General features: G+C 44.1%; 2 protein-coding genes across 8 annotated transcripts; one reads left to right on the plus strand and one right to left on the minus strand.

Annotated features, from left to right (window-relative positions):
• Window positions 1-16,997: 16,997 nt before the first annotated feature.
• Window positions 16,998-46,106, minus strand: TMEM234 (transmembrane protein 234). 7 transcript variants are annotated; one of them, XM_069757028.1, is made up of 6 exons: window positions 45,818-46,104; window positions 42,013-42,079; window positions 41,840-41,932; window positions 21,064-21,197; window positions 17,288-17,473; window positions 16,998-17,212 (listed from the first exon to the last, which is right to left on the minus strand). In XM_069757028.1, the coding sequence occupies exons 1-4, from the start codon at window positions 45,983-45,985 to the stop codon at window positions 21,181-21,183; spliced, it is 345 nt and encodes a 114-aa protein (XP_069613129.1). In that variant the 5' UTR covers window positions 45,986-46,104; the 3' UTR covers window positions 16,998-17,212; window positions 17,288-17,473; window positions 21,064-21,180. The 7 variants fall into 7 exon arrangements, with proteins under 7 accessions (XP_069613129.1, XP_069613130.1, XP_069613128.1 ...); XM_069757029.1 differs by adding an exon at window positions 40,988-41,066 and having other exon boundaries at window positions 16,998-17,473; XM_069757027.1 differs by having other exon boundaries at window positions 16,998-17,473.
• Window positions 46,107-46,112: 6 nt separating this feature from the next.
• Window positions 46,113-60,737, plus strand: EIF3I (eukaryotic translation initiation factor 3 subunit I). The gene is made up of 11 exons (XM_069757023.1): window positions 46,113-46,210; window positions 49,696-49,788; window positions 49,931-50,018; window positions 50,379-50,444; window positions 50,811-50,960; window positions 52,707-52,834; window positions 52,997-53,107; window positions 54,559-54,648; window positions 60,125-60,198; window positions 60,296-60,388; window positions 60,467-60,737. Exons 1-11 carry the CDS (start codon window positions 46,208-46,210, stop codon window positions 60,546-60,548), a joined length of 978 nt encoding a protein of 325 aa, XP_069613124.1. The 5' UTR covers window positions 46,113-46,207; the 3' UTR covers window positions 60,549-60,737.
• The last annotated feature ends 4,959 nt before the right edge of the window (window positions 60,738-65,696 follow it).

A 65,696-nucleotide genomic window follows, 5' to 3' on the forward strand; every position in this document is an offset into this window, starting at 1 on the left:
TTTTGTGTGAAAAAAAGTTAAATGTTCATTTTTATTTAAACATTCCAAAAATTCCTGCAAAACACCTGAAGGATTAATAAACTTCTTGAATGTGGTTTTGAGCACCTTGAGGAGTGCAGTTTTTAGAATGGTGTCACACTTGGGTATTTTCTATCATATAGACCCCTCAAAATGACTTCAAATGAGATGTGGTCCCTAAAAAAAAATGGTGTTGCAAAAATGAGAAATTGCTGGTCAACTTTTAACCCTTATTACTCCCTAACAAAAAAAAATGTTGGTTCCAAAATTGTGCTGATGTAAAGTAGACATGTGGGAAATGTTACTTATTAAGTATTTTGCATGACATACCTCTGTGATTTAAGGGTAGAAAAATTCAAAGTTGGAAAATTGCGAAATTTTCAAACTTTTCGCCAAATTTCCGTTTTTTTCACAAATAAACGCAAGTTATATCGAATAAATTTTACCACTATCATGAAGTACAATACGTCACGAGAAAACAATGTCAGAATCGCCAAGATCCGTTGAAGCGTTCCAGAGTTATAACCTCATAAAGGGACAGTGGTCAGAATTGTAAAAATTGGCTCGGTCATTAACGTGCAAACCACCCTCGGGGCTTAAGGGGTTAAAAACTAGAATCAGGCGTCACTCATCTAATGCCAGCAATCCAGCAGCGATATCCTCATTTGCGGTCTCTAAACAATTTTTTAGTTCTCATAAGGGACACACACGAGGCTTTGGCTTTTGTGGGATAAAGTTTACAAACCATGCAGGGGTGGGGACCATAAAAGAAATGTCACCATCCATGTTTGGATCTGTGGCAGATCTGTTTTCCCTCAGATTAAAACCTTTTTCCATTCAGGTCATCGGGGGTTAATGCATTTTCCCCCCGGTGGCCACTGATGTAATTACATTGCTGCCTAGTCTGCTGATGCAGGTGGTGACCATTACCACCATCCTTCTAAAGGTCACCTGATGCATCAGCTGACTGCGGGTTATACAGGTCCGTTTGGAGACCAACCTGGCTGGAGAAGGAGCTTGCTGAGTGCTGTTCTTCTTCAGCTGAATTCTTACCTGGTGCCTTACTCTGCTGTGCATTGCAGCTGAGAAAGCCAAGTGTGGTGTTATTGTTTCTTTGTCCCTTTGTTGTCTTTATATTCCCGTGTTGTATTAGTGCAGCGGTGGGACCAGTGCTCTTACCTGCCAATTCCCTACTTAGGGATAGGTGTAGGGCAAGTGAGGGCTTAGGTATCCTGCTCGGCGACAGGTTGAAAAAACCTGTATAGGAACGTCAGGGAGATCAGGGTACATCCTTACGAGAGTGCAGCAGGTGTCCATTTCCCCATTCCTTATCACAGGACCCACCGTTGTTAAAGTGTCCCTGGTGTACCCTTGTGTGTTTTGCTGTTTGGTGACCGTCCATTCGTCAGGTCGTGTCACGCAAGGACAGTCACTTCGTGACAAGAAAACTATTGAACAGGGAATCCTTTTGGATCTTCTCTCTTGGCACAAGAATACCGCATGGTTTGACCTATAGACAGGATTTGATTCTACAATACCAATTGCTGTATATTTCTAGGATGTTTATCCTTACTGGTAACCCAAATTATTTTATTATTATGTACATTGTATATGGATTGTTCTTTCTGCACAAGTAAAATATTTCACATATTTGTTAATGGTATCTTTCTTGCAGCTATTGCCGAGATCTCACTTAAAGCAATTAGATTGATTGATACAAGCTGAAAGAGTTAATCTGGACATCTATAAGAACTTTTCAGAACATATCCATACTAGCGATGAATAAGACGTTTTTCAAAACGTGTAGGCTAATGTTGCTGTAGTGTCATATGCTGCTGTGTTTATGTTCCCAATTTTTTTTGGTACACCCATGGAACTTTTTAATTATGGATAAATTCTATTTTTTATACAAATATCTGCACCCCGATGGATTACTCTTCACGTGTGCACAACAACCACAAACCACCATCTACAACCATGCAGCACACGCTAGCTCTGGCAATGGTTGCTTGCCAGGGTCCAGATTACATAGATGGGAGTGGCCAACAGTGAACAGCTGACAGCCTTGATGCAGGAAAACTTCCAAGAGCTGTCAACTGAGCAGATTAACCACTGCACTGCTAAAAAAAAGCCTGCACTGTTTAATATGAAGGTGAAGTGCATCTAATTAGAGCAGGAGTAGGAGAAATCAGATGCTGTGGTCTTCTGGCTCCTCTGTTGCGGTAAACCTGTGACATCATCATCGTGTGCCTGTTCTCGTTGATAGCAGCGAGAGCAGTCAATGCTGATGAAAATATTCAGCCGGCGCCTGTGCATAGAGGTACCTTTACTGCTATCAAAAGTCACCGTAAACCAAGAAGATGAATGTGGATTACTTTGTTGGATTATTTGATTAATAAATTGCTGAAAGAGGACAAGTGTTTTGGAGTCTTTATATAAATAAAGATTTTTTTCAGTGAGTTTTTATTTTTACTACTGGGTTAGTGTGACAACACTACAATTATTCTTAGTTATGCCAGACGTATTATTCAGTAGGCCCAGGGACATGAGCTATTGTTCTTATGAGCCTGAACATTGACTCTTGTTGCAGGTTGAATTGATGTTTGTTGAATGGTTGGTGACTAGCTATTGTATCACTCCATGCAGCTTATTGGTCTGTTATCATTGAGGGATAAAGGCGCAGGTTAATTGAATAATCGATGTTTGTTTATTTGGTGAATGCCTGCTGACTACTTATTGTATCAGTCCATGCAGCTTGTTGTTCTGCAAACATTGAAGGACAAAATATGCAGGCTAGCAATGAACACTCGAACAATGAGAAATGACCTCTTCCCAAACCTGTGGATAACGAACTGAAGGACAGTAGTGGGTATAAAGAGGGACCCCTCTCCTTCTCCAGACTCTATAGAGCAGCAGCAAAAGCACAATGGTTCCAACTAGAGGAATACAGATCTGATCCACTGCTGATCACTGAATCCACGGAAATGTTTGGAGAACCCAGGTTCGTACAATCAGGTCACCTGACCACATACCTCAGTGTACTCTGTCAGCTTCCTAAGCTTGCCGCTGCCTTCCCTCTGTGGGTGCCTACCAAATGCGGGGTGCTACTGGTTGGGGCAGTTGGCCCTGGAAGCCCTGAAGACACAGATGTTCTAATTCCTGGCGAGCCAGTGGAAGGATGAGACTCATTTGCACCATCTTATGTACTTGCTGGGACTGCACTATATGTTGTTGACTGTTGGTGAACCAATAAAGTATCACCCACCCCATTGTGCTACCCTTACTCTGTGTTGTCTGAGTATTATTCTGCTCATAGGAAAGGAGTTTAGGCTTCCATGCGGTCTTCCTAAGGACAGCCAGGCCAGATGTGTGTCTTCTTCAAATACATTTTTGTATAGGTGTGTTTTCTTCTCTTGTTACTTATTGGGTTGGTGATGGGGGTGTCTGATAGACTTATCTCCATTACTTACCTGAGCTTGATGTCAGTGAACCTTAAACAGTTTACATAAACCCCGCAATCCTATTACCCCACTTGCCACCGCACCAGAGCGGGAAAAGAGCAGAGGCTAAGCGCCAGGATTGGCACATTTAATAGATGCACCATTTCTGGGGCGGCTGAGGGTTGGTCTTATTAGGCTTTGAAGGGGCCAATATCCATGGCCCTTCTCAGTCAATTAATATCAGTCCCCCGCTGTCTGCTCTGCCTTAGCCTGTTATTAAAAATAGGGAACCTACAAGAGAAAAAAGTAAATGAAAACCCTGATATAACTAAGTAAAAAAAGCAAAAATGCATTTAAATAACACAGAGTTTTTAGTAATACTGTTTTTTGATCAAAAAATAGCACAAAAGCCATCCCACCTCGTCACGGTAACTCTGATCGGGACAGTCCTAAACTATCTAATATTAAAACCTTACCATGTGTCATTGTTGACCTCAGTGTGAATAAGGGCAGATGCAAGGACTGAGCTCAAACACATGGTAAGGTTTTAATATTAGATAGTTTAGGACTGTCCCGATCAGAGTTACCGTGACGAGGTGGGATGGCTTTTGTGCTATTTTTTGATCAAAAAACAGTATTACTAAAAACTCTGTTATTTAAATGCATTTTTGCTTTTTTTACTTAGTTATATCAGGGTTTTCATTTACTTTTTTCTCTTGTAGGTTTTAATGTTTTGTGGCCATTTTGAACATGCGTTTTACCTCTGCATGTATACCAACTTAACCCCTCTGTGACCTTAGACGTACTATCCCGTCGAGGTGCCCTGGGCTTATCTGACCCTGGACGGGATAGTACGTCATAGCCGATCGGCCGCGCTCACGGGGGGAGCGCGGCCGATCGCGGCCGGGTGTCAGCTGCTTATCGCAGCTGACATCCGGCACTATGTGCCAGGAGCGGTCACGGACCGCCCCCGGCACATTAACCCCTGGCACACCGCGATCAAAGATGATCGCGATGTGCCGGCGGTGCAGGGAAGCACCGCGCAGGGAGGGGGCTCCCTGCGGGCTTCCCTGAGACCCCCGGAGCAACGCGATGTGATCGCGTTGCTGCGAGGGTCTCACCTCCCTCCCTGCTCCCCCCAGCCCCGGATCCAAGATGGCCGCGGATCCGGGTCCTGCAGGGAGGGAGGTGGCTTCACAGAGCCTGCTCAGAGCAGGCACTGTGAAGGCTGCAGCGCTGCATGTCAGATCAGTGATCTGACAGAGTGCTGTGCAAACTGTCAGATCACTGATCTGTGATGTCCCCCCTGGGACAAAGTAAAAAAGTAAAAAAATTTTTTTCCAAATGTGTAAAAAAAAATAAAAAAAAATATTCCAAAATAATGAAAAAAAAAAAAAATATTATTCCCATAAATACATTTCTTCATCTAAATAAAAAAAAAAAACCAATAAAAGTACACATATTTAGTATCGCCGCGTCCGTAACGACCCGACCTTTAAAACTGTCCCACTAGTTAACCCCTTCAGTAAACACCGTAAGAAAAGAAAAAAAAAACGAGGCAAAAAAAAACGCTTTATTATCATACCGCCGAACAAAAAGTGGAATAACACGCGATCAAAAGGACAGATATAAATAACCATGGTACCGCTGAAAGCGTCATCTTGTCCCGCAAAAAACGAGCCGCCACACAGCATCATCAGCGAAAAAATAAAAAAGTTATAGTCCTGAGAATAAAGCGATGCAAAAATAATTATTTTTTCTGTAAAATAGTTTTTATCGTATAAAAGCGCCAAACCATAAAAAAATGATATAAATGAGGTGTCGCTGTAATCGTACTGACCCGAAGAATAAAACTGATTTATCAATTTTACCAAACGCGGAACGGTATAAACGCCTCCCCCAGTAGAAATTCATGAATAGCTGGTTTTTGGTCATTCTTCCTCACAAAAATCGGAATAAAAAGCGATCAAAAAATGTCACGTGCCCGAAAATGTTTTCAATAAAAACGTCAACTCGTCCCGCAAAAAACAAGACCTCACATGACTCTGTGGACCAAAATATGGAAAAATTATAGCTCTCAAAATGTGGTAACGCAAAAAATATTTTTTGCAATAAAAAGGGTCTTTCAGTGTGTGACGGCTGCCAATCATAAAAATCCGCTAAAAAACTCGCTATAAAAGTAAATCAAACCCCCCTTCATCACCCCCTTAGTTAGGGAAAAATAAAAAAAAATGTATTTATTTCCATTTTCCCATTAGGGCTAGGGTTAGGGCTAGGGCTAGGGTTAGGGTTAGGGCTAGGGTTAGGGTTAGGGCTAGGGTTAGGGTTAGGGTTAGGGTTGGGGCTACAGTTAGGGTTGGGGCTAAAGTTAGGGTTTAGATTACATTTACAGTTGGGAATAGGGTTGGGATTAGGGTTAGGGGTGTGTCAGGGTTAGAGGTGTGGTTAGGGTTACCGTTGGAATTAGGGTTAGGGGTGTGTTTAGATTAGGGTTTCAGTTATAATTGGGGTTTCCACTGTTTCGGCACATCAGGGGCTCTCCAAACACGACATGGCGTCCGATCTCAATTCCAGCCAATTCTGCGTTGAAAAAGTAAAACAGTGCTCCTTCCCTTCCGAGCTCTCCTGTGTGCCCAAACAGGGGTTTACCCTCACATATGGGGTATCAGCGTACTCAGGACAAATTGGACAACAACTTTTGTGGACCAATTTCTCTTGTTACCCTTGGGAAAATACAAAACTGGGGGATAAAAAATAATTTTTGTGGGAAAACAAAAAGATTTTTTATTTTCACGGCTCTGCGTTATAAACTGTAGTGAAACACTTGGGGGTTCAAAGTTCTCACAACACATCTAGATAAGTTCATTGAGGGGTCTAGTTTCCAATATGGGGTCACTTGTGGGGGGTTTCTATATGTTTAGGTACATTAGGGGCTCTGCAAACGCAATGTGACGCCTGCAGACCAATCCATCTAAGTCTGCATTCCAAATGATGCTCCTTCCCTTCCGAGCCCTCCCATGCGCCCAAACGGTGGTTCCCCCCCACATATCGGGTATCAGCGTACTCAGGACAAATTGGACAACAACATTTAGGGTCCAATTTCTCCTGCTAACCTTGGAAAAATACAAAACTGGGGGCTAAAATATAATTTTTGTGGAAAAAAAAATATTTTTTATTTGCACGGCTCTGCGTTATAAACTGTAGTGAAATACTTGGGGGTTCAAAGCTCTCACAACACATCAAGATGAGTTCCTTAGGGGGTCTACTTTCCAAAATGGTGTCACCTGTGGGGGGTTTCTACTGTTTAGGTACATTAGGGGCTCTGCAAACGCAATGTGACGCCTGCAGACCATTCCATCTAAGTCTGCATTCCAAATGGCGCTCCTTCCCTTCCGAGCCCTCCCATGCGCCCAAACGGTGGTTCCCCCCCACATATGGGGTATCAGCGTACTCAGGACAAATTGGACAACAACTTTTGGGGTCCAATTTCTCCTGTTACCCTAGGGAAAATACAAAACTGGGGGCTAAAATATAATTTTTGTGGGAAAATGTTTTATTTTTACGGCTCTGCATTATAAACTTCTGTGAAGCCCTTGGTGGGTCAACGTGCTCACCACACATCCAGATAAGTTCCTTAGGGGGTCTACTTTCCAAAATGGTGTCACTTGTGGGGGGTTTCAATGTTTAGGCACATCAGTGGCTCTCCAAACGCAACATGGCGTGCCATCTCAATTCCTGTCAATTTTGCATTGAAAAGTCAAACGGTGCTCCTTCCCTTCCGAGCTCTCCCATGCGCCCAAACAGTGGTTTACTGCCACATATGGGGTATCAGCGTACTCAGGACAAATTGGACAACAACTTTTGAGGTCCAATTTCTTCTCTTACCCTTGGAAAAATAAAAAATTGGGGGCAAAAATATAATTTTTGTGAAAAAATATGATTTTTTATTTTTACGGTTCTGCATTATAAACTTCTGTGAAGCACTTGGTGGGTCAAAGTGCTCACCACACATCCAGATAAGTTCCTTAGGGGGTCTACTTTCCAAAATGGTGTCACTTGTGGGGGGTTTCAATGTTTAGGCACATCAGTGGCTCTCCAAACGCAACATGGCGTCCCATCTCAATTCCTGTCAATTTTGCATTGAAAAGTCAAACGGTGCTCCTTTCCTTCCGAGCTCTCCCATGCGCCCAAACAGTGGTTTACTGCCACATATGGGGTATCAGCGTACTCAGGACAAATTGGACAACAACTTTTGGGGTCCATTTTCTCCTGTTACCCTTGGTAAAATAAAACAAATTGGAGCTGAAGTAAATTTTTTGTGTAAAAAAGTTAAATGTTCATTTTTATTTAAACATTCCAAAAATTCCTATTAAACACCTGAAGGGTTAATAAACTTCTTGAATGTGGTTTTGAGCACCTTGAGGGGTGCAGTTTTTAGAATGGTGTCACACTTGGGCATTTTCTATCATATAGACCCCTCAAAATGACTTCAAATGAGACGTGGTCCCTAAAAAAAAATGGTGTTGTAAAAATGAGAAATTGCTGGTCAACTTTTAACCCTTATAACTCCCTAACAAAAAAAAAAATTGGTTCCAAAATTATGCTGATGTAAAGGAGACATGTGGGAAATGTTACTTATTAAGTATTTTGTGTGACATATCTCTGTGATTTAATTGCATAAAAATTCAAAGTTTGAAAATTGCGAAATTTTCAAAATTTTCGCCAAATTTCCGTTTTTTTCACAAATAAACGCAGGTACTATCAAAGAAATTTTACCACTATCATGAAGTACAATATGTCATGAGAAAACAATGTCAGAATCACCAGGATCCGTTGAAGCGTTTCGGAGTTATAATCTCATAAAGGGACAGTGGTCAGAATTGTAAAAATTGGCCTGGTCATTGACGTGCAAACCACCCTTGGGGGTAAAGGGGTTAAGTTAAGCTCAATTTTGTGTTTTTTTTTCTGTGTATTGTTGCATTCTGTGCAATCCGGGGTGTGGCCTCCCTGCTTCTGAGCTAGAAACTATATAAGGCTTCCCTAGTCTAGTGTTTCACTGTTTGAGCTCAGTCCTTGCATCTGCCCTTATTCACACTGAGGTCAACAATGACACATGGTAAGGTTTTAATATTAGATAGTTTAGGACTGTCCCGATCAGAGTTACCGTGACGAGGTGGGATGGCTTTTGTGCTATTTTTTGATCAAAAAACAGTATTACTAAAAACTCTGTGTTATTTAAATGCATTTTTGCTTTTTTTACTTAGCTATATCAGGGTTTTCATTTACTTTTTTCTCTTGTAGGTTTTAATGTTTTGTGGCCATTTTGAACATGCGTTTTACCTCTGCATGTATACCAACTTAAGTTAAGCTCAATTTTGTGTTTTTTTTTCTATTAAAAATAGGGGTAACTCCACGTCATTTTTTAGAGTCCCCTCATTTTTTTAAAAAAACAGCAAAGGCAAAGCAAACAGCTGAGGGCTGGTATTTATAGACTGGAAAGGTCCATACAGTAAATATTAGACCCTTCCCATCATATTTAGACCAGCTCACAGCTGCCTGCTTTCCCTTATCTGGTTATTAAAATTTCATTTATTTATTTGTATTTTTCATTCATTCATTCATTCATTTATTAGTAATAAATAATTAAAAAAACACGGCGTGGGGTCCCCCATTTCTGACAACCAACCAAGGTGAAGCAAACAGCTGGGGGCTGGCATTCTCAGGTTGGGAGAATTGGACCTTTTGCAGCCTAGAAATGGCCCACAGCCACCCGAAAAAGGCACATCCATTAGATGCGCCAATTTTGCTGCTTTGCCCGCCTCGTCCTGACTGCCCTGGTGTGTTGTCAAATAAGGTAATATTTTGGGGTTGTAGTCACCGCCCCATTGCTAACCTTTGGGCTTGATGTCAGCAGACATTACACAGCTGACATTAACTTCAAAATATTACCCAGTGTGCCAAAACACCAGGGCAAGCAGGAAGAGCTGGGCAAAGCGCCAGAATTGGAACATCTAATGGATGCGCCTTTTCTGGGGTGGTTGCGAGCTGCCATTTTTAGGCTGGGGAGGACTAAATATCTATGGACCTTTCCAGCCTGAGAATACCAGCCCTCAGATGTCTGCTTAACTTACGCTTGCTATAAAAAGTAGGGAGCATCCCACATCTTTTTTTCAAATGGTGCGCCAGCCAATCACAGCCATGCCTATTGGCATGGCTGTGATGAGTCCGGAAGTGCCCAGACCAGACAAGCTTGTTGATTGGCTGTGCTGCAGCCTTTCAACATGCTTTGTTCAAGTTGCCGAACCCAAACAGATACATGGACTTCCGTGAGAAGTCCATGTTGAGAGTACGTGTCTCCCCGATACAGACCCCGTGCATTTGGGTTTGTCCAGCACTAACTAGCTAATCTTTAACTAAAGCTACATCTACCAAAGCATTTTGTAAAGTGAGATAATCGTTATATGAAAACTGTAATCAGATATTTTCTACTTATATAATCTTATGAAAATGTATTTCTAAATTCTCAGAAAAATTAAAGGTTTCATTATACCACTTTAAAAGGGTTACATTTGTCAACACCCAGAAAAGGGTTTTGTTGTGAATTACCGAAGAATTGCTACAAAAAATTAAACTTATATCCAGCTCTAGGGGAATGGTTACTATACGCCCCCCTTTTGTTAGATTAATGTACTCCTCTTCACAACAAGTCTGATTATTTTTAATGCTTCCAACACCTATTGGTCTGGGGTTAACCCATACGTCTATCAAAAGGATACATAAAAATATATATGTTCTAATTTTTGAGGGATGAATCTTTGACAGTGACTGTCGTGAATCCAATTGGCTCTTACTTCTAACTTCACAGAAGTGGGCATTATCAGCAGGACTTGGTATGAACCTTCCTATTCTGGGGATTTCCTGATGTGTCTCTTTGCCATAACTAGATCTCCAGGCTTTAGATCATGATTTCTTTCTAGCCTGTTTTGGTCTGGAATGGAAGAAAAGACCTACTTGTGCAGAGATGTTGGCTTTATTGTGTAAACTTTGCATGTAAGAGAACAATTCATTGTACTTCAAAGTAAAAACCTAAGGAAAATACAATCCTGTATTTCCTGTCCTCATGAAGACTATTTCAAAGGGTGTTGATCCTGTCTTTTTATTCAGGATGTGTCTTACGGTAGGTTCACATTGCATTCAGTGTCTCCGTTAAACGGACTACGTTACACCGCGGCATAACACGGTGTAACATAGTCCGTTAACGGCGCCATTGAATGCAATGTCGGACGCACCGCTAGCGCACGCCCACAATGGGCGTGCGCTAGCGATGCGTCCGACATTGAGTGACGGACCCGAGACGCGGGCTGCAGCGTTTCCGGGTCCGTCAACGCTAGCGCAGATGGAGCTAGCAGATGCTCCATCTGCGCTAGCGCTGTGCAAAGTCAGCACTTGCGTCAGCGCAGTCCGTTTAACGTATGGAACGCAATGTGAACCTAGCCTTACAGAAAACAAGGCAAGTAGTGAGCACAGTGTCCAGTGCTTCCCTATCTCTGCCATTGCTTTCTGCATCTTCAGCTAAAATGTTCCATTCAGCTTTTCCACACTACCACTGCTCTGTGGGTGTTAAGTGGTGTGGAAGGCTTTCTCTACCCATAAGGAGGTCAGGATCTCTTGTATGACCTCTGCCGTGAAGTGGGTACCCCTATCACTCTCTATTGCCTCAGGAATCCCATACCTGCAGACGACCCAAGCTAGGAGTTTCGTAGCAGTATTTTTCACAGTAGTCTTGGTTACCAGATATGCCATGCCCATCCTAAAACAGGCCACTTCAAACTAACACGTATTCAAAAGGTACCTAGTCCAAAGTACGCAAGCACATAGAACGCATGTCCTTGCGGATGACTGACCATAATTGACGCCTCAAAAAATGCAACATGTTATGTTTGCCGGAACCTTGCCGCACACCGCAAAAAGACGCATGTGTACGCATCTGCATGCAAATTGATGCAAACGCGTGTCCCTGTGTACACCATGCTAAAGATTGGTATGCAAGATGCATGCGGATCTATGCGGGTCAAACGCTGCGCAGATACGCAAATGTGATACACGGGCGATGAGTCCCGGACTAATAATAATACTAATAAAAATATGTCAATCACTCATAAGGATGACACACCTTTAGGCTATGGATTATTTTAGAACATTCAAGGTTCAACTTGTTAAAAGTTTTATACTTTAATAACAAAAAGTTCAATGCTTACAATAAGAAAAAGGTATAAAAATATGATAATAAAAAGACATACAACTTATGCAAAACAGTGTCAAAATAAACAGGAGAAAACTTACAGAAATTATCTAACTGCTAGTTGCTTTCTGCTCCCTGAGGGAAGGAAGAGTGTAGATTGGATCACATCAGCTTCTCAGGCTGCCCCCATCATGTGAACACAATTCTCTGTCTGCAGCCTAAATTTATAATTTTGGTCTGAGGTCAGGTTTCTAGACCGGCCTCCCAGGTTAATATCATAATATCATTCTGTTTGATTGGGCACGGCCGCTCTACTAATGAATATATTATTTTCTCTTGTGAAAAGGTTCTCCGGAATAGATCACCTCAGGCTGCAATTTAGCAATAATAACTGTTGGAAAGTAAAAAACAATGGAAGATACCTTGTGAACTATTATGTTAACAGCAGCAATTGCTCTGATGCATGAAGCAGCACCTCTTGTTACTGGGTCCAGGTGTGCGAATAGTATGCAATAAGGCGTTGACAGGAACCATGTGTTTGAGTTTAAGCTGCTGATGAAAACCTTGGGACTCAGAAAAATGAAGGTTGTAAGGAATCTCATAATTTGGTATACCCAGTGCTGGGGCAGATATGATGGCATGTTTAAGGGAGTAAAAGCTTTCAAGAGCGACTTTGGACAAATGAAAGGGTAACCTAATTGAATCGTGGAGAGGCTGCAAACGTGAAGAAGCATTAGGCATTCATTCTCTACAATAGGAAACTAGGCCCAGAGAGGTATGGAGCTAACTAACAGATTGGGGAAAGAAATGGATTTTATGGCCTAAATGCGATCAGGAGTGAGGTGCCTGGTATGTACACTCAAGCAGAGAGCTAAAAAACAACCTTTGGGTTACAAAATTGAAGTTTATCCTTGGAGGCCTTACATCCATTTTGTGCTAGAAAATGCAGGAGACTTATGGAAGCAGTCCTACACCTCTGAGCATCTGGTGTACAAATCATTCAAATACTGTAACAGCACAACAGACGACTGTGTGTGCATCCAGTTTCGAAGGACTGACAGCAGTGTTATTGAGTATTGTGTTGGTGAATTCTGGGCACCTTGTGGTAACACTGTCCAAGTACGGTATATTGTTTTCCCTGAAAGGTAAAAGCAAAAAGGTATTGACAATCTGGATGCAGTGGTACAGAGAAAAAAAAAAAAAGGAGTTAGCAAGGTCAATGACAGTGTACACTTGAGTGTCTGCCGGGATTTGTGCCAAAATGGTGTGGGGATTTGGGATGAGAGTGATTGATTCTGTAGCTTTATTCACTTCTCTCAAATCATGGACCAACCCATAAGTGGAAGATTGGCCTGGGACAGTCTTTTTCTTGACTAGATAAAGGAGCGTGTTACAGGCCGTTAGTGACCAAAGCTCCAGCTGAAGTAATTGGGTGATGTAGACCTTTATGGCATCCTAATGTGCTGGTGAGAGAGGATACTCAGAGAGGCGTTGTCAAGGATTTGTCACGACAATGAGGAGCCAGAAGACCACAGCGTCTGAGTTCCCATTACTCCTGCACTGATTAGAAGCACTTCTCACTCATTAAACAGTGCAGATTTCTTTCAGCAATGCAAGGGTTAAACTGTTCAGCCTGGAGTTTCTGAAGCCTGCCTGCTTGGAGGAGCTCAGCTGTGAAGTATCAGCCACTCTCCTCTCCTATATATTCTGGCAATCTGGATTGCCAGTGTTAAGTCTTGTACTACCTGGTGAAGGAGTGGATGATTCAGTGTTCGGTAGATGCATTTTGGAAAGTTGTTCTGTGACTGTTGCTAGGTGTTTCGGCTGTGTGAAATCCCTCGTCCTCTTCTATTTAATTTTCCTACCTTTTCTACCCAGTGTCTGAATCAGGATCTCGCTCTACGGGCTCATACTCACTTGCGTGAAATACGGCCGAGTCTAGCATGTTAACAAGACCTCACATGACTCTCTGGACCAAAAGATGGAAAAATTATAGCTCTCAAAATGTGGTAACGCAAAAAATATTTTTTGCAATAAAAAGCGTCTTCCAGTGTGTGACGGCTGCCAATCATAAAAATCCGCTAAAAAACCCGCTATAAAAGTAAATCAAACCCCCCTTCATAACCCCCTTAGTTAGGAAAAAAATAAAAAATGTATTTATTTCCATTTTCCCATTAGGGTTAGGGCTAAAGTTAGGGTTGGGGCTACATTTACGGTTTGGAATAGGGTTGGGATTAGGGTTAGGGGTGTGTCAGGTTTAGAGGTGTGGTTAGGGTTACCTTTGGGATAAGGGTTAGGGGTGTGTTTGGATTAGGGTTTCAGTTAGAATTGGGGGGTTTCCACTGTTTAGGCACATCAGGGGCTCTCCAAACGCGACATGGCGTCAGATCTCAATTCTAGCCATTTCTGCGTTGAAAAAGTAAAACAGTGCTCCTTCCCTTCCGAGCTCTCCCGTGTGCCCAAACAGGGGTTTACCCCAACATATGGGGTATCAGCGTACTCAGGACAAATTGGACAACTTATTAGGGGCTCTGCAAATGCAATGTGACGCCTGCAGACCATTCCAACTAAGTCTGCATTCCAAATGGCGCTCCTTCCCTTCCGAGCCCTTCCATGCGCTCAAACGGTGGTTCTCCCCCACATATGGGGTATCAGCGTATTCAGGACAAATTGGACAACAACTTTTGGGGTCCAATTTCTCTTGTTACCCTTGGGAAAATACAAAACTAGGGGCTAAAAAAATAATTTTTGTGGGAATTTTTTTATTTTTATTTTCACGGCTCTGCATTATAAACTGTAGTGAAACACTTGGGGGTTCAATGTTCTCACAACACATCTAGATAAGTTCCTTGGGGGGTCTAGTTTCCAATATGGGGGTCACTTTTGGGGGGTTTCTACTGTTTAGGTACATTAGAGGCTCTGCAAACGCAATGTGACGCCTGCAGACCAATCCATTTAAGTCTGCATTCCAAATGATGCACCTTCCCTTCCGAGCTCTGCCATGCGCTCAAACGGTGGTTCCCCCCCACATATCGGGTATCAGCGTACTCAGGACAAATTGGACAACAACTTTTAGGGTCCAATTTCAACTGTTACCCTTGGAAAAATACAAAACTGGGGGCTAAAAAATAATTTTTGTGGGAAAATGTTTTATTTTTACGGCTCTGCATTATAAACTTCTGTGAAGTCGTAGGTGGGTCAAAGTGCTCACCACACATCTAGATAAGTTCCTTAGGGGTCTACTTTCCAAAATGGTGTCACTTGTGGGGGGTTTCAATGTTTAGGCACATCAGTGGCTCTCCAAACGCAACATGGCGTCCCATCTCAATTCCTGTCAATTTTGCATTGAAAAGTCAAAGGACGCTCCATCCCTTCCGAGCTCTCCCATGCGCCCAAACAGTGGTTTACCCCCACATAAGGGGTATCCGCGTACTCAGGACAAATTGTACAACAACTTTTGGGGTCCATTTTCTCCTGTTACCCTTGGTAAAATAAAACAAATTGGAGCTGAAATCATTTTTGTGTGAAAAAAAGTTAAATGTTCATTTTTATTTAAACATTCCAAAAATTCCTGTGAAACACCTGAAGGGTTAATAAACTTCTTGAATGTGGTTTTGAGCACCTTGAGGGGTCCAGTTTTTAGAATGGTGTCACACTTGGATATTTTCTATCATATAGACCCCTCAAAATGACTTCAAATGAGATGTGGTCCCTAAAAACAAATGGTGTTGTAAAAATGAGAAATTGCTGGTCAACTTTTAACCCTTATAACTCCCTAACAAAAAAACATTTTGGTTCCAAAATTGTGCTGATGTAAAGTAGACCTGTGAGAAATGTTACTTATGTATTTTGTGTGACATATCTCTGTGATTTAATTGCATACAAATTCAAAGTTGGAAAATTGCGAAATTTTCAAAATGTTCTCCAAATTTCCGTTTTTTTCAGAAATAAACGCAGGTAATATCAAAGAAATTTTACCACTATCATGAAGTACAATATGTCACGAGAAAACAATGTCAGAATCACTGGGATCCGTTGAAGCGTTCCAGAGTTATAACCTCATAAAGGGACAGTGGTCAGAATTGGAAAAATTGGCCTGGTCATTAACGTGCAAACCACCCTTGGGGGTAAAGGGGTTATAGTATTAACACATGTGGTTATATTAATGTCCATTATCCAGCGGGAATAATTCGTTTTTGGAACCTTTTTTTTGCGGTTTCTTCGCGCATTACCGTTTTTTTCTTTCATCTAAGTATACTGCCACCTGAAGGAACATATTGTTGCTATTACAACATGTATATTAGTCCTGGATGTCATCGTACCTTACAAATCTAACTGCCTTGGTGACGACAGTAGGCGGCGACGGGAAGTGACGTTATGGATGACTAACCGGATACTGCGTCCTGCGTCTCGTTGCTGTGTGAGCACAGCAGGTGTCTCATGACTCCAGGCGTCACTAGGTATACGCGCATGCGCGGCTTTGTTTGCCCTGGAAAGACTATCTAATTCCGGGTCACTAGTGAGTCCCTCCCGGTAACTAAGGAAGTAACATTAGTATTTACCATCAATGCGATTTGGGTCCAATCATTGAACTTTATCACAGGTGAAAGGGAGGGCAATATTTGTTTTCGGCTCTGCTATTGGCTATTATCTATATATAAACCCTATCTGGCCAGTACCCAACCACCCCTGCATGAAGCATTTCAATGCGAAACCCGCGTCGGGTGTGATGGGTCCCTCGGGTGCGCCTCTTTTGTTAACTATGCCTGATTTATACTAATTACCTTATGTATGTATATATTTCATTGATATGGTTTGCCTTCGCTCTCTCTGTGCTAGCATGGATACCGTTATTTACTGAATTGAATTGCACTTGCATACTTATGTCATCATTATCAGATTGACAGTATCCTTATATCAGTTTTGCATACTTATTTTCCGTGGTTGTACATGGAGTGCCAAGCATCTTGCTATATGACAATATTTTATGTGTGATATATACTTGCTTTTGTCTATTATGGACTGGGGGTGTTCCCTGTAGGTATCCCACCTTCTTTTTCTCCTGTACCTGTGGTATCTGCCTTGATTTTTAAATGGTTAATGTTTTTGAATAAAGATACTTATATTTTTTTTACTATTTGGCCTTGTGTGGAGTTTTGCTTTTTTCGTTTTTTTTCATATGTGTTTGCTTCATGGCCCTATAGGGGATATAATTAGGTGTTCCTAACCTCACATTTTGTAGACACAGGTATCAAAATGGATAGCAAAGTAATTTCCTGTCAATAAATGGATTAGGCTGTATTTCAATATCCAATTTTATTAGAAAAATATTCTTTTGTATCTCAGCATGTTACTGTAGGAAAACAGGGCACTGTATTGCATCTAAGTGCACCATCTCACACTGGAATTCAGTAAGGGCTCCAAAGTATTCAAACAGTATACAAGTTGTCGTCTTATAAAAATGAACTTATTGATCATGCAGTTTCTCTCATAATCCAGAGATTTGAAGCATCTACATTAAAGAGAAGTATGTATCACTTTAGATGTATTTCTTTACTTTTCTTGGTAAATATTTTTGCTCTTCTACCTTATGTACAGAGGTGTAAGCCTGATGTCTTCTTTACATGATTTCCACCCAGCTATCAATCGACTGGTTTTATAGCTTCCCAAATCCATTTTTTTCTGGATGGAGGTTATTGGTCTCAGTCATCAACAGAACTTCCCACACATATTGAAATACCCAATGTAGTTAAAAGCAACCCGAGGACAGCTCCTATGGACAATAGCAAAAAGGAAAATATACAATATAATAAATTAACAAAACTGAAATTCAAAACACAGGATTTGACTGCATGACGAAAATTTTGTAATTTTACACATTTCCCCGAAAAGCCCCCACACCAGTCAATTTCAGAGGCACCGAATGTCCATCAATTGTAAGGGGTCCTCCCGATCCTCATCATTATGCTGTTAAAATTCGAACCCCTGCTCCTTTTTTTCTTTTCATGGGAAATAAGCTGCTGACAGACACTGCAGTCTACCCGCTGAGAATATATGAATGCCAAATCATGTGTTCTTATGTATTGTGGAGCACGGAGAGATAGCTGTCTGCCCGAACAAGGGTGCGATAGCTATCTCATGAATAGCCACCTTATCTTACTTTACCAGGGGCTGACATTCGTTTCTGGACTTTGGACAGTTTCTTTGTATTAGCATACATGAAGGGATATTGTCACGACACAGCTATCAGATGACCTGGGACCAGGGGCTCCTTCCCTGTCCCTAACACTAGCTCATCCTACTCCCCGGGATACTTCTGAAGGTGAAGATGTCGGGGCCCCCACCCTTGCCTTATCTTCTAAGATATGCCTCCATCTGTTCTCTTCCCCCATCCAGGGAAGAGGGGCGCTACTCTGCACCGCAGTACACCAACCCGACAAACAAGGCAACACAAACAAGGGTTATCAAAAAAGAATACACCAGTAGGTAGGGGAATAAACAGAGAAGGATAGTGATCGGGTGGACAGATTATTGGGAGTGGCTGGTGAGGACCCAGCGGTCATGGTGCACATTGGCACTAATGACAAAGTTAGAGGTAGGTGGAAGGTCCTTAAAGATGATTTCAGGGAATTAGGCTGCAAGCTGAAAGCAAGGACCTCCAACGTGGTATTTTCCGAAATACTGCCGGTACCACGTGCCACGCCAGAGAGGCAACGGGAGATTAGGGAGGTTAATAAGTGGCTCAAGAATTGGTGTAGGAAGGAGGGGTTTGGGTTCCTGCAGAACTGGGCCGACTTCTCAGTTGGCTACAGGCTCTACGCTAGGGATGGACTGCACCTCAATGGGGAGGGTGCAGCTGTGCTGGGGGAGAGAATGGCTAGAAGGTTGGAGGAGTGTTTAAACTAGGAATTGGGGGGGAGGGTATTCATTTTATAGGAGGGGAAGATAGTGCAGACAGAGACCTGGGCACAAATAAGGAAGTTGGGGGTGGCGGTGGCATGGGGGGTGGGGTCAGAACAGTTAATAATTTAAGAAATAGAAGTACAGAGAGGAACATAAAGTGCATGTATACTAATGTCAGAAGCCTCGCCAACAAAATGGACGAATTAGAACTAATGTTGTTGGAGCATAATTATGACATGGTGGGGATATCTGAAACGTGGCTGGATGAGAGCCATGACTGGGCTGTTAACTTGCAGGGCTATAGCCTGTTCAGAAATGACCGTACAGATAAGTGAGGGGGAGGGGTGTGTCTGTATGTAAAATCGTCCTTAAAACCCATCCTGCGCGATAATATAGGTGAATTTAATGAAAATGTAGAATCCCTGTGGGTGGAGATAAGGGGAGGGGGAAAAAATAATAAATTACTGATCGGGGTTTGTTATAAATCTCCAAAAATAATGGAAGCAATGGCGAATATCCTCGTAAAGCAAATAGATGAAGCTGCGACTCAAGGAGAAGTCATTATTATGGGGGACTTCAACTACCCTGAAATAGATTGGGGAACAGAAACCTGCAGTTCCAGCAAAGGTAATCGGTTTTTGACAACTATGAGAGACAATTACCTTTCACAACTGGTTCAGGACCCAACAAGAAAGGGGGCACTGCTAGACCTAATATTAACCAACAGGCCAGACCGCATATCAAATATAAGGGTTGGGGGTCACTTGGGAAATAGCGATCACAAAATAATACGTTTTCATGTATCCTTTAAAAAGATGTGTAGTAGAGGGGTTACAAGGACACTAAACTTCAGGAGGGCAAATTTCCAACGGATGAGAGAGGATCTTGGTGCAATTAACTGGGACGATGTCATGAGACACAAAAATACACAAAGAAAATGGGAGACGTTTATTAGCATCCTGGCTAGGACCTGTGCACAGTATATACCGTATGGGAATAAACATACTAGAAATAGGAGGAAACCAATATGGCTAAATAGAGCTGTAAGGGGCGCAATAAGTGACAAAAAGAAAGCATTTAGAGAATTAAAGGAAGTAGGTAGTGAGGAGGCATTAAATAAATACAGAAAATTAAATAAATTCTGTAAAAAGCAAATCAAGGCAGCAAAGATTGAGACAGAGAGACTCATTGCCAGAGAGAGTAAAAATAATCCTAAAATATTCTTTAACTACATAAATAGTAAGAAACTAAAAAATGATAGTGTTGGCCCCCTTAAAAATAGTCTGGGTGAAATGGTGGATGAGGATGAGGAAAAGGCCAATATGCTAAATGACTTTTTTTCATCAGTATTTACACAAGAAAATCCCATGGCAGACAAAATGACTAGTGATAAAAATTCCCAATTAAATGTCACCTGCTTAACCCAGCAGGAAGTGCGGCGGCGTCTACAAATCACTAAAATTGACAAGTCTCCGGGCCCGGATGGGATACACCCTCGAGTACTGCAGGAATTAAGTACAGTCATTGATAGACCATTATTTTTAATCTTTAAAGACTCCATAATAACAGGGTCTGTGCCACAGGACTGGCGTATAGCAAATGTGGTGCCAATATTCAAAAAGGGAACAAAAACTGAACTCGGAAATTATAGGCCAGTAAGCTTAACCTCTACTGTGGGTAAAATCCTGGAGGGCATTCTAAGGGACGCTATACCGGAGTATCTGAAGAGGAATAACCTCATGACTCAGTATCAGCACGGGTTTACTAGGGACCGTTCATGTCAGACTAATTTGATCAGTTTCTATGAAGAGGTAAGTTCCGGATTGGACCAAGGGAACCTAGTGGATGTAGTGTATATGGACTTTTCAAAAGCTTTTGATACGGTGCCACACAAAAGGTTGATACATAAAATGAGAATAATGGGGATAGGGGAAAATATGTGCAAGTGGGTTGAGAGCTGGCTCAGGGATAGGAAACAAAGGGTGGTTATTAATGGAGCACACTCGGACTGGGTAGCGGTTAGCAGTGGGGTACCACAGGGGTCAGTATTGGGCCCTCTTCTTTTTAACATATTTATTAATGACCTTGTAGGGGGCATTCAGAGTAGAATTTCAATATTTGCAGATGACACTAAACTCTGCAGGGTAATCAATACAGAGGAGGACAATTCTATATTACAGGATGATTTATGTAAACTAGAAGCTTGGGCTGATAAATGGCAAATGAGCTTTAATGGGGATAAATGTAAGGTCATGCACTTGGGTAGAAGTAATAAGATGTATAATTATGTGCTTAATTCTAAAACTCTGGGCAAAACCGTCAATGAAAAAGACCTGGGTGTATGGGTGGATGACAAACTCATATTCAGGGGCCAGTGTCAGGCAGCTGCTACAAAGGCAAATAAAATAATGGGATGCATTAAAAGAGGCATAGATGCTCATGAGGAGAATATAATTTTACCTTTATACAAGTCACTAGTTCGACCACACTTAGAATACTGTGCACAGTTCTGGTCTCCGGTGTTTAAGAAAGACATAGCTGAACTGGAGCGGGTGCAGAGAAGAGCGACCAAGGTTATTAGAGGACTGGGGGGTCTGCAATAAGAAGATAGGTTATTACACTTGGGGCTATTTAGTTTGGAAAAACGAAGACTAAGGGGTGATCTTATTTTAATGTATAAATATATGAGGGGACAGTACAAAGACCTTTCTGATGATCTTTTTAATCATAGACCTGAAACAGGGACAAGGGGGCATCCTCTGCGTTTGGAGGAAAAAAGGCTTAAGCATAATAACAGACGCGGATTCTTTACTGTAAGAGCAGTGAGACTATGGAACTCTCTGCCGTATGATGTTGTAATGAGTGATTCATTACTTAAATTTAAGAGGGGACTGGATACCTTTCTGGAAAAGTATAATGTTACAGGGTATATACACTAGATTCCTTGATAGGGCGTTGATCCAGGGAACTAGTCTGATTGCCGTATGTGGAGTCGGGAAGGAATTTTTTTCCCCAATGTGGAGCTTACTCTTTGCCACATGGGTTTTTTTTGGCTTCCTCTGGATCAACATGTTAGGGCATGTTAGGTTAGGCTATGGGTTGAACTAGATGGACATATAGTCTTCCTTCAACCTTAATAACTATGTAACTATGTAACTATGAGTTACCACACATACAAACCAATCAATAATCACAGATTACTCCTCCAACTCTCCTTCTCATATGAACTCCTCTCCTTCCGTTAGACATGCAGCAAATTATTGCTCTGAGAACGATTTGTAACAGAGCCCAGATTATAAAGGGGAAAGGAGTGGCTAACCGAGCTCAGCTGTGAGCACAGGAATATCCAACATGGCCGATTAACCCCTGTTCTTCCAGAAGAAATACATACATTTAAAATCAAGGAGAAGTGCTTCTTCTCAAGGCCCCGGAATAAGAGCAATCAGACGCTGTGGCCTTCTGGCTCTACACTGTCGCGGTAAAACCGTGATAGCTATAGCCACGGATATGACTGTAATCAGAATATATGATATATTGGGTACATGCTCCTTGTATACTAGCAAGCAAAGGTTATTATTAATATTATTGCTGGCTAGTAGTACTGAAATTTCTCTTGATTAAACACTTTTGTCCTTAGTGTAGTTTCCTGCCAGTTCTTCATTCTTCCTCATAACAAGGTGCTACACAGTCACGTTTAACACAAAAAGATCAATAATATCACGAGAGTAAGCAATTGCACAACAATGATAAACTGGTACAGAATACTTTCTGTTGTTCAAAACATTAACCTTTTAATGAGCGCTCATACACCATTTAACGGTGGCAGTTAAGGGTATTTATTCCTCAGCGATGCTTTTTAAACAGCACAGAGAAATAAGGATATAGCGCCTCCCCTCCCTCCCAATGTCGGAAAATCTAAGGGGTCCGTGGAGAACATGATCATTATTCACCAAATAATGGCGATCACATAAAAAAAAAAGTCTAATTTAAAATTACTTTCTCATGACCTAACATGTTAGAGAAGAGAGAAATGGGGTCACCGAGCCTTAGTACCTGTACCTTACAGGATACATTATCCCCCGACCCCTCTCCTTCTGCAGAAAGCAAATGACCGGCAAATGCACAGTGCGCACACCTAGATCTGCCTACCGGCAAACGCTGGGATTTTTTAGATTGGCTGATGGCTTTTGATTACCGGGATAAACTATCACAGTAATGAAAAGCCCCCAATATTAGTAAATATGGCAGCACTTGGGTTGTGCATCTCTCTTCTCTCCCTGAGGTTGTTCTGGAAGAGAAGAGAGATACATTATGTCTGAGTGCTGCCCTGTCAGTGAAGGAAAAAAATTTTTTACAAAAGTCTAATTTGTACCTCAGTGTCTGTAAATCCCCTAAATTGAATGACTCCTTCCCCCGGTCAGTGTTTTACCTTGGACAGATTTTTTTTATTTTTTATAATTTTTGCTTTGTTCATGTTTTTCAGTTAGGGTTGCGCTTATTAGGGTTAGGATCATGAAGGTATAATCCAGCTCAGAAAAGTTCCATTAAAAATGTTTTTTTTTTTTTTTTAAATCTCTATTAGAAAAATATCTTTAAAAAAAAAAAAAAAAAAAGTTACGTATCTTAAAAAAAATCACAGCCTCCATATGTTAATGTAATGTGCCCACATTACTTTCGCATATGGAGGTTGTGATTTTTTAAGATATGTAACTTTTTTATGAAAGATTTTTCTAATAAAGATTTTTAAAAATCTTTTTTTAAAGGAACCTTTCTGCGCTGGATTATACCTTCATGATTCACTTGTTCCTGCTACACTGCAGCTTCCGTGCTTGGATACTGGGACCGGTAGATGGGTGAGCTGACTTTTTTCTTATTAGGGTTACACTTATTAGAATTACGCTTAGTATTTTCAAAAGCAAACAAAAAAAAATACTAGTGTTAGATTAGGTTTAGGGCTAGTAGTAGATTAGGTTTAGTTTTTGTTAGGCAGGCGTATATAATAAAGCAATGGCCAGCAGAACACTCAGCGCACAGAAAGCGTACTGCCTGTTTTGCTACGGCAGTGGAACTGAATCTGCCTCTGAAATAGAGTAGTTTTCAACAAGTGCTGACTCCATGGGATCCCAGAGCTTGACGGTAGCAGAATTGGTCATCACTGCTGTAGCTTAAGTGGCAGGACCAAGTACCCCACCCCCCCATCGCTGTGGTATCACGACCAGGGCTGTGGAGTTGGTAAGCCAAACCACATACTCAGACTCCTCAATTTCCCTGCCTTCCGACTCCCCTGCACTGCCTCACTACTAAGGCTACTTTCACACTAGCGTCGTACGACGCACGTCGCAATGCGTCGTTTTGCAGAAAAAACGCATCCTGCAAAGTTTTTTGCAGGATGCGTTTTTTCTCCATAGGCTTGTATTGGCGACGCATTGCCACATGTCGCAACCGTCGTGCGACGGTTGCGTCGTGTTGTGGCGGACCGTCTGCACCAAAAACGTTGCTTGCAACGTTTTTTGGTGCGTTGTGTCCGCCATTTCCGACCACGCATGCGTGGCCGGAACTCCGCCCCCTCCTCCCCGCAACTCACAATGGGGCAGCGGATGCGTTGTAATAATGCATCCGCTGCCCCCGTTGTGCTGCGTTGTCACAGGATGCGACGGGCCGACGCCAGCCACTATGTGGCTGCTATATACATACATATTGTTGAATACCTGATGCGTTAATACAGCGCACGCAGTATATAACACAGGCGAAACAGTATATAACACAGCCCACATAGTATCTAACACTGGCCACGTAGTATATAACACTGGCCACTTAATATATAGCACAGCCCACATAGTATATAACACATAACACAGCCCTCATAGTATGTAACACTGGCCACGTAGTATATAACAGTGGCCACGTAGTATATAGCAGCCACGCGGTATATAAAACAGCTCACTTAGTATATAGCAGTGTGGGCACATATCCCTGTTCAAAAAACTATTTAAAATAAAAAAATAGTTATATATTCACCCGCCGGGATCCAGCGAAGCTGTGCTGATGCACGCGCAGCTGCCGCCATCTTCCTTTCCCAGGATGCATTGCGAAATTACCCAGATGACTTAGCGGTCTCGCACAGGGTTAAAACGCGGCATAACGCGGTCCGTTAACGCTGGCATTAACCCTGTGTGAGAGCGGTGACTGGACTGGAGTTGTTATGATTAGGTGGCCTTGGAGCAGCATGAAATGACCTTCGCTGGAGCAGTGGTAACTTTACTGACCGCAAACCCTGATCCTAGCACCGCTACTAGAAGTAGCCGTGGGGTGTGCCTAACCAGACCTAGACACCTCGACACAGCCTAAGGACTAAATATCCCTAAAGATGGAAATAGGAAAACTCTCTTGCCTCAGAGTAGATCCCCAAAGGATAGATAACCCCCACATTTAATGACTGTGAGTAGGAGAGGAAAAGACACACGCAGACAGAAAACAGGGATAAGCAAAGGAGGCCACTTCTACCTAGATAGGAAAGGATAGTACAGGATACTATGCGGTCAGCATAAAACACTACAAAATATCCACAGCAGAAAAATACAAAAACTCCACCACCTAACTAAAGATGTGGAGAGTATATCTGCGACTCCAGCGAGTCCAACTAGACTGAGAAAAACATCAGGCACAGTCTAGCAGGAACAAAATAGAAACAAGATAAGCACAAAAAATAAACACACAGCAGTGTGTCTAAAAAATGAAGCAAACACTTATCTTAGCTGAATTGGCAGCAAGCAGGAGAGGCCAGGCAGAGGACCAACACTTCCAAAGGAACATTGACTACTGGCAAGGACTAATGAGTCCTGCACAGCTAAATACCCCAGTCAGAATTGCAATTAGCAGAAACACCTGTCCAAGACTGCTGCTCAGGAATAACTGCATTACCATCAACAACCACCAAGAGTCCAAGAGCAGAATTCACAACAGGGAGTATGGAGCGGGCACTGACGGCAGGAGAGTATGGAGCGGGCGCTGGGCACTGACTGGACTGAAGTAGGGAGGGACTAATTCTCGGCCTGACTTTGCCAGTCGCTGATTGGTCGCGGCAGCCAGGACAGGCAGCTGGCGAGACCAATCAGCGATGCGGGATTTCCGAGACAGACAGACGGAAGTACCCTTAAGACAATTATATATATAGATAAGCATTGATATTTAATATGCGGATTCTTCTCACGAGTATCTTTTTTCATTAAATTCAAGGGCGCAGTGCTGCCTAGCCTTCCAAACTTTCTGATTTATGTGGGGGTGGAAGCTCCACCTCGACTGACAGTTCAGACCAGCAACATTGATACTACTGGCATTATCAGAGGTGCTGGAGGAATAAAATGTAGTGGTATCGTCTGTATCATAAATAGGCAGGAAAGAATGTGCTGGTAGGTGTAGTGTCTGAATTAGGCCACGTTCACACTTTCAGTATTTGGTCAGTATTTCACATCAGTATTTGCAAGCCAAAATCAGAAGTCGGTGGAAAAAAGCATAAGTGGCACTTGTTTCGATTATACTTTTCCTCTGAGTGTTCCACTCCTGATTTTGTCACACAAATACTGATCTAAAATACTGAATGTGTGAACGTTGCCTTATCGGGCTGGTGCATGGCAAGAAGTAGATGTATTAATGTGTGGAGATAGTGTAGATCATAGGAGGCGGTGTTGGACAATGATAGTACCACTGAATCACTAGGAGTTTATGGATTACGAATAGAGGCAGGAGCTTTTTAATAGAATTGAATGGCGCAGGAGAGAGGTGGCTGGGATCAAGAGGTAGAGTGCATGTTCGATCACCGCTTTGACACAACAGTGGTAATTGAGCCCCTTGGCAATCAGTTGTAAAATGATAGAACACTAGAATTCAGAGTATTAGAAAGGAGGTATTTAAAAAAGTTGATTTTTGTTCTCACTGTAAAACCCCTATCTCGTTAAATACATTGGGGAACACAGCATGATAGTATAGGCCCTGTTACTACGTGGCTTAGACTGGATAGAATAAAACTGTTGACTCTGCCCTTGAGCTATACCCTATAGACACTCCAACACTAGGCAGCCAAGTCTAGCACTAGGGGCTAAAAAGTAATCTGTAACAACCAGGAACCAACATGACCTGAACATAGGAAAGAGAACATGCCCAAAAGCAACATTAACTGACTCCTGAAAGATAAAACATTAAGAATAGGTTGACATCTACGCTCCCCAATATATTCAAGAAAAAGGGATTGTAAGGACAAAAATTCAATTAGCAGCATTATGGGACACAGCTCCATAGTTTGTCTTAGAAATGTCCCAAAGAGTGGTAAACACAAAAAATTGACCTGCAACACCTTATGACCCAAGGTAGAATAGGCATTGACCATGAAGGAAAATTTGAAGAACTAGGCAAAACGAGGCCCAGGTGGCAAAACTGCTGGCCTGGGATGGGGGAGGGGGGGCAGGAGCAATACACCTGCCTGCCCTAGAGGAATAAGTGGTAACACAAAAGGGAACAGCTGTACACTTGATGCTGTATGCTTCCGCATTTGTAGATGAAAACCAAAAGGTTTTCAAACACAGCTCAGACACCTGTGGTGCTGCCGTGTGCACATCTATAAGGGCCGCAGCTGGCAAATGACCTAAAGCCTTCGGGTGCTCATCCAGAACATCGACAGTCCTCCAATGCAAACGAAATAAAGACGGATGAATGGCACTCACCAGGTTGATTTTCAAACTTTATTGAAGCATCTTCTGCGAGAGAATGGAAACGGGTGCAGGAATGACGACGATCGTTTCACGCACACACAGGACAGAGCTTACATGGAGTAGTCTCATGATCTATTACATTTTATATTCTACATACTTGAGTATAAGCCAACCAAGCATAAGCCGAGGCACCTAATTTTGCCACGGAAAACTGTAAGCTTATTGACTCGAGTATAAGCCGGGTATGCATGGTCCCCATATCCCTGTCCTGGTATGCGTGACTCCCCCCGTCGCTGTCCTGGTATGAGTGGCTCCCCCCGTTGCTGTCCTGGTATGCGTGGCTCCCCCCGTCGCTGTCCTGCTATGTTTAGCTCTCCCTGTCACTGCCCTGGTATGTGTGGCTCCCCCGTCATGTCCTGGTATGCGTGGCTCCCCCTGTCGCTGCCCTGGTATGTGTGGCTCCCCCGTCCTGTCCTGGTATGCGTGGCTCCCCCCGTCCTGGTATGTGTGGCTCTCCCCGTCCTGTCCTGGTATGCGTGGCTCTCCCCGTCTTGGTATGCGTGGCTCCACCACTCCCGTCCTTGTATGCACGCTTCCTATTACAAAAAAAACCAAACAAACAAACAAAAAATCCTACTCACCCTACAGTGTGCCCTCGCAGCATCTCGTTGGTGCTGGCTTCCAGATGCTCTTCCTGTGCATGTGGCACCGCTCATTAAGATAATGAATACAGTGGGTACGGAAAGTATTCATACCTCTTTAAATTTTTCACTCTTTCCTTCATTGCAGCCATTCGGTAAATTCAAAAAAGTTATTTCTTTAATGTACACTCTGCACCCTATCTTGAGTGCAAAAATTTCTACATTTCTGTTTTTTTTTAATTTTATAAAAATTAAAAACTGAAATATCACATGGTCATAAGTATTCAGACCCTTTGCTCAGACACTCATATTTAAGTCACATGCTGTCCATTTCCTTGTGATCCTCCTTGATATGGTTCTACTCCTTCATTGGAGGCCAGCTGTGTTTAATTAAACTGATAGGACTTGATTTGGAAAGGCACACACCTGTCTATATAAAACCTCACAGCTCACAGTGCATGTCAGACCAAATGAGAATCATGAGTCAAAGGAACTGGCCAAGGAGCTCAGAGACGGAATTGTGGCAAGGCACAGATCTGGCCAAGATTACAACAGAATATCTGCAGTACTCAAGGTTCCTAAGAGCACAGTGGCCTCCATAATCCTTAAATGGAAGAAGTTTGGGACCACCAGAAGTCTTCCTACACCTGGCCGTCCAGCCAAACTGAGTAATCATGGGAGAAGATCCTTGGTGAGAGAGGTAAAGAAGAACCCCAAGATCACTGTGGCTGATCTCCAGAGATGCAGTAGGGAGATGGGAGAAAGTTCCACAAAGTCAACTATCACTGCAGCCCTCCACCAGGCGGGTCTTTGTGGCAGAGTGGCCCGACGGAAGCCTCTCCTCAGTGCAAGACATATGAAAGCCCACATAGAGTTTACTAAAAAACATATGAAGGACTCCCAGACTATGAGAAATACGATTCTCAGTTCTGATAAGACGAAGATAGACTTTTTTGGTGATAATTCTAAGCGGTATGTGAAAAGCAGGCACTGCTCATCACCTGCCCAATACAATCCCAACAGTGAAACATGATGGTGGCAGCATCATGCTATGGGGGTGTTTTTCAGCTGCAGGGACAGGACGACTGGTTGTCATTGAAGGAAACATGAATGTGGCCAAGTACAGAGATATCCTGGATGAAAACTTCTTCCAGAGTGCTCTGGACCTCAGACTTGGCCGAAGGTTCACCTTCCAACAAGACAATGACCCTATGCACACAGTTAAAATACAAAAGAGTGGCTTCGGGACAACTCTGTGACCATTCTTGACTGACCCAGCCAGAGCCCTGACCTAAACCCAATTGAGCATCTCTGGAGAGACCTGAAAATGGCTGTCCACCAACGTTCACCATCCAACCTGACAGAACTGGAGAGGATCTGCAAGGAAGAATGGCAGAGGATCCCTAAATCCAGGTGTGAAAAACTTGTTGCATCATTCCCAAGAAGACTCATGGCTGTACTAGCTCAAATAGGTGCTTCTACTCAATAATGAGCAAAGAGTCTGAATACTTATGACCATGTGATATTTCAGTTTTTCTTTTTTTTTTTTAATTAATTTGCCAAAATGTCTACATTTCTGTTTTTTTTTTCAGTCAAGATGGGGTGCAGAGTGTACATTAAAGGGAACTTGTCACCCCAAAAATCGAAGATGAGCTAAGCCCACCAGCATAAGGGGCTTATCTACAGCATTCTGTAATGCTGTAGATAAGCCCCCGATGTATCCTGAAAGATGACAAAAAGAGGTTAGATTTTTCTCACCCAGGGGCGGTCCCGCTGTGGTCCGGTCCGATTGGAGTCGCGGTCCGGGGCCTCCCATCTTCTTACGATCACGTCCTCTTCTTGTATTCACGCTGCGGCTCCGGCGCTGGCATACTTTGCCCTGTTGAGGGCAGAGCAAAGTACTGCAGTGCGCAGGAGACGGGAAAAGTCAGAGAGGCTCGGCAACTGCGCACTGCAGTACTTTGCTCTGCCCTCAACAGGGCAGACAAAGTACGCCTGCGCCAGAGCTGCAGCATAAAGACAAGAAGAGGACGTCACCCTATGAAGATAGGAGGCCCCGGACCGTGACGTCCATCGGACCTGGAGCGCGAAGCCCAGTAGCGTAGCTACCAGGGGGGCAGAGAGTGCAGCCGCCCCGGGCCCACCCGGAGCTACACTACACTTAATTAGCTCCGTGGTAGAGCAGATCTACCTCGGGCAGGGGCTGGAGAAAGGCAGTGAAGCTATGCCCCCCCCCCACTGCTGACACTGTACCTGTATCCAGTAGACGCGCCCACATTGCACGCTCAGTGAACGTGTCTGCGGCAGAGAAGTCAGGACCATGGCGCTGGGTCTTCCCTCCAGAGAGGAGCAGGACAGGGGACACCGTGCTGTAAGTAACAGCTCACACTTCTGCCTGTAGTGGCCTGAGGGGTCTGCATTGTGCAGGGGTGAGGTGACAGGACGCTGCTCCTCTACAGATAAGACCCAGCCACATAATGTATCTGCAGTCTCTGAGACACTGTAGATTTATGGTGGCATCTTGAACTTTTACTCAGATCGGGTCACTTTGAGTGCAAATCGCCCAAGCATCGCCAGATCTGTAAAAAACTTCAGAGCAGCGGATATAAATCTAATGGTTCCTCAGATAGACAAGACTGGTCAGTATTGTGCACTGATAGATGTGACCCCGGCTGCAGGACCCCACAGATGAGGATATATGTCTATCTCTAATATACCCACAGATGAGGATATATGTCTATCTCTAATATATATATATATATATATATATATATATATATATATATATATATATATAATATATATATATATATATACACACACACACATACAGTCATGGCCAAAAGTATTAACACCCCTGCAATTCTGTCAGATAATACTCAGTTTCTTCCTGAAAATGATTGCAATCACAAATTCTTTGGTATTATTATCTTCATTTAATTTGTCTTAAATGAAAAAAAACACAAAAAGAATTGTCCTAAAGCCAAATTGGATATAATTCCACACCAAACATAAAAAGGGGGTGGACAAAAGTATTAGCACCGTTGGAAAAATCATGTGATGCTTCTCTAACTTGTGTAATTAACAGCACCTGTAACTTACCTGTGGCACCTAACAGGTGTTGGCAATAACAATCACACTTGCAGCCAGTTGACTCAACCTCTGTCCTGTGTCCTTGTGTGTACCACATTGAGCATGGAGAAAAGAAAGAAGACCAAAGAACTGTCTGAGGACTTGAGAAACCAAATTGTGAGGAAGCATGAGCAATCTCAAGGCTACAAGTCCATCTCCAAAGACCTGAATGTTCCTGTGTCTACCGTGCGCAGTGTCATCAAGAAGTTTAAAGCCCATGGCACTGTGGCTAACCTCCCTAAATGTTAACGGAAAAAGAATAATTGACAAGAGATTTCAATGCCAGATTGTGCGGATGTTGGATAAAGAACCTCAACTAACATCCAAACAAGTTCAAGCTGCCCTGCAGTCCGAGGGTACAACAGTGTCAACCCGTACTATCTGTCGGCGTCAGAATGAAAAGGGACTGTATGGTAGGAGACCCTGGAAGACCCCACTTCTTACCCCGAGACATAAAAAAGCCAGGCTGGAGTTTGCCAAAACTTACCTGAAAAAGCCTAAAACGTTTTGGAAGAATGTTCCCTGGTCAGATGAGACAAAAGTAGAGCTTTTTGGGCAAAGGCATCAACATAGAGTTTACAGGAGAAAAAAAGAGGCATTCAAAGAAAAGAACACTGTCCCTACAGTCAAACATGGCTGAGGTTCCCTGATGTTTTGGGGTTGCTTTGCTGCCTCTGGCACTGGACTGCTTGACCGTGTGCATGGCATTATGAAGTCTGAAGACCACCAACAAATTTTGCAGCATAATGTAGGGCCCAGTGTGAGAAAGCTGGGTCTCCCTCAGAGGTCATGGGTCTTCCAGCAGGACAATAACCCAAAATACACTTCAAAAAGCACTAGAAAATGGTTTGAGAGAAAGCACTGGAGACTTCTAAGGTGGCCAGCAATGAGTCCAGACCTGAATCCCATAGAACACCTGTGGAGAGATCTAAAAATGGCAGTTTGGAGAAGGCACCCTTCAAATATCAGGGACCTGAGCAGTTTGTCAAAGAAGAATGGTCTAAAATTCCAGCAGAGCATTGTAAGAAACTCATTGATGGTTACCGGAAGCGGTTGGTCACAGTTATTTTGGCTAAGGGTGGTGCAACCAAGTATTAGGCTGAGGGTGCCAATACTTTTGTCTGGCCCATTTTTGGAGTTTTGTGTGAAATGATCAATGTTTTGCTTTTTGCTCCATTCTCTTTTGTGTTTTTTCATTTAAGACAAATTAAATGAAGATAATAATACCAAAGAATTTGTGACTGCAATCATTTTCAGGAAGAAACTGAGTATTATCTGACAGAATTGCAGGGGTGTCAATACTTTTGGCCATGACTGTATATACACACACGTCTCCTTTTTATATATAGGAAAAAACCTATGTCCTCATCTGTGGGGTCCTGCAGCCGGGGTCACGTCTATCAGTGCACATTACTGACCAGTCTTGTCAGTATATATACCTTGGATTTACTGGTATGAGATCATACAGACATTGGACTGGTAGGATCCTGACCCTGGCTATAGAATATATATTTATAATGTGATGCAGTCCTGTAGCCGGGGTCAGGATCCTATCAGTCCAATGTCTGTATGATCTCATATCAGTAAATCCAAGGTATGTATACTGACAAGACTGGTCAGTAATGTGCACTGATAGATGTGACCCCGGCTGCAGGACCCCACAGATAAGGATATACATCTCCTTTTTATATATAAGAAAGAAACATATATCCTCATCTGTGGGGTCCTGCAGCCGGGGTCACATCTATCAATGCACATTACTGACCAGTGTTGTCAGTATATGTACCTTGGATTTACTTATATGAGATCATACAGACATTGGACTGGTAGGATCCTGACCCCTGCTATAGGAGATATATGTATATATATATAATGTAATGCAGTCCTATAGCCGGGGTCAGGATCTATCAGTCCAGTGTCTGTATGATCTCATATCAGTATGTCCAAGGTTGTAAACACAAAACCCCCATTATAAAACCTTTTATTAAAAAAAAAAAAAAGTTATGGGTGAGTTTATACAGTATGATAAATAGCCAGACAGAAGTAAAAAAACATCACAAGTAAGTGTGTATAGAAAATCACATATGGTTGCGGGCCCCTGAACATATACTCAGTCTAGACAACAAGACCCCAAAGGGGGAGAAGGGAAAAAGAGGAGCAGATGAGCCAGGGGGTGTACTTTCTTCTTTAGATTGGTAATATTCTACCTCCCCCTCATTCTTCTGGTTGCCTCCTTTCCTTTTCCCTCTTTGGGGTCTTGTCCAGACAAAAGTATTTTTTTAGGGTTACCTGGATACATTCAGGGAGCTATACCCAAACACTGGCCTCTATACGCACCCACTGGCTGTTTCTATTTTCTTCTATTTATCTCTTTGTTATAAGTATACCAGGGCTGTACAAGTAGCAGCCCACAGACAGGAACAGGCAGTGACCAGATTCTAAGGAATGGGAGCTATTGTAAGTTCCATTATACAGCATGGGAGCTACTGCGGGTGTCATTATACAGTGTGAGAGATAATGCAAGGGCCGTTATACAGTTTGGAGGCTGCTGTCGGGCCATCATACAGTGTAGGGGTGTATATACAGTGTGGGAGCTACTGTGGGGGTCATTATACAGTGTTGGGACCACTGTGGGGGCTGTAAAGAGTTTGGGGCTACTGTGAAGGCACATAGACATTTTACTATGTAAGGGAACAATGGTGGCATTACTATGTGAAGCAGTATGAGGAACAATGCTTTTGTACTACACAGCAGGTGCAGTAATAGGGACACATACAGCAGCAGTGGCTCAGTATTGGGGTATCAGGTGTAGTAATAGGGACACATACAGCAGCAGTGGCTCAGTATTGGGGTATCAGGTGCAGTAATAGGGGCACATACGGCAGCAGCGGCTCAGTATTGGGGTATCAGGTGCAGTAATAGGGGCACATACGGCAGCAGCGGCTCAGTATTGGGGTATCAGGTGCAGTAATAGGGGCACATACGGCAGCAGAGGCTCAGTATTGGGGTATCAGGGGCAGTAATAGGGATACATACGGCAGCAGCGGCTCAGTATTGGGGTATCAGGGGCAGTAATAGGAACATACGGCTGCAGCGGCTCAGTATTGGGGTATCAGGTGCAGTAATAGGGACACAAGGCAGAAGCGGCTCAGTATTGGGGTATCAGGGGCAGTAATAGGGACACATCCTCTCACTCACAACAGGTGTCTTCCCCTCATCCTTCAAGCATGCCAAGATCACACCCATCCTCAAAAAGCCCTCCCTCGACCCATCCTCTGTGTCTAGCTATCGCCCGATATCTCTTCTCCCTTATGCCTCCAAATTGCTGGAGCAACACGTCCATCTTGAACTGTCCTCCCACCTCTCCTCCTGCTCCCTCTTTGATCGGTTACAATCAGGCTTCCGTTCCCATCACTCAACTGAAACTGCCCTAACTAAAGTCACCAATGACCTACTAACTGCCAGGAGCAAGCGACACTACTCTGTCCTCCTTCTCCTGGACCTGTCTTCTGCCTTTGACACTGTGGACCACTCCCTTTTGCTACAAATTCTCTCATCTCTTGGCATCACAGACTTGGCCCTTTCCTGGATCTCGTCATATCTGACAGACCGAACATTCAGTGTCTCCCTCCCCCACACCACCTCCTCACTTCGCCCCTTGTCAGTCGGTGTTCCTCAAGGCTCTGTTCTAGGACCCCTACTCTTCTCCATCTACACTTTTGGCTTGGGACAGCTCATAGAATCCCACGGTATGCAGTACCATCTCTACGCTGATGACACGCAGATCTACCTATCCGGACCTGACCTCACCTCCTTGCTTACCAAAATCCCGCACTGTCTGTCTGCTATTTCAGCCTTATTTTCTGCTCGCTTTCTACAACTGAACATGGACAAAACAGAATTCATCATCTTTCCCCCATCTCACTCTACCCCTCCACCAGACCTATCCATCAATGTCAATGGCTGCTCACTTTCCCCAGTCCCACACGCCCGGTGCCTTGGGGTGATCCTCGACTCTGCCCTCTCTTTCAAGCCACATATCCAAGCCCTTGCCTCCTCCTGTCGTCTCAAACTCAAAAATATTTCCCGGATCCGTGCTTTCCTGGACCGCAACACTGCAAAAACGCTAGTGCATGCCCTTATCATCTCCCGCCTCGACTACTGCAACCTCCTACTCTCTGGACTCCCCTCTAGCACTCTGGCACCGCTCCAATCCATCCTACACTCTGCTGCCCGACTAATCTACCTGTCTCCCCGCTATTCCCCAGCCTCTCCCCTATGTCAAGCCCTTCACTGGCTTCCTATCGCCCAGAGACTCCAGTTCAAAACCCTCACAATGACATACAAAGCCATCCACAACCTTTCTCCTCCATACATCTGTGACATGGTCTCCCGGTACCTACCTACACGCAACCTCCGATCCTCTCAAGACCTCCTTCTCTACTTCCCTCTCATCTCTTCTTCCCACAACCGCATCCAAGACTTCTCCCGAGCTTCCCCCATACTCTGGTACTCTCTACCCCAACACATCAGAATCTCGCCTACCATAGAAACCTTCAAAAAGAACCTGAAGACTCATCTCTTCCGACAAGCCTACAGCCTGCAGTGATCCTGAAGTTACTGAACCGCCGCGCAACCTGCCCTACCCTCTCCTAGTGTTTCATCACCCATCCCCTGCAGACTGTGAGCCCTCGTGAGCAGGGTCCTCCCTCCTTATGTACCCGTGTGCCTGTTATCTGCTCATGTTTAATGTATTTGTCTATATTTGCCTCGTATTCACATGTAAAGCGCCATGGAATAAATGGCGCTATAAAAATGTATAATAATAATAATAATGAAAAAAAAATAATAATAATAATACGGCAGCAGTGGCTCAGTATTGGGGTATCAGATGTAGTAATAGGGACACATATGGCAGCAGCGGCTCAGTATCGGGGTATCAGGGGCAGTAATAGGAACACATACGGCAGCAGCTGCTCAGTATTGGGGTATCAGGTGCAGTAATAGGGACACATACGGCAGCAGCGGCTCAGTATCGGGGTATCAGGGGCAGTAATAGGGGCACATACGGCAGCAGCGGCGGCTCAGTATTGGGGTATCAGCAGGATGAGGAGTTTGTGCAGGTTGGGAATAGATGGTGATGGGGCTGGAATATGAAGTGAAATGTGTCTGTTGTATTCTCTGCAGCCGAATCGTTGCTGGAAGAAGTTGTCATGTCGGTCTGGGCCAGATGGAAAAGACGGGAAAAGTGACGACTCCATCGGAAAGAACTCAGTGGTAAGTCACCATCTGTAACTGTGCAGTGATCTATGTTCTGTAGGACAGGTATCTACCACTGTATGGTCACAATATGGCGGTAATATCAGTGTTGGTCTTTGTGGAGATTTTTTTTAGTTACAGGAGGATCATTGGCTGAGGTTCTTATATACACAATTACAGTGCCACACCGTAGTTGTAATCAGGGGTTAGGGGCCCACTCAGATGTCTCACCCCCCCTGAGCTGAACCCCTAGCTACGCCTCTGGCGACGCCCATCGGACCCGGATCGCAGTGGGACCGCCCCTGGGTGAGTATAATCTAACCTCTTTTCCTCATCTTTCAGGATACATCGGGGGGGGGGGGGGGGGGGGGGGCTTATCTACAGCATTACAGAATGCTGTAGATAAGCCCCTGATGCCGGTGGGCTTAGCTCATCTTCGATTTTGGGGGTGACAGGTTCCCTTTTAATGAGAAAAAAATATTTTTTTTCAATTACCAAATGGCTGCAATGAAACAGAGTGAAAAATTTAAAGGGGTCCGAATACTTTCCATACCCACTATAATATATATCTATAATATAAGGCTGGGAGCGTCACTCTGTCCGAAGCCTTTATAGACTGCGCAAGCGCCGGCGCAGTCTGGACCCCACAGAGTGACGCTCCCAGGAGATCGCGGTATGTGTAAACACTGAACGCACACCGTGATCTCCAACGGAGAAGCAGGGACGTGGTAGGAGGGTAAGTATAAGCTATATTCACCTGTCCTGTTCCAGCGCTGCGCACCGCTCCGTGTTCCGGGTCCTCTGCCTGTGACGTTCACAGTTCAGAGGGCGCGATGACGCGCTTAATGCGTGCCGCCCTCTGACTGAACAGTCACAGCCAGAGGAGCCGGAAGACGGAGCGGCACGTAGCGCTGGATCAGGGCCAGGTGAATATAGCAAGTGTCGGGGGCCTGAGCTAGCGGCGACTCCGGCACCTGACCCCCACAGCGTGCCGGTGTCCCCGCCTGCTCAGGCCCCCCAGCACTCAGCGCCCAGCGACGATAGGTGAGTATGTTATTTTTTTTTCCATATATTGCAGCAGCATACGGGGCATATAATACTATGGAGCATGTTATAGGGGCCATAAACCTTTATGGAGCAGTGTACGGGGCATATACTATGGAGATTCTTATGGGGGCCATCAACCATAATGGAGCAGCATATGAGGCATATACTATGCAGCATCTTATGGGGGCCATCAACATTTATGGAGCAGTATATGGGGCATATACTATGGAGCATCTTATGGGGGCCATAAACCTTTATGGAGCAGTGTACGAGGCATATGGATGGGAGCAGCAAATTACAGAACGGTGGCGCAGGATGGGAGCAGCACATGACAGAATAGGGCAGCACATGACAGAATGGGGGCGCAGGATGGGAGCAGCACATGACAGAACGGGGGCGCAGGATGGCAGCAGCACATGACAGAATGGGGGCGCAGGATGGGAGCAGCACATGACAGGATGGGGGCGCAGGATGGGTGCAGCACATGTCAGAATGGAGGAGCAGGATGGGTGCAGCACATGTCAGAATGGAGGAGCAGGATGGGTTCCGCACATGTCAGAATGGAGGCGCAGGATGGGTGCAGCACATCTCAGAATGGAGGCGCAGGATGGGTGCAGCACATGTCAGAATGGAGGCGCAGGAGGGGTGCAGCACATGTCAGAATGGGGGCGCAGGATGGGAGCAGCACATGTCAGAATGGGGGTGCAGGATGGGAGCAGCGCATGTCAGAATGGGGGCGAAGGGTGGGAGCAGCACATGACAGGATGGGGGCGCAGGATGGAGCAGCACATATAGCTGAGATGGGCTAATAAAAGTAGCTATTTTCTTTTTTACTTCCTTTTTTAGTGCTCTTGTGCTGTGCTAATCTTTTTTTCATAAATATATATATACACACACACACTAGATGGTGACCCGATTCTAACGTATCGGGTATTCTAGAATATGCATGTCCACGTAGTATATTGCCCAGCCACGTAGTATATTGCCCAGCGACATAGTATTCAGCACAGAGCCATGTAGTATATTGCCCAGTCACGTAGTATATTGCCCAGTCACGTAGTATATTGCCCAGTCACGTAGTATATTGCCCAGTCACGTAGTATATTGCCCAGTCACGTAGTATATTGCCCAGTCACGTAGTATATTGCCCAGTCACGTAGTATTCAGCACAGAGCCATGAAGTATATTGCCCAGTCACGTAGTATATTGCCCAGTCACGTAGTATATTGCCCAGTCACGTAGTATATTGCCCAGCGACGTAGTATATTGCCCAGCGACGTAGTATTCAGCACAGAGCCACGTAGTATATTGCCCAGTCACGTAGTATATCGCTCAGTCACGTAGTATATTGCCCAGTCACGTAGTATATTGCCCAGTCACGTAGTATATTGCCCAGTCACGTAGTATATTGCCCAGTCACGTAGTATATTGCCCAGTCACGTAGTATATTGCCCAGTCACGTAGTATATTGCCCAGTCACGTAGTATATTGCCCAGTCACGTAGTATATTGTCCAGCGACGTAGTATATTGCCCAGCGACGTAGTATTCAGCACAGAGCCACGTAGTATATTGCCCAGTCACGTAGTATATTGCCCAGTCACGTAGTATATTGCCCAGTCACGTAGTATATTGCCCAGTCACGTAGTATTCAGCACAGAGCCATGAAGTATATTGCCCAGTCACGTAGTATATTGCCCAGTCACGTAGTATATTGTCCAGCGACGTAGTATTCAGCACAGAGCTGCGTAGTATATTGCCCAGTCACGTAGTATATTGCCCAGTCACGTAGTATATTGCCCAGTCACGTAGTATATTGCCCAGCGACGTAGTATATTGCCCAGCGACGTAGTATATTGCCCAGCGACGTAGTATATTGCCCAGCGACGTAGTATATTGCCCAGTCACGTAGTATATTGGCCAGTCACGTAGGTATATACCACTGCCCACGCAGTATTTAGCAGTGTGTGCACCATATCCTTGTTAAAAAAAATAAATAAAATAAAAAATAGTTAAATACTCGCCCCTGGGATCCAGCGAAGCTGTGTGATGCGGCCGCCAACTTCCGTTCCCAGGATGCATTGCGAAATTACCCAGATGACTTAGCGGTCTCGCGAGACCGCTAAGTCTTCTGGGTAAGTTCGCAATGAATCTCTGGGAACGGAAGATGGTGGCCGGCGCGAGCGCATCGTCCGACGACGGAAGGTGAGAATAGCAGGTTTTTAGTTTTTTTTAAAATTATTTTTAACATTAGGTCTTTTTACTATTGACGCTGCATAGGCAGCATCAATAGTGAAAACTTGGTCACACAGGGTTAATAGCAGCGGTTACGGAGTGCGTTACCCGTGGCATTAAACCTGTGTGAGCGGTGACCGGAGGGGAGTATGGAGCAGGCGCTGACTGCGGGGAGTATGGAGCGGGCGCCGGGGACACTGACTGTGGGGAGTATGGAGCGGGCGCCGGGCACACTGACTACGGGGAGTATGGAGCGGGCGGCGGGCACTGTGACTGCAGGGGAGTAGGAGAGGGACTAATCGGACTGTGCCCGTCGCTGATTGGTCGCGGCAGCCATGACAGGCAGCTGGCGAGACCAATCAGCGTCTTGGATTCCATGACAGACAGAGGCCGCGACCAATGAATATCCATGACAGAAAGAAGGACAGACAGACAGAAAGGCGGAAGTGACCCTTAGACAAATTATATATGTATGTATGTATGTATGTATGTATGTATGTATGTATGTATGTATGTATGTATGTATATATATATATATATATATATATATATATAAAATAACACGATCGGCGCCCCCTAATGCGAACACGTGCAAGCTTCGAAAGCTGCATAATATAGACAAAAAAGAACACAGCAGCACATGTGTATGAATCTGGGCCATGTGAAGACATAGGAAAAAATTGAAAACATTCAATTTAGACTAAAATTCTCAAGGAAATAAAAAAAAATTGAAATTTTTTTTTTTTACTTACAATAATAGATGAAAAATGAAGGTTGTTAGTGCACAAATTGGCCAATTCATGTAAGCTCATCAACCACGGCAAGGTGACCTCCCTCTGATGGGTCTGTGCTCTGCTCTACAATATAAGCCACTTCTGGGCAACCAGCCTACAATTTTGGACAAACATGTCACTACCGGGCTAGGCAGGTGATGCGCAGGTGACTATGCACACATAGTGAACATAGGATTTCTTGAAATCCCATCCACTATGCTGTAACAGCTGGCTGCTGCGGGTTTGAGGCTGCATAAATACGCAGTGTCAAATCTGTAGCAACTCTGGATTGTGGGCACATAGCCTTTCAGGTGAGTCATTTTTCAGTGACCTGACGAGTCAGACATATGAGGCAGGCAATGGGCAAGGAAAAGGCAGAGAAGCAGGAGAGCTATAAGTGCAGAGCCCACTCACGGAGCACTTGAAACTCATTAACGTACAATTTCAGCTATGGAATTCTCTCAAACAGGAAGCAAGGTAATGATTTACTCAGTATTAAAACGCCTTTACATACATGACCTTCATTTAGGGTATAAAATCCTAATTACAGGTTCTCTTTAAAGGGATTCTATCACATCCAGAAACACTACTAACCTGCAGATATGAGGCCATCCACTAGTTAATAGGGTTTCTTGACATGACAGCTTCCCTTTAAGTGATTTATCAAGTCAAGCTGCAATGCAAATATATAAGCAGGAAATAATAAAAATAAGACCTAGACATAATGCAAAAACTTAAGTGTCCAAGCCACGTTTCTTTATTAAAGGGAACCTGTCACCCCGAAAATCGCGGGTGAGGTAAGCCCACCGGCATCAGGGGCTTATCTACAGCATTCTGTAATGCTGTATATAAGCCCCCGATGTTACCTGAAAAAGGAGAAAAAGACGTTATATTATACTCACCCAGGGGCGGTCCCGCTGCTGGTCAGGTCGGATGGGCGTCTCCGGTCCGCTGCGGCGCCTCCCATCTTCTTTCCGTGACGTCCTCTTCTGATCTTCAGCCACGGCTCCGGCGCAGGCGTACTTTGCTCTGCCCTCTTGAGGGCAGAGGATAGTACTGCAGTGCGCAGGCGCCGGAAAGGTCAGAGGCCCGGCGCCTGCGCACTGCAGTACTTTGTCTGCCCTCAACAGGGCAGAGCAAAGTACGCCTGCGCCGGAGCCGTGGCTGAAAATCAGAAGAGGACGTCATGGAAAGAAGATTGGAGGCGCCGCAGCGGACCAGAGACGCCCATCCGACCTGACCAGCAGCGGGACCGCCCCTGGGTGAGTATAATATAACGTCTTTTTCTCCTTTTTCAGGTAACATCGGGGGCTTATCTACAGCATTACAGAATGCTGTAGATAAGCCCCTGATGCCGGTGGGCTTACCTCACCCGCGATTTTCGGGGCGACAGGTTCCCTTTAAAGAAAAAACAATAGTACAATAGAAATCACTCCAGTAACTTACCCTTTCCTCCTATGTCTTCTCCTAGGATTTTTCCAGTTACCATTGTAAAAACCAGTGCAAGAGAATTACAGACAGGTACAGCTAGTGACAGATCTACAAAGTAGTAAGCAAGTATCAGTAAGGGTGTGATAATGTTGTACTGATGACGGTGAAGTAAATCTTTTACAACATACCTGTTGAAGCCAATGTAATGTAGAAAACCAATGATCCACTCTGGTTCAGCAAAAATGGAACCACATACTGAAATAAAAGAATAAGAGTATCCATGGATACATATGAATTACTATATAACACTGGACTGTTGGAACATGGTCCTCTGCACTTGACCTGTGGAGGATGTAGGAGACGTCATCTAAGTCGATCAGAGGAAGTGGAGTGAAGTCCGTAGGCACGGGGGGGGGGGTGACTAGCATGGCCTATCAGACTGCTCGGCATCAATTATTATACAGTGCAGAACAATTTTACATATTGTTACAGCTATGCAAGGAGGTTTTTAGAGAGAATAGGTCACTTTTTTCCAGAAGCTTTTCTTGGGTTATTATAATTCTGAATATCATACTTATACAGTTCACAGCAATTGCAGATGTTTTCATATCAGCATTCTGCACTGTAGGTATAGAAAACTCATATTCCATGTTTTATTTTTTCTGATTTGTCCAAAAAAAGTGAACTAGTTTTTTTTTATAAATTGCCCCCCCCCCTTCAAAAAAACAAGTAAAAAGAATACAGTTGACAATTAACTATAGGAATTACATCATAATCACAATGGGGAACTTTATAGCCCTAGAGGAAGGCAGCGAGGTCAGTATCTGCTTAGAAAATCAGAAATTGACATGAATGATTTAGCCAATAGCTTTCATATGTATAACAACGTACGGAAGAGTTTGTTCACCCATGGTGTGCAGACATTCTATTCGAATTTTGTGGGCTAAAAATCAGTGTATTGCTGTCACAGCAAAGTGGAGATATTAAATCTCATCCACACTTGCATGAAGTATCTGGAGCAAAAATTAACCTGCAGTGCGGATTTTCTCCATTGATATAGTTCTTTGCAATGCATAGAATGAAATCCCTCTTAATATGCACTTTTGATATGTAGATTTGACATGGATCGACAAAACAAATTAACACAAGTGAACATATACCTACATATATGTTCATATATTGCGTTTTTACAGCATTTTTGAGCAGAAAAGAACCTGTGTTTTCCAGTGCTAGCAAACCAATGATATTTCAGAAATCTCTTGCACGTGTTTTTTTTTTCCAGACAATGTGAAAATGGCAGTGTTTTGGAAAATCTGCAGAATGTCAAATATTTGTGTATTTTTTAGTGAAAAACTGAAAAAAAAACCCTCAGCCTAACATTTGTGCTGCGTTGTGTATAAAACTATTTCAGTTTTCTACAGTACATGTTAATATGTAATCCTCAACCAAACAAAATGCAGAAAAAAAATAAAGGAAATTGCTGTATGTTATTTTTATTGCTAAGAGAGATTTTGGCTACAGAAAAAAAAATGCTGCAAAAACACACTGTGTGAGCATATTCTAAGGCAATGTTCACACATTCGAGGTTTGCTGTGGATTCTGCAACGCAAATTTGCAGCAATTTACAATACAAGTGATTGCGGATTTCAAAACCGAATCCACAAGTATTGAGTGAACATTCTCACTTGCTAAGATTTTCCAGGCAGATGTTACCAAATGCAGTGATCATATCTAGTGATGAGCGAGTGTACTCATTTCTGGGGTTTTGCTGAGCACGCTCGGGTGATCTCCAAGTATTTTTTAGTGCTCGGAGATTTAGTTTTCATTGTGGCAGCTGAATGATTTACAGCTACTAGCCAGCTTGATTACATTTGGGGATTCCCTATCAACCAGGCAACCTCTACATGTAGTCAGCCTGGCTTGTAGCTGTAAATCATTCAGCTGAGGTGATGAAAACTAAATCTCCAAGCAGTCATAAATACTCAGAGGTCATCTGAGCAACAAGTATACTCGCTCATCACTAATAATATCCACAGGAGAGATTTGCTGCCAAGTCTCTACATAGATTAAGGGTGCTTATGTTGTTTTGAAGCAAATGTCCAAAATGAATCTTAAAAGAAGGGAACATATATAGGAAAGTTTTTGCCCCCTTTTAACATAAAAAAACCTATCAAATAAGTGAATGTATTCTAAAAGTGACTATTTAAAGGCATGTGAACACAACAGCTTTTAGATGTGTGCAAACCCGGCAAGTTTGACAACTTTTGTCCAGGAGCATCTTTTTAGTCAGCCTAAAGGAGTTGCAAAAACTATGTGCACACGTTGCGGAATAGCCTTAGGAATTTCTGGTGCGGATTCTGCCTCTCCTGGCAGAAAACATAGCTGCAGATTTTGTGTGGATCCGCAGCATTTTTTACCCCTGCGGATTTCTGTAATGGAATGGGTTCGCAAAAAGTGACATGCTACTTCTTTTAAACTGCAGCGTTTCCGCAGCGGATTTTCCGCAAAGTGTGCACAGCATTTTTTTTTTTCTCATTGATTTACATTGTACTGTAAATCAATTGCAGATCTACAGCGTTTCTGCACTGCAAAAAACGCTGCAGATCCGCAACATGTGCACATAGCCTAAAGGTACCGTCACACTGAGCAACTTTAGAACGATAACGATAGCGATCCATGACGTTGCAGCGTCCTGGATAGCGATATCGTTGTGTTTGACACGCAGCAGCGATCTGGATCCTGCTGTGACATCGCTGGTCGTCGCTGAAAGTCCAGAACTTTATTTCGTCGCTGGATCACCCGCAGACATCGCTGAATCGGCGTGTGTGACGCCGATCCAGCGATGTGTTCACTTGTAACCAGGGTAAACATCGGGTTACTAAGCGCAGGGCCGCACTTAGTAACCCGATGTTTACCCTGGTTACCAGTGTAAATGTAAAAAAAAAAAAAACCCACTACTTACATTCCGGTGTCTGCTTCTATGCACTGTGTCAGTGCCGGCCGTAAAGCAGAGCGATGACGTCACCAGGGGACTTCGGCATCGTTGGTCGCTGGAGAGCTGTCTGTGTGACAGCTCTCCAGCGAGCACACAAGGACTTTCCAACGATCACGGCCAGGTCGTATCGCTGGTCGTGATCGTTGGAAAGTTGCTGAGTGTGACGGTACCCTTACTCCTTTTGGCCACTGTTTTCTTTTGTAAACTTGTATTGAATAAACTAGTGAGCAGCATCTGAGCTTTATCAGCTTAAAGCACCACTCCATTGGTTTTCTTTTTCAGCGCTCACTGGAGTGGTGCTTTAAATGTAAGCCCCGTGTTCTATACAAACCCTCCGGCGTCTTCACCGTTTTTCAGTGCCTCTCCGGTCCCATGGCGACATCTTGTGAGCGCAGCTTCTGACTGGTCAGAACTTAGAAGCTATGTCTCAAGCTCTCAAAGCAAGTCTATGAGAACCAGAACAAGGCCCTCAGAGATGTACTGAGAAGTGACCTTCGGCGATCTCCTTGAAACAATGGAGCTGCCGACAGGTCATTTTTCGCCAGAGACCGATGCTGGAAAACAATGAAGGTGGTGGCAGAGACAGCAGTAGGAGACAGTGGATTACATTTCGAGCACCACTCCAGCGGAGCAATATAAAAGAATGCTGGAGTGGTGCTCTAACAGAAGCTAGAAAGATTGAACATATGAACTCTACATTGCTTATGTTCAGTCTTTTGAGCAGGCTTTATTGGACAGGTTACGGAGCGGATCCGCATGAAGAAGGCAGTGTGCAAACACCTGTACGAATCTAAATGACCAGAGCACTCCACCAAGGAATGCTGGGAAATGTCAGCTCTGAAGTGTCCAGCATTGTGAATGCAGCTGATTTTGGAACACGAGCAGTAATTCGGGGGTGGACAGAGGTGGCCACATTGTTGTATATTGGTTTTCACGCCTCTGGACGTTGCTCTGGTGAAACTTTAGGGGGACACCCTGTTATTACCCCGGTGTCTCACCCTGTAGTTAGATAGCAGGAACGTCGCCTCATACAGAAGTCTTCGCACTCTCCCTTCAACTTTCACAAGCTCAACCCCCTGTGCTCCTCTTCTCAGGAAGGGGTTGGTGGCTCCCCAGAGTATGGACACAACCAGCAGGGACAGCGCCTCAGAGGCAGACAGCGGCATGAGGAGCCGCAGCCCACGGTGGCCACTGCCGGGAAGCAACGTATGAGCCTCTACGAGGCGAGGGCCGAGGCTACCACACCGGAAGCAACGTTCTCCTGCTGTACAGCGTGCTTACGTCACTCCGACGCAAGGACCATAGAGAGCCGGAAGTAGATACTCTCTCGTCCCCACTTCCGGGACTCTGCTACACGCGCCTCGGTCCAGCCGGCAGCTGCGTCCATCATGGTGAGTTCTCATTTCTAGGGAGCAGCGGCTCTGGACTGTTCCCGGTCCCCTGTGTATCAGGTTCCCACAGCCATGACACCCGCCGTGTGCTGGAGGTCTGCAGAGAGCGCCTCTGTAATGGTGCCGGCAGCTTGTGCGGGGGCGGGCACACGTCTCTTCTCACTTGTTTTCCCCTGGGATCCTGCATTTGGTGATGAGATAACTCATTTAACCTTTTACTGGAAAGATGAAATATAAATATTTAACAGTTGTCCACTACTTGATCACTTCAGGGCGTCAGAATAAAAATAAGGGATCCTCTCCTCCTGCAGCTGCTGCAGCCAATCATCGGACTCGCTGATCTGCTCTGCTGCCACTCACCAATAGTCCGCCAGGACAGACATCCGCTCTGACAAAATAGTATTCTGCAGCCAATCATCGGACTCGCTGATCTGCTCTGCTGCCGCTCACCAATAGTCCGCCAGGACAGACATCCGCTCTGACAAAATATTATTCTGCAGCCAATCATCGGACTCGCTGATCTGCTGTGCTGACGCTCACCAATAGTCCGCCAGGACAGACATCCGCTCTGACAAAATAGTATTCTGCAGCCAATCATCGGACTCGCTGATCTGCTGTGCTGCCGTTCACCAATAGTCCGCCAGGACAGATTTCCGCTCTGACAAAAAAGTAGTCTGCAGCCAATCATCGGACTCGCTGATCTGCTCTGCTACCACTCACCAATAGTCTTCCAGGACAGACATCCACTCTGGCAAAATAGTAGTCTGCAGCCAATCATCGGACTTGCTGATCTGCTCTGCTGCCGCTCACCAATAGTCCACCAGGACAAACATCCACTCTGGCAAAATAGTATTCTGCAGCCAATCATCGGACTTGCTGATCTGCTCTGCTGCCACTCACCAATAGTCCGCCAGGACAGATTTCCGCTCTGACAAAATGGTAGTTTGCAGCAGGGGCTGGCTGGCAAATTTTGGCTTGTGGGGCAATCACAAGGCAGTGGCCATCGGGTTGCGCTGGCTAATTTTCAGCCTGCTTATCTCTGCATTAAAGCAGCAGAAGTAAAAGGCTTTAAAAATAGTGGACATAGAAATGTTAACTGAATGGAGCCTACTACATATACAGGAACAGAACCAAGCTTATTGCATAAATATGGTGTCAGAACTGAGATTACTACATAAAGGAACAGAAAGGAACTTAATGCATAGATAAGGGAGCAGAATCAAATGTACTAAACAGATATGTGAGCAAAAACAAACTTCCTACATGAGAACAGAACCGAGCTTAGTACATCAATATGGAAGCAGAATCACGCTTACTACATAGATCCAGCAACAGAACCAAGCTTGCTACATAGATATTGGGACAGAACCAAGCTTGCTACATAGATATCAGGACAGAACCAAGCTTGCTTTATAGATATCGGGACAGAACCAAGCTTGCTACATAGATATCGGGACAGAACCAAGCTTGCTACATAGATATCAGGACAGAACCAAGCTTGCGACATAGATATCAGGACAGAACCAAGCTTGCGACATAGATATCGGGACAGAACCAAGCTTGCTTTATAGATATCGGGACAGAACCAAGCTTGCTTTATAGATATCGGGACAGAACCAAGCTTGCTTTATAGATATCGGGACAGAACCAAGCTTGCTTTATAGATATCGGGACAGAACCGAGCTTGCTACATAGATATCGGGACAGAACCGAGCTTGCTACATAGATATCGGGACAGAACCGAGCTTGCTAAATAGATATCGGGACAGAACCAAGCTTGCTACATAGATATCAGGACAGAACCAAGCTTGCTTTATAGATATAGGGACAGAACAGAGCTTGCTACATAGATATCAGGACAGAACCGAGCTTGCTGCATAAATATGGTACCAAAACTGATATTACTACATAAGTACGGAAACAGCCAAGCTTAAAGGGAATCTGTCAACCCCAAAATTGAAGGTAAGCTAAGCCCACCGGCATCATGGGCTTATCTACAGCATTCTGTAATGCTGTAGATAAGTCCCCGATGTAACCTGAAAGATGAGAATTAAAGGTTATATTATATGCTCCCAGGGGCGGTCTGGGTCCTATGGGTGTTGCGGTCTGGTCCGGGGCCTCCCATCTTCTTACGATGACGTCCTCTAATTGTCTTCACGCTCCGGCGCAGGCATACTTTGCCCTGTTGAGGGAAGAGCAAAATACTGCAGTGCGCAGGCGCCGAGCCTCTCTGACCTTTCCCTGCACACTGCAGTACTTTGCTCTGCCCTCAACAGGGCAGACAAAGTATGCCTGCGCCGGAGCCGCAGCGTGAATACAAGAAGAGGACATCATCATCATAAGAAGATGGGAGGCCCCAGACCGGAGCGTGACGCCCATCGGACCAGAACTGCAGCGGGACCGCCCCTGGGTCAGTATATTATAGCCTTTATTTCTCATCTTTCAGAATACATCGGGGGCTTATCTACAGCATTACAGAATGATGTAGATAAGCCCCTGATGCCAGGGGCCGCAGCTCAAACGATATTGGGGGTGACAGACTCCCTTTAACGCACAGAGAGGGGAACAGAACCAAGCTTACAACATATAGTACCAGAACTGTTCTTACTATATAGATATAGGAACAAAACCAAGCTAACAACAGAAAAATGGGGACAACACAATTTTAGAATACAATCTCTGAATTAGAAATTGCATGTTATTCTCATAGTTTTGCCAAATTCATCAAACAGTAAGTTATGTTGACAAAAGCTTAACACTACAAAGGGTCTTTTTGCACACCACCTTAAAAAAAACGGATACCGCGTCTGTCTCCTCTCCAGCTTCACTTATGGCTTGATCGACTGGTTATAGCCCTCTATTTTCAGGATTTCTTGCTAATTCCACATTTTTTGATGCAATATTCTCTCTTAAGGGTCTGTGCTATATACCCTTTTCTCACTTTTTATAGAGCACACTGATGAAGGTCCTTTGTTGACCGAAACATTTGTGAACATTGTGATACTGTATGTATTATAATAAACACCCCATTGCATCAGACCCACGAGAGTGTGCCAAGTATATCCTATATTATATCATAAGGTCTGGGCACCTACTTCTTCGGCACCTCCACCCTCGGGCTGTGCTTACCATTTATTGTACCGCAACATTCATAAAGACACGCTTATAGACGCTCGCGTGCAGACACGCTCACATGCATACACGCATATAGACGAGCACACAGACAGTCATGCAGACACACATAGACACATACCCATAAACTTCAATAGGTGAGTGTCATCCACTATTCTGTGAGCGGCATCTGAAGGACGCCAAGGCACTTTGATTGACAGCTGACTGCAGCTCATCTGTGCAAATTTGTTAATCCTGATTCGATTTGAACGCAAAGCTTTTTTAAGTGACACTTTATATGTAAATAATCCTGTTAGCATGAACGCTTGAATATCATAACCATCTTTTTATTAAAATCTGATTTTTATTTTCAGAGACCCATCTTGCTTCAGGGCCATGAGCGATCCATTACCCAAATCAAATACAACCGAGATGGGGACCTGCTTCTCACAGTTGCTAAAGATCCAGTAAGTCACTCTCGGACATTGAAAGTCTAATTCTTTTTATGCTGTTTGTTGCATTAAAGATACTACATCGTAGCGGCCTGGAGTACTATACGCTTTAGCTAGAAAGCTTTTTGTGATTTAAGTATCTTATTTTTGTCCATAGGTGGTTAACGTTTGGTACTCTGTGAACGGAGAACGCCTGGGAACCTACAATGGTCACACAGGAGCAGTGTGGTGTGTGGATATTGACTGTATCCTTTTCAGTACAACTTTTCATGCTTTCGTAAATGTCATCAGTTAAAGGTGTTGTCCGCTACTTGGACAACAATTTCTTAAATGCCCGAATCCCCTGAGTAAAATAAAAACAAACCCTGACTTCCTTTACCTGTGCCGCTCCAGCGATGATGGTGGCAGTATGCGCGACATTGGTGGCAGTACGCGCGACATTGGCGGCAGCACACTATCTCTTCCACCACTCCTTGCTACCTTCACACAGTTTTACACACATCATAAAGAATACAGGGGATGCTTGTTCAGTAAGTCCAGTTTCTTCTGAGATTTCCCCATAGCAGTGATCTTTGCTTGTCACCATCCTTAACCCAAGTGTGCAGGGGACACGCGTCATGTGCTTTCTGGATCAGCAGATAACTCCTGTAGGCTATGGGACTGCGAAACCGGTAAATAACAAAATCTTGTGATCTTTCAGTGGTTCTTTTCTAAATCTATTACATTTCAGTGAAACTGGTTTCGAAACTGTTTAGTTGAGTTCCCTTATTGAACACTGGCACTGGTTTATCAGACCAAGTGCAATGCAAAATGGGTAATTTTTTTCTTAACTCCAAGTAAATAGATGATAAATATCATCTATTTTATTTTTTTCCACGCTGCCTCTTATGTTGGATTTAGACACACAGACCTTGTCCCATTTGGCATTGTAACACTTTGATCGGCGTTTGTTCAAGGCCCTATTCTACACACCGATGCAAACTATATGGTGGGCTGAATAATCTTTAATACTATGTGTTTTCTTTGTTGACCTTTAGGGAAGCAGTTGGCTTTGCTGCAAACAAATTCAGCTGTCAGAACCTGTGGATTTGACTTTGGCGGTAATATCATCATGTTTTCAACAGACAAGCAGATGGGTTACCAGTGCTTTGTCAACTTCTTTGACCTAAGGGACCCATCTCAGATTGGTAAGTATAAATATGGTATTTAAAGGCGTTGTCCAAAACTTACATGTTGATGAGCTAGCAGTAGATTAGGTCATCTAGACAAGTTTGGTGGGGACCCAGGGCCTCCGCTGACGAGCTGCAACTGTCAGAGGTAAGCAGTATACAGGGCAGAACATTACAGCTGGTTACTTGAACTCATTCAAGTGAAGAGTCAGCCCCTCACTAATTGATGATTCATCCTATGGGTTGGTCATCAATTTGTAAGTCCAGGACAACTTGTCAGTATAACCTTCGGCCACCACCTTTTAGTCCCATGTGACAACATTCTACAAAGCTGCACATATGACTCCAATTTGTCCTGTAAGGCAAAAAAAAAATGACCTTTTATTATACTCGCCTACGGGGGAGGTCCAGTCTGATAGGTGTCTTTGGTCTTAATCTGGGGCCTCCTCTCTTCTTTTCGTGCCATCCTCATTCTCTGCTTTGTGTGGATGACGCGTCCTATGTCGTCCACACAGTGTTCCCGCTCCTGTGCAGGCATACTTCTTTCTGCTTTTGCAAACACTGGGAGAACATACAAACTCCTTGCAGATGTTGTCTTTGGTGAGATTTGAGTCTTGGAATCCAGTGCTGCAAAGCAACAGTGCTAATTTTTAAAAACTTAATTTTTTTTGTTCGCTGGAGATTTAAAACTGAGATCGTCTTGAAACATTACCACAGAGTTGTAGTATGTAGTAATGATCAAGGTCTTCTATGAGAACCAGCCACAAACTGGTCTTCTCAGGGGGCTTTCAGCAGACCCTGACTAGTCACCTAGAAATTTTGTTGTCTGAGGCGGATGTTCACATGGAATGGTGCCTCTCCTTTCCTTTCCTAGCCTGCTTGCATTTAATAAAGCTGTCAGCGGTTGATTACATTTAAAGGGTTAACAGAAGTGGTGAAAGCCATCATATGCCTGGTATGAGTCGAGCTCAGCGCCTCATCCTGTATCAGACAGGGACCTGACTTTTATCCCGATTAGAATGGTGCAGCAGTGACATAAGCACTCTTAGGCCAGGTTCACATTGCGTTAACGCAAGTGCCGACTTGTCATACCGCTAGCGCAGATCTGCGCTAGCAGTGACGGACCCTGAAACGTTGCAGCCGGTATCCCAAGGTTCGTCACTCAATGACAGCACATCGCTAGCGCATGCCCATTGTGCATCCGGCATTGGACTCAATGGCGGCGTTAACGGACTACGTTACACCGTATTATGCCGCGGTGTAACATAGTCTATCTAACGGACGCCAGTAATGTAATGTGAACCCAGCTTTAGAGACTGCCAAGAGCTGTGCATGGATTTTTTTCTGCAGTACATGAAAATGAATGGCGCTATAATTGAACATGAGCACTGCTACATTCTAACAGTATGAAGAATGCCCCTTTCTCATGATCAGTTGGGGTCCTATTGGGTCAGTACTCGATGTTGTGTTCTAAGCAATCCAGCCTTTGGACTATTCAGCCTGTGGATAGGTGATAACTTCTTTTCACCTGAAAAAGATAAAGGTATACTTCCACCCTCAAATCCCATTTTATTTGGTTCAGAAATCTTTGCTAACCTCTTAGTACCTTTATAGTAGTCAGAGTTCCATCAGAATTAAAAAAAATTAAAAAAAATTGAAATCTTCGAGAGCCACCTAAATGTAATGGCAGCTCAAATGCAGAAGAAAAATGTTTAGCATGTAGTTCTTACTGATTAAATTGCTTATTTTTGGCAAATTTTGCAGAGGACAATGAGCCTTATATGAAGATTAACTGCAGTGAATCGAAGATAACTAGTGCTGTATGGGGACCTCTAGGAGAGAACATAATCGCCGGTCATGAAAATGGAGAGTTGAACCAGTATAGTGCAAAGGTGAGTGGCAGGTCATTTTCACCAGATACTTCCACTTTTATCTTTTGTTATCTCTCCATAAAACATGCAAGGGTTTTTGCCCTCCAGAATCTTTGATGTAAAATCTTTAATTAAAAAAAAAAAGTTTTATGTGGACTGATTGTAGTGTTTGGTTCTTTTTAGTCTGGAGAGATTGTAAACAATATCAAGGAGCACTCCAAGCAGATCAATGATATTCAGACATCCAGAGATATGACTATGTTTATCACTGCATCCAAAGACTGCAGTGCCAAGGTAAGAGGTTTCTGCAGCTTAGTATGACTTTTACATTAACCCCTTTCCCAGCAGATGGTGGCTGTGTTATTTGGAATCACCGAATAAAGTACTCAATTCTTTAGGAATAAAACATAACCTAAATGTTCTAAAAACAAAACATAATACACACATATGTCAATATATATTCATGACTTAATACCCCAAGTAAATGTCCATACAGTGGTGAGAACGGTAGGAAGAAAAAATACCCTAATATATTACTAGTATCTCCGTTCCTATCAGCGGAGGTTGGCACCCTATTCCTATGCAGTTGCGCCCCCACTCGTCGGTGGCTTTTCCTTCCTCTTCCTAAATCGCCCTGCTATAGAGATAAGAGTGCCGAAAACTTAAATAGTAGGGTACCATATGTTAGTAATCAGGTCAACATAGCACTCTGTCTCTCATATGGTGCGTGCACTATATCAGAGAGGGAGGCTTAACCAGTCACCGCTAGCACAGTGAGAAACAGTCTCACGGTGCAGAGGCAAGTTCACCGAAGTGAAATGCTACAGGGCAAGTGGGAAGAGCCGGGCAAAGCGCCAGAATTAGTGCATCTAATAGATGTGCCTTTTCTGGGCAGCTGCGGGCTGCTATTTTTAGGCTGGTGGGGGCAAATATCCATGGCCCCTTACCAGCCTCAGAATACCAGCCCCCTGCTGTCTGCTTTAGCAAAGCTGGTTGTCAAAAATGGGAAGACCCCACACCGTTTAAAAAAAAAAAAATTTTTTTTTAAATAATTAAAAAAAATCGGAGTAGGAACCCCTCTATTCTTGATAACCAGCTTTACTCAAGCTGACAGATGAGGGTTACAGCCCCCAGATGTGAGTTTTGCCAGGCTGGTTATCAAAAATACAGGGGAACCCACTCCCTTTCCCCCCCCCCCCCCCCCCCCCCCCCCCAATTTATTTATTTACAGCACTGGTGCCGGCTGATAATACTCCCATCAGCTTCCTCCTGCTCACGCTGTTATTATTGTAGTTCCATCAGCTGACACCAGTGACCGGAGGTAAAGTTTATATCTCCGATCACAGCTGCTCGCTCACGCTGTCTTTTGCAGCGTGGGAACTGCTGGAGTCTGACCGGTCGTGATGATTTTACTGACAATCAGAAGCTGTGTTTGCTGCGCTGTTATGCACATGACAGCGTGGCAAACACTGGATGTTGGGACCTCCCATTCAAGTGAATGGGGTCCGGGTACTATTCTGGTACCTGAACTTTGTAACTGTTCGGCTGAACCTGCCTGGCTCGAACATCCAGGTGTCCGCCCATTTATAGCTAATGGGTTTAGATTCTGTGTGAACCAATTATATATCTGTCATGCTGTTACTGCACATATAAGAAAATGATTTCAGGGCTGTTTTGTTCCTTTGATGTCACACATGTATTGGTATGGGTATTTTGTGTATATAGGTAACGTGTTTTCTTTGCAGCTCTTTGACACCACAAGTCTAGAACATCAGAAAACGTTTCGCACAGAGAGACCAGTTAACTCCGCAGCATTATCACCAATCTATGATCATGTAAGTAGAAGAAATTTGTCTTACACTAATTATAGAATGACCTACTCAGTATATGCTAGCACCTAGTAGTTAAATTTTTACTTGACATATAGATTCCTATGATGACAGGGATTGAACTGTAATGTTCATTTTTGTCCTGTCAGAATGCAACTTCTGTTAGGCCATGTTCACACATTCAGTATTTTACATCAGTATTTATACACCAAAACCAGGAGTGGGTGATAAATACAGAAGTGGTGACGTGTTTTTTATTATATTTCTCCTCTGATTGATTCACTCCTGATTTTGGCTTACAGATACTGATGTGATGATATACTGACCACATACTGAACGTGTGAACGCAGGGCATTTTACAGGGTAATGTTTTAATTAAATATATATATATATATATACCGTATATACTTGACTATAAGCCGACCCGAGTATAAGCCGACCCACCTAATTTTGCAACAAAAACTGGGAAAACTTATTGACTCGAGTAAAAGTCTAGGGTGGAAAATGCAGCAGCTACCGGTAAATGTCAAACATAAAAATAGATACCAATAAAAGTAAAATTAATTGAGACATCAGTAGGTTGTTTTTGAATATCCATATTGAATCAGGAGCCCCATATAATGCTCCATACAGTTCATGATGGCCCCATAAGATGCTCCATATTAAAATATGCTCCATATAATGCTGCACAAATGCTGATTATAGCCCCATAAGATGCTCCATATGGATATTTAGCCCATATAATGCTGCACAAATGCTGATTATGGCCCCATAAGATGCTCCATATAAAATGTGCCACATATAATGCTCCATGCAGTTCATTATGGCCCCATAAGATGCTCCATATAACAATGTGCCACATATAATGCTCCATATAGTTCATTATGGCCCCATAAGATGCTCCACATAACAATGTGCCCCATATAATGCTCCATGCAGTTCGTTAGGGCCCCATAGATGCTCCATATAACAATGTGCCACATATAATGCTCCATACAGTTCATTATGGCCCCATAGATGCTCCATATAACAGTGTGCCACATATAATGCTCCATACAGTTCATTATGGCCCCATAAGATGCTCCATATAACATTGTGCCACATATAATGCTCCATACAGTTCATTATGGCCCTACAGATGCTCCATATTACAACGTGCCACATATAATGCTCCATACAGTTCATTATGGCCCCATAAGATGCTCCATATAACAATGTGCCACATGTAATGCTCCATACAGTTCATTATGGCCCCATAAGATGCTCCATATAACAATGTGCCATATATAATGCTCCATACAGTTCATTATGGCCCCATAAGATGCGCCATATAACAATGTGCAACGTATGCTGCTGCTGCAATAAAAAAATGACCTACTCGCCTCTTTTGCTGCCCGCTGCTCCTCAGCATCCCGTCTCTCGGCACCGCAGTGACTGTTCAGGCAGAGGGCGGCGCGCGCACTAATACGTCATCGCGCCCTCTGACCTGAACAGTCACAGCAAGAGGACGGGAAGACGGAGCATCGGTGGAAAGAGGAAAGGTGAATATGAAATACCTGCTCCCGGCGCGGTCCCTGGCAGCTTCTCCCGGACAGATGATCTCCGGCGCCGCAGCTTCTTCCTCTGTTCAGCGGTCACTGGTACCGCTCATTACAGTAATGAATATGTGGCTCCTCCCCTATGGGAGTGGAGTCCATATTCATTACTTTAATGAGTGGTACCACGTGACCGCTGAACAGGGGAAGAAGCTGCTGGTGCCAGAGACCATGGGACATGCAGGGATAGCACCAGGAGCAGGTGAGTATGTGACCATAGTCGCTCCCCCTCACCCGCCGACCATGCCCCCCAGGCAGACTACAGGTATGAGGGGCAAATTCTAAAAACGAATAGTTCAGCGTTGGCAGGGACCCCAGCTAAAAGCCACCTTGACAGAATGCAGCATTAGTGCTGCACAAGGTGGCTCTTTTAGTTAAAACCGCCTGGGGGGTGACAGGTTCCCTTTAAAATGAAAATATTCTAGAGCTAAGAGTAGGACCAATTAGTTGCAGCCAAAAAGGATTGAGGCGCCTGTATATTCCCCAGAGACCTCACAACACCTATCTGCAGTTGTACCTGTATAGGCGAGTGGTCAGAGACACTACTTGGCAGATACCTCACCGATTTAATATAGGGTATTATTGATTTAGACCCAATTGCTACGTCTATTCTTGACAAAGAATGATGGGAGGTGGAAAACTGGAGTATTGTCTGACAACAGGGTGCCGTGTTCTCCATAGGTCCACCATGCCCACCTCCCCTAGAACATAATGTAGAGATGTATATTTTGCATTTTAATAAATATTTCTCTTATGAGATTTATCCCACCTTCTCATTTAAAGATTTTTCTGTATTTTCATGACTATAAAAATTGTACATTCACACTGAAGGCATCAAAAAAGTGTGAAACAACTGAAAATATGTCTTATATTCGAGGTTCTTCAAAATAGCCACCTTTTGCTTTGATGACTGCTTTGCACACTCTTGGCATTCTCTTGATTAGTAGTCACCGGAAATGGTCTTCCCAGAGATGCTTAGCACTTGTTGGCCCTTTTGCCTTCACTCTGCGGTCCAGCTCACCCCAAACCATCTCGATGGGGTTCAGGTCTGGTGACTGTGGAGGCCAGGTCATCTGGTGTAGCACCCCATCACTCTCCTTCTTGGTCAAATAGCCCTTACACAGCCTGGAAGTGTGTTTGGGGTCATTGTCCTGTTGAAAAATAAATGATGGTCCAACTAAACGCAAACCGGAAGGAATAGCATGCCGCTATGAAGAACCTAGAATATATGACATATTTTCAGTTGTTTCACACTTTTTTGTTAAGTATATAATTCCACATGTGTTAATTCATAGTTTTGATGCCTTCAGTGTGAATTGACAATTTTCATAATCATGAAAATACAGAAAAAAATCTTTAAATGAGAAGGTGTGTCCAAACTTTTGGTCTGTACTGTAGGTGTTAAAATTCCCTGCAATAAGAATCGGTGCCTAAATCATATAGAAACAAAATAAGGTTTCTATATCTTTAAAATGTAGTAATTTGATTAATACAGGCCCCGGTGGAGCCCCCGGAGGCAAAGGACGTGTAGGAACTCTGTGAGATCTTTCAATTGCAAAAGATTGAGATAATGTCTTTGCTGAACATTGTAGCCAGCCAGGATTCCAAAAATTCACCAGAATTACGACCCTCCACTTTATCAGGAACCCTGACTAAATGTATGTTATTTCGCCAAACCCTATTCTCTAGGTCATCAGCCTTGTTGACCAAGGCATTGATATTCTGAAGACCTCTCCTGAGATCTTTATGCATAGTAGGCATTTGGTCCTCAACAGAACTCTCTTTCTTCCAACTCATTGTCCGCTGTTTATTTTTTGATGAGATTAATGTCATCTTTAAGCCCTCCCATCGGTTTGAGAGTTTTTAATGAGGCTGCAGGATTTTACAGCAGAGAAGACCTCTTATAGTGTAGGCTCTTGCCCAGAATCATTGGCTGGATTAGCTTCTCCATAGGTGTTAATGCTCTGTATTTCCTTCACTTCTCTGTTTAACTGTTGCTGTGAGAGCAGTGCCATATTGCTACATTGCCTCCCTTGCACATACTCTGTATCTCTCCCCCTAAGAACATACCTGATCAGGTTGTAAATCATCTGAAGAGTCGTCAGGGTCTGAGGTTAGTCTAGCAAATCTCCCCAGCTTTGCTGCTTCAGCCTCAGCCACTCTCTCACTCTGGCTGATGGTGGAAGGCACGCTATCTCGACTCTGCTCCTGATACTTGTTTCTTGTTATACCTGAGTGCGCTTAATGCTTCTACGTATATTCCAAAGACTTTCCTCCAGCCTTCTATGGGAAGTAATCAATATTTAACTTCTAATAGCAGTGGAGCGAAGCTCAGTGCGTCCTCTTCACATGCCTGTCTTGACACATCCTCCCCCATAACTACAATTTTTAAAGAGGTTATCCAGCATCACATGGGCTTGCGGCTCTCTGTTAATGAAAGCCGTGCAGGAGAGCGCGCACGCGTGCGATGCTTGGCTGTGACTTGCGGTGGAACAGCCATGTCACTCAGGGAGACTATGTTTTGCTTCGGTGATGCTGGGTCAGCTTCCAATTCCGTAAGTTGACGTGACATCACTGGACTTCAGAGGCAGCTGGGAATCATGTGATGGGGATGCGTGGACAGTGATAGCGCCGCTCACAGGCACATTTGGAAACTCAAGGAATTTGAACAAAGCCTTATATCCAAGGTTTACATCGATCTGCCACACATTGTAGTGGACAATCTCTTTAACATCATCTGCATTTACTTACTGTGAAAGTCCAGTGTATTTTGGAAAAAATAAGTTTTCCAATCAAATCTTAAAGGGAAGCTGTCACCCCCAAAATCGAAGATGAGCTAAGCCCACCGGCATCAGGGGCTTATCTACAGCATTACAGAATGTAACCTGAAAGATGAGAAAAAGAGGTTATACTCACCTGGGGGTCCGGTCCGGGGCCTCCCATCTTCATAGGATGACGTCCTCTTCTTGTATTCACTCTGCAGCTCCGGCGCAGGCGTACTTTGTCTGTCCTGTTGAGGGAAGAGCAAAGTACTGCAGTGCGCAGGTGCTGGGCCTCTCTGACCTTTCCCAGCGCCTGCGAACTGCAGTACTTTGCTCTGCCCTCAACAGGGCAGACAAAGTACGCCAGAGCCACGGCAGGAAGACAAGAAGAGGACGTAATTGTATGAAGATGGGAGGCCCCGGACCGGACCTCGACGGGACCGCCCCTGGGTGAGTATAATCTAACCTCTTTTTCTCATCTTTCAGGATACATCGGGGGCTTATCTACAGCATTACAGAATGCTCTAGATGAGCTTAGCCCATCGGCATCAGGGGCTTGTCTTCGATTTTGGGGGTGACAGGATTTCCCTTTAAATGGTGCTTTCTCCTACTCATTGGGGGACACAGGACCATGGGTGTTATGCTGCCGCCACTAGGAGGACACTAAGTAATACAGAAAGAATAGCTCCTCTCCTGCAGTATACACCCTCCTGCTGGCTCCAAGTGAACCAGTTCTTGCTTAGTGTCTGTAGGAGGCACTTGAGTCTGCTTTCAGACCCCACCGTTTTTATTTAAATTTTTTTCTTTTTATTCTATTTTTTTCCCTTAACGGAGCGAATAGATCCTTTCTAGGTTCCGATCTCCCCTGAATCATCAACCATCAAGTACGTGGAGCGTTCCTCCCGTATCCTTTCCTGCAAGGTTGGATGCCAGCCCTGGGTGACAGGTTCCCTTTAAATGGTGCTTTTGACCTCTTAGCAGTTCTGAGCTAAGGGGCTGTTGTGTTTTGCTCCAGTAGAGAGACCCTATTTGAAATGATTCTGCTCTACTGACAGGCTCCATTTTAAACCTTTATTAATGCTGTAAACAGACTAAGTTGCACTTTTTGTAAATTTTCTTTTACAGGTTGTTTTGGGAGGAGGCCAGGAAGCCATGGATGTGACAACGACATCCACCAGGATTGGTAAATTTGAGGCAAGGTAATCAAAACTATTATAACCGTTTTCTTCAAAGGATAATAAATTAAAGTAGCCATTAGGTACAAACTGTATGTTTTATGTTTTTTTTTCCTTTTAGATTTTTCCATGTTGGTGTTGAGGAGGAATTTGGGAGAGTGAAGGGCCATTTCGGACCCATCAATAGTTTAGCATTCCATCCTGATGGCAAAAGGCAAGTGTAATTTCTTGTAATCTTGGAGTAAATCAGTAGGTAACATGATTGTGATGAGTTCTTTCCATCTCCCTACAGTTACAGCAGTGGCGGAGAGGACGGATACGTCAGAATACATTACTTTGATCAGCAATATTTTGATTTTGAGTTTGAATCTTGAGCTTCTGTCTCCTCGCTGACTGTTCAGAATACAAGGAATCCTATCATCACAAAATATTCATGTAAAAACAGCACAAAGTACATTATATTAAAAGAATGTTAAACTGATTATTTTTTGGCTTTAGCCTTGGAAATGGAGTTTCATCATGTTCGTTTTTCCTTATGTGAAAGTATTAAAATATTAATTAGATTGGCTGTTAAGATTTGATTTGTGTTTTGGACGCAAAGCGTTTTAACAAATAACAAGTACCATTCGTTTCCTTAGTAAGTGACCATACATGTGACCTACTCATCATTGGCAGCCGTTGTCAGAATTGGTTCATTCAAAGGGACTTTTATGACATTTATTAATACTCTTACTTTTGAATACTTTTTTTTTAGTTTTGTATGTTAAATAACAGGAAATGCATTTTTTAATGGTTTTTCTTACAATTTACATATTTTCTCAACATGTTTTTCAGATGAAACATTTTTTTTTTTTTGGATGTTTCGTCTGCATCACCAAAAACAACATTGCATAATCCTGTCCATTCATGTTAGACACATGCGTTTGATCAAATGGATTTTCATCTGCTTTATAACAAACACCTGAAAAAAAACACATTGAAAACCACAGCTAAAACGCAGTGTGGACATACACACCTAATCTAAAACTGCAGCAATTATCTCATTAAAGAAGCACTCCCATCAAAGTTTTTATCCTGTTAATATATTGCAATCCTCATATTATATAGCACTGTATACTTACAATTACTTATTTTGCCTTTCTACCCACACATGATTAAAACATAGACTACCCCAATCTTTCTAAGCTCTAAGTAGAAACAAGAAGTCTCTTTTTCCCTGCTTGAGTCATTACAACTACAATTCTATATCACTGTAAAGTCCCTGTGTTAGGGTGGATGAGCGAAGTAGCTGGGTCAAGAGTTGAAGATAGCATGGAGTTGGTTTGCCGGAGACTTTGCAGTGGTGTAGAATTGTAGTTCTAATGATGACTCCTGCAGGGAAAAGGGACTTCCTGTTTCTACATAGATGTGATAAAACAGATAGAAATCCCTAGCAATGATGCTAAATAATCATAATTAGAACCACATAATGGTTAAGAAACTCCTAGCATCTGATAGGGCTCGTATGTGAATATTGTTCAACGGCAAATAGGAGTGGGAACAAATAGAGGAGGGATGCTCATTGAACTACTTAAAAGACGGTATTTAATATTGATAATAACATTTAAGCAATTGTGGGCCAAAATGATATATGGTAGTGAGCCAGAATGTGGGGTGGCACCACTTAATGGCAGGCGAGCATATTAGTAGCAGCAAGAAACAAATTCCATACCTGTACAATTGTAACACTAAAGCTGAAAATGTATGATTGTAAGTAAACATCCCTAACTCATGTTAAAGTGCACAGTGCTTAGAGCGAACAAAGGACTAAATCAGTAGTGATACAGAGAAAAAGATGCATGTTGTATACTGCAAAGAAAGTAACTGAGTGTTTACCTGAACCATGCGCTGGCGCCACAGCCCCTATGCGTGTTTCAGCAACGTGCCTTCGTCAGGGTCGGTGGACGTTTACTTACAATAATTCATATTCGGCTTTTATGTTACAATTGTAAAGGTATGCAATTTGGTGCTGCTACTAATATGTTTGCCTGCCTGCCTGCCATTCTGTGGCGCCACCCACATGCTGGCTCAATACCATGTATCCTTGTGGCGCACAATGTTTTATGTTGTTTTAAATATTAAAGAAAGCTGGGGGCGTGTCCTAGCTGGCCATGTGAGTGGAAGCAGGGAAGAGTGCTCCTGCTGCTATAAGGACAAAAATCCTGCTTTAACCCCGATTTTCGGGTAAACTCACCTAAATCCGGCTGGCTGAAGGTCCGGAGAGTGCAGCAGTGCGGAGCAGCAGGTCCGGAGTCGGCAGCGATGACCAGGAGGCGGCAGAAAGACGCTGGCACCAGCGATGCAGGAGCCAGCGAAGATGGCTCCGATGCTAGGGAGGACGCCGAGAAGGAGAACGCCGCATGTCAGCGGCGCATGGAGGTGGCCGCAAAGCTGCAGCAGTATGCCAGAGTGGAGGCTGCTGAGGAGGCAGAACCAGGATCTGGAGCTGGAGCTGACCAGGAGGAGGAAGCAAGCATGGCTGAGCAGCATGAGGCACAGAGGGGGAAGGAGAGAGGCAGCATGGCTGGGGCTAGTGGGGGACCTGAAGCCATATCACAGGGAGAGGAGCCGACTCTTAAGGTACCGTCACACTTGGCGACGCTGCAGCGATACCGACAACGATCCGGATCGCTGCAGCGTCGCTGTTTGGTCGCTGGAGAGCTGTCACACAGACAGCTCTCCAGCGACCAACGATCCCGAGGTCCCCGGTAACCAGGGTAAACATCGGGTAACTAAGCGCAGGGCCGCGCTTAGTAACCCGATGTTTACCCTGGTTACCAGCGTAAAAAAACAAACAGTACATACTTACATTCAGCTGTCTGTCCCTTGCCGTCTGGTTCCTGCACTGACTGCTGGCCGTAAAGTGAAAGCACAGCACAGCGGTGAGTCACACAGCGGTGACTCACCGCTGTGGCTGTGCTCTGCTTTCACTTTATGGCCAGCAGTCAGTGCAGGAACCAGACGGCAAGGGACAGACAGCTGAATGTAAGTATGTACTGTTTGTTTATTTACGCTGGTAACCAGGGTAAACATCGGGTTACTAAGCGCGGCCCTGCGCTTAGTTACCCGATGTTTACCCTGGTTACCAGTGAAGACATCGCTGAATCGGTGTCACACGCCGATTCAGCGATGTCTACGGGGAGTCCAGCGACGAAATAAAGTTCTGGACTTTCTTCCCCGACCAGCGATCTCCCAGCAGGGGCCTGATCGCTGCTGCCTGTCACACTGGACGATATCGCTAGCGAGGACGCTGCAACGTCACGGATCGCTAGCGATATCGTCTAGTGTGACAGTACCTTTAGAGATGTTATCACACTGATCTCTTCATGTCAGCAATCCCTGAACTCCTTGGCCCAGCAGATGCAGGAAGTTAAAGGGGACACGGCACAGATTAATGCGGCTCTGCAGAAAATGGACAAACATATAGGAGTGGTGGAGGAGAGGGTGAGCACGGCAGAAGATCACATAGTTAAGCTACAAAAAGCTGAAAAGAAGTTCGCCCAAGCAATAGCCGAGCTCGCTGCCAAAAATGAGGATCTGGAAAATAGATCCAGAAGAAATAATATACGTATAGTGGGGCTGCCTGAAAAGACTGAGGGGAGAAATCCCACTGAGTTTGTGGAGAACTGGCTGCTGGAGAAGATTGGGAGCACAGTGTTGACAAAAGTCTTTGCTGTTGAACGGGCTCATAGGGTCCCACCGCAGCCCCCTGCCCCAGGAGCAAATCCCCGTACCATGCTTGCTAAAATACTCAATTACAGAGACATTATCCTTAGAAAGGCTAGAGAGATGGAGGATCTGACGGCTGGAGGTCAGAAAATCGCCATTTATCCGGATTATTCCGCTGCAGTTCAGAAGCAGCGGATGAAGTTTACTGGAGTCAAACGGCGACTGAGGGAGCTGGGAGTGCAGTACTCAGTGATGTTTCCCGCCAAGCTGAGACTGGTGGCTTTTAATAAGACACATTTCTTCCTGACACCGGAGGACGCTACCCAGTGGCTTGATACTCATGAGAAAAAACTTAAGGGAATGGGCGACTGACATTTCGGCGAGATCCAGTTGGGATTTGTTTTCTCTGTCGATGGAGGAGAGTTCTGCGCTCGTTAGCAATGGTTAAAGAGTTGAGCAACTGTTGGGGGTTTTGCTGGGCCATATTGAAGGAATGGCCGGAGGGGACAGTACCAACTACTAAGTACGGGGGAGGAGGGTTATGCTGGGTACTGTGAACTGGTTTGGTACTTTTTCTATATGTTAATATAAGTTGAAATGTTAAGATACAATAAAGTGAAAGTTGGGGGGGAAATTGTGATTGCTATGGCAGCGGGACGCGAATGGAGAGGGTTAAGTAAGGGAGAGTGTTCGCAGTGGGCAGTGGAGCCCCACTCTTGATGAGAGGAAGAATGCGTTATATTGGGGGGGTTAGGGGGGCAAGTTGGGAGGGGGCAGGGGGGGTGGGAGGGTTGGGGCAGCTCATACTTGGGAAATTGGATACTTTAAGAAATGATGAGCCACATGATGAGAGATTGTATTAAAATATTGAGTTGGAATGTGAGAGGTCTGGCGGATAAAACACGGCGGGCGGCAAGTCTGCAGTATGTCCGAGAACAGAAGGTCTCAATGATATGTTTGTTAGAGACACATTTAGTGCGGGAGAGGGTGAACATATTGAATAGGCGCTGGATACAGAGGGCGTATCATTCTACTTTCTCGACGTATTCTAGGGGTGTGTCTGTGTTAATACCTGCGGGGGTGCAGTATGAGGAGGTAATGGTAAAAGAGGATGTCGATGGTCAGTATGTGGTGGTGAAATGTAAAATGAATGGAGTATTGATGTGTATAGTGGCAATGTATATTCCGCCCCCATACTCAAGCAAGAAGATAAGAGAGGTGCTGGAGAGGGTAGAGCGCTGGGGACCGTTACCATTACTAATTATCGGCGACCTTAATAATATATGTGATGACTTTTGGGATAAGAACAAAAACCCCCAGAATAGGACGGCGGGACATACCACTACGTTTGGGACTTATGTCGGGGAAGTGGGCATGGTTGATTTATGGAGAGTTAGGCATATCGGGGAAAGGGCGTATTCATGCTACTCACCAGCTCATGGTACGCTGTCTAGGATTGATCTGGCACTGGGTAACCGATTACTAGATACGATGGTAAGGGACGTGAGATATTTACCTAGGGCTCTCTCAGACCATAGTCCAGTTGAAGTGGAATTTCGATCAGTGGGGACACGGAACGGGAGCAGAAGGGAGTGGAAAATTCACCCTAATTGGCTACACAGTATAGACTTGGAGAAGATTAAGAAGGAATTGGTGGAATTTTTTGAGATAAATGAGGGTAGCGTAGATGTGCTTACTGTGTGGGAAGCCATGAAAGCGTACTTGAGAGGGCTGTTGCTTAGGGATATTAGCAGGTGTAAGCGGAAATCGAGAGAGGCAGAGAGGCTGGCGATAGATGGGCTGAGGGTGGCTGA

This window comes from Ranitomeya imitator, chromosome 3 (assembly GCF_032444005.1).
Source record: "Ranitomeya imitator isolate aRanImi1 chromosome 3, aRanImi1.pri, whole genome shotgun sequence".
NCBI classification, from domain to species: Eukaryota; Metazoa; Chordata; class Amphibia; order Anura; family Dendrobatidae; genus Ranitomeya; species Ranitomeya imitator.

What these genes read in the sequence shown, in the direction of transcription:
- TMEM234 (XM_069757024.1), bottom strand. Translation starts at nt 45,985, where the DNA reads ATGCCGCTGTCTGCCTCTGAGGCGCTGTCCCTGCTGGTTGTGTCCATA. An exon ending in CATTACATTGGCTTCAACAG is followed by an intron (nt 41,933 to 42,012) that starts GTATGTTGTAAA and finishes ACTACTTTGTAG; the next exon opens with ATCTGTCACTAGCTGTACCT. An exon ending in AGAAGACATAGGAGGAAAGG is followed by an intron (nt 27,354 to 41,839) that starts GTAAGTTACTGG and finishes ATTCTCTCGCAG; the next exon opens with AAGATGCTTCAATAAAGTTT.
- EIF3I (XM_069757023.1), top strand. An exon ending in TGAACCAGTATAGTGCAAAG is followed by an intron (nt 52,835 to 52,996) that starts GTGAGTGGCAGG and finishes GGTTCTTTTTAG; the next exon opens with TCTGGAGAGATTGTAAACAA. An exon ending in TATCACCAATCTATGATCAT is followed by an intron (nt 54,649 to 60,124) that starts GTAAGTAGAAGA and finishes TTTCTTTTACAG; the next exon opens with GTTGTTTTGGGAGGAGGCCA.